Consider the following 72,089-nt stretch of genomic DNA (forward strand, 5'->3'; position numbering starts at 1 on the left):
CTATGACTGACAATAATCATTGACTTGTTTTTCTTACTTTTTTTATATGAATTTCCAGTTGATGCGAAAAATACATCTGCATTAAAACTGGGAGATGTTCAAGACCCAGAAATAGTAGAGACAGAACCTAGTAGAGGTAAGTGTGACAATAAGGTCTATGTTGTCTGATGTCGGTAACTGAGAATAATTCATGAGGAGGATATATTATATGTAGTGATAAGCGAGTGTGCTCTTTCCTCGAGTTTTCCGAACATGCTCGGGTGTTCTCTGAGTAGTTTGGGCATGCTCGGAAATCAAGTTTTAGTCCCTGCAGCTGCATGATTTGAGACTGCTAAACAACCTGAATACATGTGAGGATTTCCAAAAAAACGTGCAATCATCCCCACATGTATTCAGGCTGTCCAGCAGCTGCAAACCTTGCAGCTGCGGGGACTAAAATTTAATTTCCGAGCACGCCCAAAATACTCGGCTCACACCTGAGCATGCTTGGAAAACTCAAGTAATGAGCACACTCGCATATCACTACATATAATATATCCTCCTCTGAAATTATTCTCAGTCGCCGACATCAGACAGTCAGTCCCTGCAGCTGCATGATTTGCGGATGACAGTCTGAATACATGTGGGGTTGCTGTTCTTTAGCAAAAATCCCCACATGTATTCAGGCGTTCCAGCAGCCACAAATAATCTGGCGGCGGGACTAAAACTTAATTCACGAGTACGCTCAAAATACATGGAGAACACCCGAGCATGCTCGGAAAACTCCAGTAACGAGCACAGTCGCTCATCACTATAAGTCAATGGTGGGATTTTCACATCTATGACTGACAATGATCATTGACTTGTTTTTCTTACTTTTTTACATGAATTTCCAGTTGTGACAATAAATACATCTGCATTAAAACTGGAAGAGCAAGACCCAGTAATAGCAGCAGAGACAGAACCTAGCAGAGGTAAGTGTAACAATAAGGTCTATGTTGTCTGATGTTGGCGATTGAGAATTATTCACGAGGAGGAGATGTTAACTCCCAGTGATACGATTGCCACATGTATGATGACTGACAATGATCATTGACTTGTTTTTCTTACTTTTTTTATATGAATTTCAAGATGAGACAAAAAATACCTCTGCATTAAAACTGGGAGACGATGAAGACCCAGAAATAGTCCCAGAGACAGAACCTAGCAGAGGTAAGTGTGACAATAAGGTCTATGTTGTCTGATGTCGGCGACAGAATAATTCACGAGGAAGATATATTATATGTCAATGGTGGGATTTTCACATCTATGACTGACAATGATCATTGACTTGTTTTTCTTACTTTTTTACATGAATTTCCAGTTGAGACAAAAAATACATCTGCAATAAAACTGGGAGAAGATCAAGACCCAGAAATAGTAGTAGAGACAGAACCTAGCAGAGGTAAGTGTGACAATAAGGTCTATGTTGTCTGATGTTGGCGATTGAGAATTATTCACGAGGAGGAGATGTTAACTCCCAGTGATACGATTGCCACATGTATGATGACTGACAATGATCATTGACTTGTTTTTCTTACTTTTTTTTATTTGAATTTCAAGATGAGACAAAAAATACCTCTGCATTAAAACTGGGAGACGATAAAGACCCAGAAATAGTCCCAGAGACAGAACCTAGCAGAGGTAAGTGTGACAATAAGGTCTATGTTGTCTGATGTCGGCGACAGAATAATTCACGAGGAAGATATATTATATGTCAATGGTGGGATTTTCACATCTATGACTGACAATGATCATTGACTTGTTTTTCTTACTTTTTTACATGAATTTCCAGTTGAGACAAAAAATACATCTGCAATAAAACTGGGAGAAGATCAAGACCCAGAAATAGTAGTAGAGACAGAACCTAGCAGAGGTAAGTGTGACAATAAGGTCTATGTTGTCTGATGTTGGCGATTGAGAATTATTCACGAGGAGGAGATGTTAACTCCCAGTGATACGATTGCCACATGTACTGTATGATGACTGACAATGATCATTGACTTGTTTTTCTTACTTTTTTTATTTGAATTTCAAGATGAAACAAAAAATATCTCTGCATTAAAACTGGGAGACGATGAAGACCCAGAAATAGTCCCAGAGACAGAACCTAGGAGAGGTAAGTGTGACAATAAGGTCTATGTTGTCTGATGTCGGCGACTGAGAATTATTCACGAGGAGGAGATGTTAACTCCCAGTGATACGATTGCCACATGTATGATGACTGACAATGATCATTGACTTTTTTTTCTTACTTTTTTTATTTGAATTTCAAGATGAAACAAAAAATACCTCTGCATTAAAACTGGGAGATGATGAAGACCCAGAAATAGTCCCAGAGACAGAACCTAGCAGAGGTAAGTGTGACATTAAGGTGTATGTTGTCTGATGTCGGCGACTGAGAATTATTCACTAGGAGGAGATGTTAACTCCCAGTTATACGATTGCCACATGTATGATGACTGATAATGATCATTGACTTGTTTTTTTACTTTTTAGATGAATTTCTAGTTGAGAAGAAAAATAACTCTGCAATAAAACTGGTAGAAGAGCAAAATGCCAAAATAGTAGAAGAGCGAAAACCTAGAAGACGTAAGTGTGATAATAAGGTCTATGTTGTTTGTTGTTGGCCAGTGAGAATAATTCATGTGGAGAAGATGTTATCTGTCAGTGGTGGGATTGTTACATGTATGATGACTGACAATGATCCTGTTCCTCTGCACAGTGAAGATTTCTCTACCGTCCTGCCACAATGAAACCAAAGCAGTATCCTCTAATATGGAGTCCCATTACTTACATTAGTTTTATTTCTCTTCTCCTAGGATCCATCTTCCGCCGGATTATATCATCCTGCCGGCGTGGATTATCCAGGGCTGCTCGCAGCATCAGAAGATGCATATGTCCAATCGTTGATTAGGGCACCATATACATCTAGTACAGCAAGTCCATCATCAAAGCTGTACTTGGGCAGCACGGTGGCTCAGTGGTTAGCACTGTTGCTTTGCAGCACTGGGATCCTGGGTTTAAATGTCACTAAGGAAAACATCTGCAAGGAGTTTGTATGTTCTCCCCGTGTTTGCGTGGGTTTCCTCCGGGTACTCCGGTTTCCTCCCACACACCAAAGACATACTGATAGAGAATTCCTAATATAAAAAAAAAATAAAAATTCGGAATTAATTAATGTTCCTTTGTAATAGAATATTTCTGAAATATATGGCATACGAATGCTGTTCGTCGTACATGTTTGAAGTACCCTCATGAAGTTTTGTTTTTTCACTAAACGTGTATGTATTGTAGTGTGGTGGAGTAATATACTTCCCTACTGCCGTCTTCTCTGAGATCAAGCGCTGTTGGCTCCACTTTTGTGTGATGTCATAGCTACATAGTTACATACATAGGTTGAAAAAAGACCTAGGTCCATCAAGTTTAACCTTTCTCCACCAATTGTCCTTTTTGTCACAAAATTAAATATAACCACAATGTTATGTGTATTGAGGAAATCATCCAGCCCTGGTTAAAAGCTGTTGTAGTGTCTGCCATTACTAGTTTTTGTGGTCGGCATTCCACAGTCTGACTGCTCTAACTGTAAATAACCCTTTCCAATTTAGCTGTCAGAATTGCCAGTCATCGCTCTTCGGCTCACTCTATGCTCTCGGTGTGAGAGAGAAGTTTCTTCTATAATGCAAGCCTGTGGGGCCTTGTTCTGAAGCTCCATAGGCTTACATTGTTAAAGGGAACCTGTCTCCTCATTTTTCAGCTATAAGCTGCAGCCACAGCCTTTCGGGGCTTATCTACAGCATTCTAGAAAGCTGTAGAAAGGCAGTGGCTGCAGCTTATAGCTGAAAAACGAGGTGACAGGTTCCCTTTACTCACTGCATACTTGCCGATGTGGGAGATGTTGCGACCTGGTTATCATCTAGCCGTGACAATTATTCCCATATAAAAACTTCTAGAGACATGCATAACTGGTAGGACTTGGGCATCCTAAGACAGTCCCACTTGGACTATATTCACGTTGGACTATGATCAGTGGCTCTGTCGGTATTTGTGTCTGAAGCCTTGGAGAATGGGATTCAGATATTCACACCAACAGGAACATTGACTGTAATGATGGAGGCAGAGTCAGTGTTCTATGTTGGCATCATTATGTGCCTATTTGAGGCAGGCACCAAGACGCCATCTTGGTGTCTGCCTCAAAAAGGCATACAAGGCCAAAAATTATGTCCTACAGAGCACACAGTGACTCCATCTACATCATTATAATCAATGGCTTCATTAACAAAAACAACAGAAAACATTTTTCTAGGGCTTCAGCTGCAAGCTCCCAACTGTAGACAAAGACACAATGTGAACTTAGATTAAGTAATTAAGTTATAGCCATCAAGAAGAAAGAAAAAAAATGGATACAGCTCACTGCTTGGGATCCTAAAGAATAACTTTTAAATAGTCTGTGGTCAGGCACATGAGTCGAGATACATACCAGGCTGGCTCCAAAGTCAAATAGCTTCAAAAAGTAGTAGTAGTATACACCGTGTACAGAATTATTAGGAAAAGACGGTCCATCTCAAAAGGGTAAAATCCAAAACTTTTTATTTAGATATCCATAAAATATGTATGCAAAATACAAAAATGCATGAACCCGACCGGAAAACCGGAGGGAAGGTTGAGGAGACACTGTATGCGTTTCGAACTAAAAGTTCTTAAACTCAGTATAGCTCCAAGGGAAGGGGTGTGAGAATATAACTAGTACACACAGGTGGCACTAATTAACATGTGATGCACATTTAAAACCATCAAATAAAACAAACACAATCAATAATGCAACATGAGTTCTTTCCATAAATTCAATCCATAAGGCTTCTTTGTCCCGTAGTTGTTTTTCTCTATTTCCTCCACGAATGTGTCTCTTTACCTGTTCAATAGCAAAAACATTGAAAAACGACAAATCTCTATTGTGTGACATAATAAAGTGTTTGGAAGCATTAGGTATGCTGCGCACCGTAGGGTTAATAATATCATAGATGTGTTCTCGGACACGTTTCTTTAATTTTCTGATGGTGGAACCTACATATTTTACCTGTATTGTTTGCATTCTATAACATACACTACATGATCTGTTTTACAATTCAAGTAATCATTAATGAAAAAAAACTTTGTTGGTTAAACAATTAGAAAAAGACAGCGTTTTAGTTGAGTGTGAACAGGTTTTACATGGAAAAAAAACCTCATCTGAAAAAACCCTTGGTTGTCAGCCAATTTGTTTTAGTGCGCTTATTGGATCTAAGGAGACTAGGTGACAGAAAATTACCGAGTGTGGGAGCCCTTCTGGAAACAATTTGAATCCCATTTGCTAGAATTTTGTCTATAGTATCATCACTTCTGAGTAAATTCAGATTGCGAGATACTATAAATGAGATGGACTTAGCACTTTTTTTAAGGGTAAGCACTAGAGTGGGGCTATTATTTTTAGACCTAGAATTAGATCCAGAATCAGATCTATTTCCTTCATTAGACAAAGATGCATCGTGTGAACTTGGTTCAACAATTAAAACAGAATCACAGGGGTTTTTTTTCCGCAATTTCGTGCGCTGTATGAAGAGACCATTTGGGATAATTGCGATTCCTCAATCTGTTCTGAATGCAGACACTTTCCTGTTCATAAGAGAAAGAGTTCCTGCAATTGCGTTTTGCTCGAATGAGCTCACCAACAGGGATTGATTTAATAGTGTGAACAGGGTGGAAACTGTCTGCTTGCAGAATGGTGTTTCCTGCAGTTTTTTTTCAATAAGTAGAACTGGCAATAGTACAAGATGGTGTTCCTACTAAACACAGATCCAAAAAACACATAGTTTTGCTGTCAGACGAAAACGTAAATTTTAAATTGAAAGGATTAGAATTTAAATAATCCATCAAAAAATGTATATGACTCCCGTCTCCCTTCCAGATTAACAGAAGGTCATCTATGAATCTGGAATAATATTGAATAGAATCTGTAAAAGGTTTGCCAGAATTATAAATGTAAAGCTCCTCCCACCACGATATGACAAAGTTTGCAACAGAAGGGGAGAATTTCGCCCCCATGGAAACACCTGAATTCTGTAAAAAAATGTGTTATTCAAAGAAAAATAATTGTGAGTAAGAAGAAAACTCAAAACCTGCAAAATAAAATCAGAAAAATCACTGGTAAAATGACCATATTTCTGTCAATGAAATTTCACAGCTGTAAAAGCCACATGATGAGGTATACTAGTGTACATTGCAGTTACATGGAAACTAAGCCAGGACCAAGTTTTGTCCCAGATGATGTTATGAAATAATTTCAGGACATCACTGGAGTCTTTTAAAAAACCAGGTGTGCGTCGAACCAAAGGTTGGAGAATAGAGTCTAACCATTGTCCCAGGTGTTCGCCCAGACAGCCGATACCTGAGACAATGGGGCGCATGGGAGGAGGAAAAATTTGTTTGTGTGTCTTTGGCAGGGCATGTAAGATGGGAATGATAGGTTTAGTTGCAAAAAGAAAATCGGCTTGTTTAGAGGAAAAAAAAACCTTTATAAACACTTTTTTATAAAAACATTTTTGCATCCCTGATCACAGCAACATGGATATGAAATTACTGGTATTGAAAGGTAATTTCAAGACTCAGAGAGAGAGAAGAGTTTGGGAGTATAAATTTATGACGACCTTTGACACTCTCAGTGCTGGAATGAATGTGTCGCATGGATTTATGTCTTTTTACATCAATTAAGGAATTTGCTTCCAAGACCTTGAGGGGGCATCACAACACATTAGGAGACCCCAATCAGAGGACTATAAAACATCTGGACTCCTTATCTATGTACTGGTCCAATATTTATGTTTCTCCCTCTCCCATATTGATAGTTCTGCTTCACGTCACTTGTCTCATCTATTGCATTTTTTCTGTGTTGTATTGTGCATAAATATGTGACTCTTCAGATTTTGTATTAGTCTAGCCTGATGAAGAGACCTGAGTAGTCTCGAAAGCTTGCAATGTGTTACCATCTTTTCAGTTAGCCATTAAAAGGTATCAACCACTGAGGACTCTCAATTCTGAATATTTTTCTATCTACTGGCTAACACGGTACAAAGATATACATCTTTCCTTTATAAACACCGGTATCAATGATAACTTATAAAATAGCTATTTTTGTTCAATTTTCAACTTCAAAAACTTGCTATAAAAAAGCAATTTTTGTTCATATTTTCAACTTGAAAAACTGGAGGGAGTGGGGGACAACTGCTGATATTTGCCATAAAAATTTAGTGTAATGTGAGATAGTGCAACTGCAGTACACATTGGTGGGATCTGCTCCATGTGCGAGACGTCACTCCTCGCCTTAAAGATGTTTGCCAAAGGATAAGGCAGGATTAAGCGTAGGAGCCATTTTGTTAGTGATGGCAAAGTGGTATTGACAAGTGGACAGTGACACAGAGGTCGGTCGTTAGCACAGATTCTGTTAGTTGAAGGTGCGCTGCTCACCGTTTCAGTGACTGCATGAGATACATGGCTCAGCAGACGGTCACACATGATGGGACTAGATAAATGACTGTGCTCAGTGTAAAGCCTCACTCAGATATATAATGTAAGGACATATGAATGAGGCTTTGCACTGACTGAGCAGAGAGGAGTCAGTGTTCGGAGCACAGCAACGTGATGATGAACTCTGAATACTGCAGGGAGAACAGGTCAGCAGCCTGACATTGTATGACTAATCCCAGGTTACCGAGCTGCTCAATAGCCTGATAATAGTACAGCGTCAGGCTCCTGATCTGTGCTCACCACATCTGACAACTACTGCGCAGACCTTCTGTCACCAACAGCTGCATGAGCTGTTGATATGGGGGTGTAAATTGTAGCCAAGAGCATAATTCTGGACGACAATAAAATGGCACCTGACTCCCCCGCAGTGGTGAACTGGACACCCCATGGGGAATGCACAGGCCACAGCTGAGGCAGACGCAATATAGGAGGCTGTGGTCTGTGCGTCTCTAGTCTCCTACGGCTGCAGTATTTGCGGTGTGCAAGTGTCATACCCAAACAGTTACATTGCAGCAAATATAAACTGGCGCAGAAAAAAAAAATGTTAAAATCATAAGTGTCATTTTAATAATACATGAGTCCTCCGGGTCAGAGACTCAGCCAACCTCCAGGGAAGATGGAATGCTCCTTTCCAACACTCTGCCAACATGTGCCTTTCTGATCATCTCCTCTATAGTGTCTTCAAGTGTGAAGTACTCCCAGTACTGTTTTACACTGGAGTGCCTCCTGACAGATGTTCCCAAGAACCTTACTTGTATGGCAGACAGCTGTAGCCTGCTTCGGGGACTCCTTTCTCCTGAGTCCCGGCTCTCTATTCGTGTTGCTGTTGTGCCCCAAGTCTTAGATGGGAGTAGTGCATTTACAGCCCACTACTCCACCGGTGTCTGCTGCAGAACCATTAGTGTTCATACAACCTCGGGGACCGGGCCCCGGCCTTGCGCTTAGAACTTCTAGGCAGGGTTCTCTCTTTCTAACCCACGTCCTCTATGTTCCCTTTTCTCCTTTGTTCTGTACTTGTCTTTTTCTCTTATGGAAGCTTAGGTTTCAAGTCAATGTCCTTCTCCTTCTTTCCTTTCCTGTGCCAGCTGGCTCAGATCACTGAGGCAGCTGCAGCACTCCTTCCTCCATCCCTCTTCCAGGGATCCCCACTCCTCTCTGAGTGGCTGTCCTCTCCAACTCTCTGTCTGACTAACCTCAGACTAACCTGTAATCCTACACTATCCCACTCTTTTATGTACTCTCAACTCCACCCACCTCCCAGCATGCCTCGTGTTCCAAGCAGGGAACCACCAAAGGTTCTCTGCTACCCTCTGAGCATGGAGCCACAATGTGGCTTTGCTGAACTACTGTCTGGTGTGGGATGCAGGTGTTGGAGTGTGGTTAGGAGTTCCCACCTTACCTGGATGGTGGGGCACCACACCTTAAGAGAAGGTGCAGTACCTCTGTGGCAACTGAGCCTCAGGGGCGCCACATACCCCCCATTAAACACAGCACATCCGCGGGCTGCAAGGCAAACAAAGTTGACAATACAGGAATGTTATGAATGAGTCACCGAGGAGGAAAAACAAAAAGCAAGCAAAGCCCAGAAAACCGGAGAGGTTGGTAACTAGCGGATTGCAGACCCCTGATCCTATCCACGACAACTAGCAGTAGCCGTGGAGCGTGCCTACGGTGGTCCTTGATGCCTCATCATGGCCGGAGAACTAAATAAGCCTAAAGAAAGAAAGGGAAAATGTAAACTGCCCCAGAGCAGACTCCAAAGCAATAGACAGCCCCCAACATGTATTGTCGGTGAAACAAGATGAAAACACAGACAGAGGTAGAAAGATAGGCTGAGCAAACGATGGGGCCCTCGCTAACTAGAAAGGACAGGAAAGAAAAGCTGCTGTCTGCAATCACGCAAAAAATCCTGCCAAAAAGAATGTCCAACACGTCTGATAGAAAAAGGCCCTGAAGTCGCAAGACTTCAAATCACTATATCAGCACTCAGGTATATTCTGAAGACAGAGCAAAAGAGATCAACTGATCAGAGACAAAATGGGGATTCAGCCCCGTCCCAGCAAGGGCTGGCTGAACACAAAAACTAAGTAAACCAGACAAAAACTCATATGAACAATAGCAGAGAAAACTTAGCTTTAGGAAGGCAGGAACCAAACTGGAAGCAAGGAGCCACAGTCAGGAAAAATCACCAGCAAGAAACTAGGGAGTCGGCTGCCTTAAATCCAATCAGAAACTCCTGATGTCCAATCGCAGTCCTCTTCCTCTGGTGGCCGGTCTCTGCCATTTAGATCAGCTTCATTACCTCCCTTCACCAACAGAGGGAGTCCAGATAGAGAACTCACTATTCCTCTGTCAGCACAGCCAGCTCCATAACCCTCACCAGAAGCCAGAGGCAAACCCGAAAATGAGCTCACAAACACAGGAACATACAAAATTTTGTAATGCTGAATCAACATTTCTTATGCTAAACTTCCTAGTATAGGAGGTACTCATTCTTGAACGTTACCAACAGTTCTTAATTAGCTATCTAAATTCTTAATTCCAAAGGTGCAATTTTTAATACCATACGCAATTCAAAGTGCTATTCTCTGTTACTCACTATCACTTCAGTATTCGTCATCAATAACTTCCTTTTCATCTCTAGTGCACATTTTCTATTTTCTTTTCAACTCTGCACCTACATTTTCCAATTCTTTATTCTTTATTCAATTCTCTCATCTCTGTATCAAAACTTTCCTAGTTCTCTGTAAAAGCCATTTGTCAGTTACTAATACTTCTCATAAGACACAACATTATCAAATACTTCACATCAAAACATTCAACAATTCTTGAAAGTGCTGGACACCACTCCCAGCCGGGATCTCTTGCAGTGTCCTTTGATTGGAATCAGGTTCCAAATGAGGTAGACATTATGTTCAAAAAGTGTCCTATGTAAAACATTATCTTCGCAAAGTGTCCTATGTAAAACCAAGAGAGGACACCTAAAGATACACTCCAAGTTCATGATCACTGTAGTTCAATTGTAGAGGCTGCCAATAGAACTGGGCAACACGCAAAAACACAAAACATGATAACCAAAAATAGAAGGCACAACTGGTGCAAATAAACCCTCCTGGGTAGCAAAAGTTATTTATTTATCTTGCAAATTATTAGTGGTGATCCCCTCCTGCGGTTCTGGAACTGGAACCGCTACCAGGGGTGATACTTTGGGCGTCTTCATCCTGCTAGTGGTTGCTTGCCAAAGGGCATGGTGGTGGATGCTGATGTGATTGCCACCTAGGACCTTGAAGCTGTGGTAACGGGAAAGCATGATGCATATCAATGCCCATCAGCTGCTCCTCAGGGGCGGATGGCTCTGTTGCTCTGGTGCATGGCCTAGCACCGAAGGATGCCGCAGCTTGTCGGCGCTGATAGGCGACTACACGGGGGTTTGGCAGCCAAGAGATCTCGATGTCACTATCCCAAAGTGACCTAGACTCCTCTATTCCATGAAGATGTCAGATCGTGCGCGCCTGTTCCAGCCGTACTTGTTATGATTGAGTCACCGTAGGAGGCAAAAACAGAAATGCTAGCTAAGTCCAGAAAACCAGAGAAGTTGGCAGCTATCGAATTGCAGACCCTTGAACCTATCAACACAACTAGCAGTAGCCGTGGGGGGTTCCTACGATGCCCTAGACCCCTCGATTACAGCCGGAGAATTAAATAGGCCTAAAGAAAGAAAGGGGAAATCTAAACTGCCCCAGAGCAGACCCCAAAGCAATAGGCAGCCCCCAACATATAATGACGGTGAAGCAAGATGAAAATACTAACACAGACAGAAAGATAGACTGAGCAAAGAGGGGCCCAAGCTAACTAGATAGAAAAGGACAGGAAGGCTGCTGTCTGCAATCCGTGAAAAACCCTATGAAAATAAGAGCCAACAGACTGACAGTGAAAAAGGCCCTGAAGACGCTAGGCTTCAAAAAAGCTATGTCAGTACTCAGGAATATACTGAAGACAGAGCTACAGGCAAAAGGAGATTCAGCTCACCCCAGCAGGGAATGGCAGAATACTGAAAAGCAAGGAAAACAAAAAACAAAACAAAAAAGCTAACAGGCAAAACAGAAAACTTAGCTTTAGAGGAGCAGGAATCAGACTGGTGTCCCAGAAGTCCACAGAGAAATCACCCGCAGGGCAGAAGGGCGTTGGCAGCCTTATATCCAGTCCGTGACTCCACTCAGCCAGTCATCCTCATTAGACTCAGGTGCCTGATAATCAGGCTCATTACCTTCCTTTACCAGAATAGGGAGTTCACCAGACCCCAGTGACGAAGGGGAAAATGAACTCACAACACGTACCCTTCTCAGTAGGGACCTTCTCCACCGCCCCAGCTCCGACAACCCAGTGCCCCCCAGCTGATTCTTCCAACTGTCCCATTTCGAGTTCCTGCAAGCCAGCCTCTGACAATGTGAAGTCGGAGGGCAACCCATTAGGAGGGTCGGGATATATACCTGGTGCCTCCCGGTGGTGCGATCTCTGCTCGAATGCATGTATGGTGGCAGCGGATGCTGTTCTGCCGAATGCCGGGGACGGCGGTGGAGCTAATGGTGGCTCCGGGTCCGCAGGGGTCTCTTGCGAGGCCTGCGCGGCCGCATGAGGTCCGGACATGGGCTTCTCTTCCTCCGCTTCAGCTCCCTGTGTGGTGTACGGCTCCTCCGGTATAAGCGGCAGGGAGAGAGTAAGGTACACTGCCGGTGGCATGGCAGCGGCTGCAGGCTCCCCAAGGTCTGCTTTGGAAAGGTCCGGTGCAGCAGCGGCGGGTACCGGTGTCACGGGTACCGCAGGTGTAGGCCCCTCCAGGGCGCGCTGCCGGTTCAGCTTTTCCAAGGCCTCCTGCCTCAGCCACAGACTGGTGGTCAGCTCGGCTATTTCCTCCTCCAGCTGCCGGCGGTTCATCTCGGAGAAAGGGTTGGAGCCTTCAGCCATGGCACCAGGCAGATCCTGCTCAACCTCCGCGTGCTCTCCAGGCCTCCTTCCTTCTCCTTCCAAAATGGCGTTCTGGCATTCTTCTTCCTGCCTCGGCCCCTTTCCCGCCACTGGCTTCTGCCCCTCCTTCTTGAGGCGGCGTCTTCTTCCAGCGCCTCCATACCAAGCCAGTATATGAACCCCTTGGGGGGTGGGCCATGTTGCTGTCACATAGTAATTCAGGCAGGGGAGGCCCAAGACTGTTCGCGGTCTTTTCCTAGGACCTCCCATCTCTTCACGCCCTTCTTCTCCGCGCCAGCGGCCATTTTTAATGTTCATCTTACAGTCTATTAAATTGGGTCTTCTGCACATTCTCAAAAGGTTTAAGTCCAAGCCACACAGAACCCGATGGCATCAGGTGTCGTCATCCTGTTCGTGACGCCAAAAATTGGGTTGCCCTCCCAGGGCTGTGGGGTACTCGGTACCGGGCCGGTGTCAGGGGGATGTGTCACAGCAGCAGTGACCCGGTCCATGGCCCTGGGCGCCCGAGTAATCAGAGGCGTTGTGTGGTTGTTTGTGGTTAATGAAATAGTTCGTGACGCCACCTGTGGTGTTCGGCAAGTGTGGTGTTAGGCCGACGCTGCATGCAGATCCTCTGGGACTGATGGTGTGTGGCAGCACAGATGGTGTAGCTCCCCACAGGTGGAGCTGTAGTCCCAGGGTAGTGTAGATGTGAAATTGGAGGAGAGGCACAAGCAGTGTAGAAACAGGTACCCGGATGTAGCAGTGCTGAGTGCGTTGACGTGAGAATGGAGGACACCAGGGCTTGTAGTTCCAAAGCTTTACTCACAGTCCGTAATGCACACAGGTGCCTGCCTCCGAACTGTGTCCTCCGGGTCAGAGACTCAGCCAACCTCCAGGGAAGATGGAATGCTCCCTCCCAACACTCCACCAACATGTGCCTTTCTGAACGTCTCCTCTATAGCGCCTTCAAGTGTGAAGTACTCCCAGTATTGAGTTACACTGGAGTGCCTCCTGACAGATGTTCCCAAGAACCTTACTTGTATAGCAGACAGCTGTAGCCTGCTTTGGGTAGTACTCCTTTCTCCTGAGTCCCGGCTCTCTATCCGTGTTGCTGTTGTGCCCCAAGTCTTAGATGGGAGTAGTGCATTTACAGCCCACTACTCCACCGGTGTCTGCTGCAGAACCATTAGGCTATGTGCACACGTACCGGAACTTTCGCGGAAATTACCGCGAGAATTCCATTCCGCGGGAAAATCGCATTTTAAATTCCCGCGATTTTCCTGAGGAAAAAATAGCATTTTGCAAGCGCATTTAGCTTGCAAAATGCTAGCGTTTTCCAAGCGATCTGTAGCATCGCTTGGAGAACTGATTGACAGGTTGGTTACACTCGTCAAACATAGTGTTTGACAAGTGTGACCAACTTTTTACTCCTGAGGCTGCCTATGCGGCATCAGTAGTAAAAGATAAAATGTAAAAAAAATAAAAAATGGTGTTATTCTTACCTTCCGACGTCCCGCGCAGCCGTTCCCATTAATCCTTTGCGAAAATGCCCGCGATGACGTCAGTTCTCGCGGGATCGCGATGTCTCGCGGTAATTCGCGATGACGTCACGCAAATGACCGCGAGACTTCGCGATCCCGCAAGAACGGATGTCATCGCGGGCATTTTCGCAAAGGATTACTGGGAACGAGAGCATGGAGAGAAACGGGAAGGCTGCGCGGGACGCCGGAAGGTGAGAATAACAATATTTTTTATTTTAAATTCTATTTTTTACAGGGATATGGTACCCAAAGCCCGGAGGACAGTCTCCTCTCCTCCAGACCGTGGGTACCATCCGCAAATGTTCTGCTTACTTTCCGCATGGTGTGCACAGCCACATGCGGGAAGTAAGCGGAACAATGCATTCCTATGGGTGCGGGATCGCCACGATTCCGCAAAATTAATGAGCATGCTGCGGTTTTTACCGCGAAGCGATTCCGCCGCGGTAAAAACCGCAGCATTAGCACAGCATTGCGGAATCCCATAGGAATGCATGGGATGCTTATTTTTCGCATTTTCGTGGCAAAATCGCGCGGTTAAAACCGCTGCGGAAACGCGAAAAAAATGCCACGTGTGAACTCAGCTTTCGTGTTCATACAACCTCGGGGACCGAGGACCCGGCCTTGCACTTAGAACTTCTAGACAGGGTTCTCTCTCTCTAACCCATGTCCTTTATGTTCCCTTTTCTCCTTTGTTCTGTACTTGTCTTTCTCTCTTATGGAAGCTTAGGTTTCAAGTCAATGTCCTTCTCCTTCTTTCCTTTCCCGTGCCAGCTGGCTCAGATCACTGAGGCAGCTGCAGCACTCTTTCCTCCATCCCTCTTCCAGGGATCCCCACTCCTCTCTGAGTGGCTGTCCTCTCCGACTCTCTGTCTAACCTCAGACTAACCTGTAATCCTACACTATCCCACTCTTTTAAGTACTCTCAACTCCACCCACCTCCCAGCACGTCTCGTGTTCCAAGCAGGGAACCACCAAAGGTGCTCTGCTACCATGTGAGCATGGAGCCACAATGTGGCTTAGCTGAACTACTGTCTGGTGTGGGATGCAGGTGTTGGAGTGTGGTTAGGAGTTCCCACCTTAACTGGATGGTGGGGCACCACACCTTAGGAGAAGGTGCAGTACCTCTGTGGCGACTGAGCCTCAGGGGCGCCACACACATATAAAGCATTCACAGAAAGCCTACAAGTGAAGATCATTAACTGGAAAAATACAGTGTTTGTGTATCCATAGTCCAGCATAGTGCAATTATTCGCATGTACTTTTATAACTTGGCCGATTTTGGTTTCAAAGACTTGCTGAAAGTATTGCCAGCGTGAAATAATAGTGGTCAGATTTGGCTTTGGGAAAAAAAACAATTTTTGTTTTTATAATTCTATAATAAAATAGATGGGACAATTCATTAAGACTGTGTTGTGCAGGCCAGTGTAAGAAGAGGAGTACAATGCACCTAATTCTTTATGCAGGTGGGTGAAGTCATGCCCTGTCTATATTGGCATAGCTGGCGTGTAAAGTAAACGCCAAATGTTGCAATATTTTTGAGCAACTTCACCACAATTCTGTTGAAAATAGCTTAATAAACCAGGTCCCAAAAGACTTCAAAATAGTGAATAATGAAGTTATTAAAATCTAAAAAAGGCTCATTTTAATAGCTTACACATGTAGCAGAATATGAGCACCGAACCATTACTTGCCATTTACAGGTGGGCCACATAGAGGTAAAGGGACCCCATCCCATTAGAAGGGAGGTACAGTTTACCATTACCTTTTTGGGGACAGTCACAATAACAGCCCCAATATACTTTAGCTGAAAGCTGGCCGAAGCCACAGATTTTGTGAGGATCGCTCGACCATCTGATGTGTATGGGCATCTCCCGGCTCTCTCTAGATAGTAGAGAGAAGCATCGGGCAGGTGGACTGGCAGTGCCTGATACTTTTGTTCTCAGCGGAGATAATCCCGAAATCCCCAGTGCTCACAAGTATGTGGAGTCGGGAGTGATAGCCTTTGGCCGAACATTCAGGACATGGCTACCCAATGTGTATGGTCAGATTTCTCTATCTTGTGTAGTGTTACAACTAGAGTTGAGAGAATATGTTCGGAAACCATCGCCAAATCCGAGTTTGCCATATTCATGCCTTTTTTTGCACCCTATCCGTGCAGAATTTATGATTGACGATCAGTCCCAAACATATTCGCTCAACTCTAGTCCCATTGACTCCAATGACGTTTGGTGAATACTGCAAATACAATACTCCAGCGATTGTAATTCGAACCAAATTTTGAAGAATTTGCTCAACTCTTGTCACGACCCCTATCTCCTGTGGCATTGCTTACTCCCAACACTACAATGATAACTATACGATAGGGATTCATTTTTATAAGGCTAGGTTCAGATTGCGTTATGCAGCCCGTTCAACGCATAGCGTTGACGAGCTGCATTAACGGTATAGCATAACGCGATAGCTTCATGCTATACCCGCTAGTGCAGATGAATCACCAGCGCTAGCACAGATGATTCATCAGCGCTAGTAGTGATGGAGTCTCAGACGCTGCAGGCGGCGTCCGAGGCTACGTTACTGAATGACGGCACATCGCGAACGCATGCCGCTTTACGGCATGCGTCACATAATGGGGGTCAATATCAGCGTTAGACAGACTGCGCTACACCGGGATCACACATACAAGAAACTCGGACAAGTCTCGCATGTTAATACCCGGCACTGCCGCCGGCACTCGAGAGCGGAGCATTCGGTTGAATGCATTTCTATGCAGCCGCACACTCCGCTCCTGAGTGCAGGCGGCAGTGCCGGGTATTAAAATGCGAGACTTGTCCGAGTTTCTCGTATGTGTGATCCCGGACTTAAACCAATTGTCGGTGGTAAGAACATTTTATTTGCTGCCAATGTGCACGGACAGCAATAGTTGTGACGAAACAGAGATATTGTTCATAGAACGGCACTTTTTACTGCAGCTTATCCCATTTTACATCAATGAAGCTACAATACCGAGTTAATCCCATGGACATGAGTATCTAATTATCCATTTATTAGATTTGCTGGCGTTTATATAGTAAGGTGTTGTGCACACGACTGTATTATGGCTCCATACAAGCAAAACGTAATCATAGCCAAACTAGAGAGCCAATTCTGCACCTCTGGGTCTCATATGGAGGATTTTTTCATGGCATCCATATTTATCTTTTTGGATACCATTTGTAGCGCACCATATGGCGGAACAATGGCTAAGCAGGATGTTCCCCCAGGGACTTCTGTCTATGTCTTGAAGCTTTACTCTCACACTTGACAATATGGATCAGGTATGTGTTGTGGAATGCAGTAATTTTTTCCCCCCATATTTCTCTCCATATTGTAACCCTTTTGCTCAGCGTTGTCCATTTTTCATCTAGTAGTTCAGTTTTTGGTTAAAGCATTAATTAGTTTTGCAGAAAAGCAAATAAAAAAAACACACGTGCATGCATAAACTAACGAAAAGTTGTTTTTTTTTTTAAAGATAAATAAATGTCTATGGGGTAAAAATGGTACCAATACCGAGCTGTTTACACATGCTGGGCATTTTAGAAAAAAAAAATAAAGTGATAAGTAAAATATATTTATTTACATGTAACTTTTTCTTCTCTTTTCGTATGCGATATGGAGAATAAATCATGAACATCTACTACCAAATTTTTTAAAAATGAAAATGGATCCAAAATAAGCAAATGTGAATGAGCCCTTGGCATAAAAGACTGCGGCCTACTAGCCAAAAATCGGATCAGATTAAGCGTTTTAGTGCAGCTATATTGTATGCGAGAGGCATTTATTTAGTTCCCATAACAGAATCACATTGAGGTACAATGGGGGACGTGAGGAAAGCCTTAAAAAGGAGGGTATTCCCATCTCCAAGATCCTACCCCAGTATGTAGTAGGTGTAATAATAATATCAAATACCTCCAATTAGAAAGGTAGTATAGTTCTCCTGAGTTGCTATGTCCCTTTCCATAGGTATCCATGGTTACGGCCACTTATATAGTGACAGTTATCTAGTTGCTAGTGGTCGTAACCATGGATACCTAAGCTACTGCAATGCCCTGCACATGAGGAAAGAGACAGAGAATCAGAAGAGCTATACTACATTTCTAATAGGGGCATTTGATAATACAGGGTGGGCCATTCCTATGGCTACACTTTGAGTGGGCCATTTATATGAATACACCATTGTTTTCTTGTGAAATTCTCAATAAGTTTGATGTGTCACATGATCCTCTTCCCATTTAATTTAGGTGTATCCATATAAATGGCCCACTCTGTATATTGGGATAGGATCTTGGAAATGGGAATACCCCTTTAAGGCCCAAATACGCATTTGATTACTTTTATTCGATCCTGACGAAATGTGATGTCAGGGAAGAGAAAAAGTTCCAGGTGTTGAAATTTAAAGGACCCGACTTGTGTCAGAGGAGCGTGTGGGTGGTTAAGGGAGAGATCACTGACGGCTGAATGAGCAGTGGTCCGTCAGCCATCATAAGTGTATGGCCAGCTTTAGGTCTACAGCTGCCACATGAGAGACAGGTTCACGTAGTTACACATCTACAACAGTTTAGCGGGTTGCAGTAATGCTGTAGTTACACGGCCCCAGAGGGCCACCAGTATACAATTCCTAATGACATTTATACATTTCGTATAATTTAAAGGGTATCTATCATGTTAAAGAGGCAAACCTATATCTACAAGGTACATACAAGAAGGACTTCTGGGACATAAGCAATATATTGTTATCCACCAATAAGCCCCCAGCTTCTAAGGAGTAAACAATAGATCCCTGGTTAAAGATGGCCTTGCCCATTACATAATAAAATCTAGTGGCCACATCACTCAGGCGGTGAGCAAAATCTAAAAAGGTTCCAATTTTATAGACTGTACGATTAAAATATTATGAATGCTCAAAGGGGTTTTCCAGGTCGTTAAAAGCAGCAGAAAGTCTCATCTGAAATGTCAGTGAAAGCCCCTGATGGTCAAGTATTAGTGGAGTCCCCCGATGGTCTAGTATTAGTGGAGCCATGGTACAAGATAGCAGATTACTGCAGAACATCTTTGCTTCTTCTCATATTTACTGCTTAGCTAAAGTGAACACGATCATTGTATAGGTATGCAAGATACCACCGTCCCTATAAAAAGGGCACCTACAAGCCTAAAAAAATTTTGCAATATTAATTGTAACTCTACCACCTCGATCAGAGAGATTCCCTTTGAGTTATTTTTTTAACACATTGCACTTTGTAAATTGACGGATTGCTGTAAAATCACCATAAAGTACAGGTCATTTGATGCGATGGTGAATTCTCTGTACTCACAAATACTATAGAAGAATGAAAACACCACAAGTTTAATGAAGTGACAAATGCACTTTTCTTTTTGCAAGGCAATCACAGACTGCAAATATTAATAAGGCTGCAAGACAGGAAAAAAAAAAAAAGTATCAGGTTCTTCTTCCAGAATGATAAATTACACATTTAGAAGGTAAACGTTCATCAATTTGCTTACATCTGCTGCCCTTGGAATACAGTCATTGCTGCTCTGGTAGTTCAGCAAAGCCACATTGCGGCTCCCTGCTTGGAGTGTAGCAGAGCACCTTTGGTGGCTCCCTGCTTGGAACACTAAAAGTGCTGGGAGGCGGGTGGAGATGAGAATACATAAAAGAGCGGGAAGGTTTAGAATTACAGGTCAGTCAGACAGTGGTCAGTCTGAGAGAGGAAGCCACTCAGAGAGGAGTGAGGAAAGAAGATCCCTGAGAGAGGGATGGAGGAAGGAGGTGCTGCAGCAGACCTCAGTGACCTGGGTCTGCTGGCACAGGAAAGGAAGGAAGGAGAAAGACATTGAACTGAATCCTGATCTTCCAGGAGAAGGAGAGATTAGTATGGAACGAAGGAGTAAAAGGGAACAGAGAGGACGTGGGTTAGGAGAGAACCCTGCCTAGAAGTTCTAAGCGCAAGGCCAGGGCCCGGTCCGCGAGGTTGTATGGATGCTAATGTCCTGCAGCAGACACCGATGGAGTATTGGGCTGTAAATGCACTACTCCCATCTAAGACTTGGGGGCACAACAGCAACTTGGATAGTGAGCCGGGACTCATGAGTGAGGAGTCACCGAAGCAGGCTACAGCTGTCTGCTGTACAAGTAGAGATCTTGGGAACATCAGTCAGGAGGCACTCCAGTGTAACTCAGTACAGGGAGTACTTCACACTTAAAGGCGCTATAAGAGGAGACTGTTGTGAGTTCATTCTCTGGTCCACCAGTTGTGAGTTCTCCTTCCTTGCTCCCTCTGGTGGTAACAGGAGGTAGTGAGGCTGATTTAATCAGTAGTGATCTGCCACCTGATAATGAGGATGACGATTGGACCTCAGGAATCTTAGACTGGATTTAAGACAGCCGACACCCTATGCTGGTGCTGGTGATTCCTCTGGCTTTTCAGGTCTAGGTTTTCAGCTCTGTTCCAGTCATCTCAAGCTAAGTTTTCTGCTAATGTTCACACTTGATTTTGTTGGTCTATTCAGTTTTTTGTGTGGTCAGCCAGCCCCGGCTGGGGCTGTGCTGATTTTCCACTCTTATTTATCTGTATTTGCCAATTTGCTTTTTTTGTCCTTTATTAGATTGGCCTCTTTTTGCTCTGTCTCAGAATATTTCAGACTGCTGATATAGTGGGAGAAGTCTAGTGACTTCAAGGTTAATTTTGCTATCAGAAGTGTTGGACATTATTTTTGTAGGGTTTTTGGCAGATTGCAGACAGTGTCTTTCCTTTCCTATTCTTTCTAGTTAGATTGGGCCCCATCGTTTGCTCAGCCTATTTTCCTGCCTGTATTTGTGCTTTCATCTTGTTTCACCGTCAATACATGTGTGGGAGCTGTCTTTCCTTTGGGGTCTGCTCTGGGGCAGTTAGTTTTCCCCTTTTCTTGCTTTAGGCTTATTTAGTCCTCTGGCTGTGATGAAGCGTCTAGAATCACTGTAGGTACGCTCCACGGCTGCTGCTAGTTGTGTGGTTAGGATCAGGGATCTGCAATCTGCATAGTTACCAACCTCTCTGGTTTTCTGTGATTTAGCTTGTTTTTTCCTCCTCAGTGACCCATTCATAACAGAATCACCAGCCATACCACAGATTCTAGGGTAATCAAAAGTAGGGAAAAGTTGTTTAAAAAAAAAAAAAAGTGTCAGAATTTTTTTTTTTGTATTTTTTTCCTCCTTTTTTCTGGAGCCGTAGGAGGATTTTTTTTTTCCCAATGGAGATTAAGCAATTGTCTGATCGTGTGGAGCAACTTGCTGCTGAAGTGCAGGGGATTTACACCTACCTCATTCAGTCACATGCTGCTGAATCTAAGATCCCTACTCCTGATGTGTTTTCTGGGGATCGGTCTAAATTTCTGAATTTTAAGAATAATTGTAAATTATTTCTTGCCTTGAAGCCTAACTCATCAGGGTGCTCTGTGCAGCAGGTTAAAATTGTCATCTCCTTGCTGCGCGGCAATCCCCAGGAGTGGGCTTTTTCTCTGACACCTAAAAATCCTATTCTGACTAATGTGGATGCATTTTTTCAAGCCTTGGGGTTGTTGTATGATGAACCTAATGCTGTTGATCAAGCTGAGAGAACCCTGTTGGCATTAAACCAGGGTCAGGATTCTGCAGAGTTATACTGTCAAAAATTCCGAAAGTGGGCGGTCCTTACTACATGGAATGATAGTGCATTGGCTGCTTTCTTTCGGAAGGGTTTATCAGAGACCGTAAAAGATGTTATGGTGGGATTTCCTGTTCCCTCTGGTCTGGATGATTCTATGTCATTAGCCATTCAAGTTGATCGGCGTTTACGTGAACGTAAAACTACACGGGAGGCGCTGCCACCTTTTCAACAAACGTCTGAACCTATGCAATGTGATGGGGTTTTGTCTAAGGCGCAACATCAGGAGTTTAGAAGGCGTAATAAGCTGTGTTTTTTTTGTGGAGACGCCTCTCATACTATTTCTGTCTGCCCTAAACGAGAGAAACGTTTTGCACACACATTTGCTGTGGGCAGTGTACAACCTAAGTTCCTTTTGGCAATTACTCTGATCTGCTCCTTGTCCACTTTTTCTACTAAGGCTTTTGTGGATTCAGGAGCAGCGTTGAATTTGATGGATTTGGACTTTGCTAAACGTTGTGGTTTTTCCATGATGCCTCTGCGGACGCCTATTCCTTTGAGGGGTATTGATGCTACTCCTTTGGCAGAGAATAAACCTCAGTTTTTGACCCAGGTGATAATGCGAGTTGCCCCAGACCACCAAGAGAGTTGTAAATTATTGGTGCTGCATAATTTGCATGATACTATTGTTCTGGGTTTTCCCTGGTTGCAAACTTATAATCCAGTTTTGGATTGGAAATCTGGGTCTGTGGTGAGTTGGGGTTGACAGTGTGTTCATAGGGACGCTCCTGTTTTCTCCACCTCTCCTCAGTCTCATGATATTCCTGATTATCTAGCCAATTTTTCTGATGTACTGTATTTAGTGAGAGCAAGTCTGCGTCTTTGCCTCCTCATAAGAGTTATGACTGTGCAATTGAGTTGATGCCTGGATGTAAATTTCCCAAGGGTCGGCTTTTCAACTTATCAGTACCCGAACATGATGCTATGCGATCCTATATTAAGGAGTCATTGGAGAAGGGTCATATTAGACCGTCCTCGTCACCTTTAGGTGCTGGGTTTTTTTTTGTGGCCAAGAAAGATGGTTCATTAAGACCGTGTATTGATTAACGTTCCCTTAGGCCTCTTTCACACATCAGGTTTTCGCCGTCAGGCGCGATCCGGCGCTTTTGACAGAAACCGGATCCGGCGAAATGCAATGCCGGATCCGGTTTCACCCACATTGACTTGCATTTGCGCCGGATCGCGCCGGATGGCCATGCGTTTCATCCGGTTTTCGCCGGATCCGGCAATGTGTCGCAATGTGTCGCGATCCGGCGTCTGGAAAAAACGTCTACTGTAACGTTTTTTGTCTCCGGCGAAAAAGCCGGACATGCCGGATCCGGCGCGTCCGGCTTTTTCACACAATGAAAGCCTATGAGCGCCGCAATGCGCCGGATCCGGTTTTTTGGTCTGAGCATGCTCAGTAGCTCTGCCCACAAGACATATATAAAAGCAAGACAGTGGGACCCACAGCCACACCCAACATGCCACCCAAGAAAGCAACCAAGCGAAGCAGGAGAAGGCAGGAGACCACTGCAGCACCATCAGCACCACCACCACCCCAAATGGAGCAGCAAATAGAACATGCTGAGGAGGGGAGGCCAGCAGCAGATGAGAGACGGTAATTATCAAATCCCCCATTCCTCCAAACTAGGGCCATGGAATATCAAGATATTCATTGGCCCTTTGTTTCTCTTTATTCAACAGCCGCCAAAGAGATGCAGCAGCAGCACCATCAGCACCACCCCAAATGGAGCAGCATGCTGAACGGGAGGGGAGTCCAGAAGCAGATGAGAGACGGTAATTATCAAATCCCCCATTCCTCCAAACTAGGGCCATGGAATATCAAGATATTCATTGGCCCTTTGTTTCTCTTTATTCAACAGCCGCCAAAGAGATGCAGCAGCAGCAGCAGCAGCAGAAATGGCATCACTGGCAGCAGCAATACCCACAGCCATGGAGTCTGGCCATCAACAGGACAGCACATCTTCTTCTGGGAGCCCTCCCTCGCATCGTCAGCGTTTGACGGTAAGTTTTTATTTCCAAAATCCATCATCTCTGTAATATATGTCTATTCATTGCCTTTTATTTCAAAACAGGAATCACAAGATGAAGAGGAGCTCCCAGAAGAAGAAGGAAGGGGTGGACAGACGCTTGGAGTGGGCTCACAATTCGTAAGTTTTTTGCATCAAACGCAGAAACACAACATCACACTACACACAACACATAGAAAACAATGTTCTGCAGACCACACACAGCAAACAAATGCCTACATCCAAACTCATAACATTTTTTGTTTTCTTCTCTAGTCTTCCCAATCTGGTGCTCGGCCAAGAGGTCCTCGCAGTGCCTCCCAGGGTCGTCGGCGACAGCAACGCGGCGGTCACCAGCGTGTAAGTATAAATATTTTTGCTTTGTTTTTTTGCACTTTTTATTTCATTTCTTTTGTGGAGGCTAATTATGTTATTTTTGTCTTTTTCTTTAACAGCCTTCACAGCGTGCTCCCGACTCTGACGGTGAGGATGGAGGGATTGATGTGGACCGCCTCATCGATCTCGTCAGAGAAAGGGAGCCGCTCTGGAATATGGCTGACCGCCGCCACGCTGACCTGATCATTACCCGACGACTCTGGGAGGAAATCTGTTCTCTCCTTGTGGGCCGCTGGGAGGACCTCGAAGCTCGGGACCAGATTAAAGAGCGTAAGTATATACAGTAACGGTTGCTTGATGTAAACCAGTGTTTCCCGAACTCCAGTCCTCGTGGTCCCCACGGATCATGTGTTCAGGATTTCTATTTACTATGGAAATCCTGAAAACATGACCCCTGGGGACCATGAGGACTGGAGTTTGTGAAACACTGATGTTGTATACTAACCACTCCTTTCTCGTTTCAGGGAACAGAATTGTGAATCGGTGGCGGTCTGTGAGGGATCGTTTCAAGAAGGAGTTCAATAAAGAGATGCGGGCCCCGAGTGGATCTGGAGGACGCAGGAGCAAGTACAAGTACGCACAAGCCCTGTCGTTCCTCCGGGAAACAATGCTCACCAGAAGGTAAATATTACACACCACATGTGAAAAAAATGTTAGATGTAACTTTTTTTTTTCAGCCAGGGCCATACCATGTCAGTATTTTAATTGTTTTTTTTTCTCTTTATTCCACAGCACGGTGAGCAGCACTCGGGAGCCTGCACGATTGGACCCTTCTGAGGCGATCCCTGAGGAGACCGGCACCGAGGGACACTTCGACCGCCCCGGTACATCTGCACCTTCCCTGCCTTCCCACACATTCGACCCATCTGTCCCATCCACCAGCACAGGAGCATCGTGGCCGCCTACATTACATGAAGCTGCTGGTGAGGAGATCGATTTCCCTTTACCCCACCCTTCTGCCCCTGCCGCCTCTAGTACACCTGCGGGTACTGGGCGACAGCAGCAGAGGGGTCAGGAAAAGAGTTATGCGCAAGAGTTATTGCATCTGAATGCATCTTTCCAGAACTGTCTCAAAGTCTTGTCAGAGCAAATCTCCGCAGGCTTTCAGCAGATCAACTCCAGCATTCTGGAGGTGAAGACACTTCTGCAAACCATGCATTCAGAAGCAAGATCTTCACCAAACCACACCTTTTTCAGGTCTGTTGTGGAGCGCATGGAAACGCTCTCTCCTGCCCAGCAGATGCATGTAATGCATTCGTGCCACGGTGCTCTACAGCAGGTTACCTCCCAACCTCCACCTCCCACCACTGTAGTTCCTCCACCTGCACCCCCTCCAGCCACTTTCCATCCTCCCCCTCCTATTACATCTGCACCCCCTCCAGCCACTTTTCATCCTCCCCCTCCTACTACATACCAGCAACCTGCCCAGTACCAGCAACCTCCCCAGTACCAGCAATCTCCCCAGTACCAGTCATCTCCCCACTTCCAGCAACCTGCCCCGTACCAAACTCCTTCCCCGTACCAAACTCCTTCCCCATACAACTTTCCATCAACATCATCTGCTCCTACAGTCCCTGCCCAACCCTCCACTCCACCACCCACCACCTCTTCTGCTTCCCACATGTCCACCCATTCTGTAGTTTTTTCCACACCTTCACCTCTAACTGTTCCTTCCCCACCAAGATCCCAGTCCTCTCTCCACACACCCAGTGTCGAAGTGTCCCGCAGCCCCTCCAGCAGTATTTCCACCCCACAGTACACAGAATTGTAATGTGTGTTTTTTGTAATAAAAATGCCCATTGGGTTTAAAACCTTTCTAAAAAAGTTTTTTTGCACTTTAAAAACATTTTACAAAAAAAAAAAAAAATTTAAATAAAAGTTAAATTATCGTTTCACAATGGTTGTCTGTCATTTCTTTCTGCGGCGAACTATGTTTTAAAAAAAGGTTAAATACAGGGTATTTCAAAGGTAAAAAGGTATTCAAAACCAGGTATAACTGTGGGTAAATTTTAGCTTTTTGCCACAGTTGTGTTCCTGGTTGTGTTTGAAGCAAAGTATTTCACTTAAAAAGTTGTGTTTATTGTTGGTGATTTCCTACCAATGTACACAACTTTTGTTAAAAGGTGAAATACTTTGCATAAAACACAACCAGGTACACACCTGTGGCCTAAAGGTAAAAATAGTAAGACCATGACAAGATAGCCAACTTTGGTTGGCAAAGGTATATACTGTTGGTCCAGAAGGTACACAAGTTTAGGGCAAAAATCTCTCACACTCTGTCATCCCTGTGTACTCTGCCTTGAGGTGAGATAAAGTATAGTGGAAAATTGTCCCTGAAACCGTCACAGAACTTCTAGTGGTAATATTTCCAATGACAACATCCATCTTCGCCAGTAACTTGCTCTTCTCTCCAACCTGCACTTTCTTCTCTACAACCTGTCAAAGAAGGGCTGTAGGAACATGCTATATCTAGTTTTCCAGTAGCCAATCCCGTTCTGAAGGCCACAAGGGTCAATTTTAAAAACCGGATCCGGCGTAATCCGTCGAAAAACGGATAGAAAAACGGATGAACCGGATGAGACGGATCCGGTTTTGTCTGTCAAGAAAAAGACGGATCCGGCAGAAAACCGGATCCGTCACATCCGGTTTTACTAAACATTTGCCGGATCCGGCGTTCCGGCACGACGCCGGATCGCGCCTGACGCCGAAAACCTGATGTGTGAAAGTAGCCTTAACAAGATGACGGTTAAATATCAGTACTCGTTACCTCTGATGTCTGATTTATTCTCCAGAGTTAAGAGTGCCTGCTGGTTTACTAAGCTTGACCTCAGGGGGCATATAATCTTATTCGCATCAAGCATGGGGATGAATGGAAGACGGCGTTTAATACTCTGGAGGGACATTTTGAGTACCTGGTGATGCCTTTTGGGCTCACTAATGCCCCTTCTGTCTTCCAGTCCTTTATGAATGATATTTTCCGTGACTTTGTGGATAAGTTTTTGATCATCTATCTGGATGATATTTTGATCTTTTCTAGTGATTGGGATTCTCATGTGGAACACATCCGACTGTGTTTCGGATTTTGAGGGAGAATTCCCTGTTTGTAAGGGATCGAAATGCCACTTTGGCGTTCAGAGGATTTCATTTTTGGGATTTATCTTATCTCCATTGACTATTGAAATGGACTCGGCGAAGATACAGGCCATTTATGATTGGGTTCAGCCTACTTCTTTGAAGGCCCTCCAGAAGTTTTTGGGTTTTGCTAATTTCTATCGTAAATTTATAGGTAATTTTTCTGGTATTGTCAAACCACTGACTGATCTGACCAAGAAGGGCGCTGATGTGCTGAATTGGTCTCCTGAGGCTATCTCAGCATTTCAGGAGCTTAAGCAGAGATTTACTTCAGGTGGAGGTAGATGCTTCTGAGATTGGTGCAGGAGCTGTCTTGTCCCAAAAAGACCCTGTGACTTCTAAGATGAATCCCTGTGCCTTCTTTTCTCGAAAGTTCTCCCCATCTGAACGCAACAATGACGTGGGGAATTGGGAATTGTTGGCCATGAAGTGGGCATTTGAGGAGTGGAGACAGTGGTTGGAGGGAGCTAGACATCAAGTTGTGGTCCTCACCGATCACAAGAATTTGATTTATCTGGAGTCGGCCAAATGCTTGAATCCTAGACAGGCTAGATGGGCCTTGTTTTTCACGCGTTTTAATTTTGTGGTCTCTTTTCTTCCGGGCACTAAGAATGTTAAGGAAGACGCCCTCTCTAGGAGTTTCTTTGCCGATTCTCTTAGTCTGACCGAGCCTACTACCATCCTAGGTGAGGAGGTAGTCCTTTCTGCCATTTCGCCCGATTTGAGATGCGCCCTGGAGGAATTTCAGGAGGATAAACCTGAGCGTTGCCCTATGGGAAAATTGTATGTCCCTGACCAGTGGAGAAAGAGAGTGATGTCTGAAATTCATTGCTCCGCATCGGCTGGTCATCCAGATATTTTTGTTACCAGAGATTTGGTGAGTCGGTCCTTTTGGTGGCCTGCCTTATCTCGTGACGTAAGGAATTTTGTATAGTCCTGTAGGACTTGTTCTCGGTCTAAACCCTGTTCTCGTTCTAGTGGGTTGCTGATGCCCATGCCGGTGCCCAAGAGGCCATGGACCCATATCTCAATGGATTTTATTTCTGATCTTCCTGTCTCTCAGAGAATGACTGTTATCTCGGTGATTTGTGTTAGATTTTCGAAGATGGTCCATCTTGTACCACTCCCAAAGTTGCCATCGTCCGCTGAGTTGGTGCCCTTGTTTTTACAACAGGTGGTTCGGTTACATGGGATTTCTGAGAACATTGTGTCCGACAGAGGAGTCCAGTTTGTTTCCAGATTCTGGAAAGCCTTTTGTTCCAATCTGGGAATTCAGTTATCCTTCTCCTCCGCGTTTCTTCCCCAGACCAATGGACAGACTGAGAGAACAAACCAGACCTTGGAGTCTTATTTGAGATGTTTTATATCTGCTGATCAGGATGATTGGGTCTCATTTTTGCCCTTGGCCGAATTCGCACAGAACAATAGAGCTAGTTCTGCCACTTTGATGTCACCCTTTTTCTGTAATTTTGGGTTTCATCCTCGATTCTCTTCAGGGCAAGTGGAATCTTCGTCCTGCCCAGGTGTGGACACTGTGGTTAAGAGAATGCAGCAGATATGGGACCAAGTGCTGGATAAGTTTTCACTCTCTCAGGAAAAGACCCAGCGATTTTCCAACCGGCATAGGACCATTGGTCCCCAGTTTAAAGTGGGTGATATGGTTTGGTTGTCGTCTAAGAATATTCCTATGAAGGTTGCATCTCCTAAATTTAAGCCAAGATTTATTGGTCCTTATAAGATTTTGGAAATTCTTAATCCTGTTTTGTTTCGATTGGCTCTTCCAGTTACGTTCAAGATCCATAACGTATTTCACAAATCTCTGTTGAAGAGGTTTGTTGAGCCAGTGGTTCCTATGGCAGCACCTCCTGACCCTGTGTTGGTTGAAGGCAATGTGGAATATGAGGTAGAGAAAATATTGGATTCTCGTTTGATTAGACGGAGACTCCAGTATTTGGTCAAATGAAAGGGTTATGGTCAGGAGGATAATTCTTGGGTCTCTGCCTCCGATATTCATGCCAATAGATTGGTTCGTGCTTTTCACCGGGCCCATCCTGATCGGCCTGGTGGCATGGATGAGGGTTCGGTGACCCCTCCTCAAGGGGGGGTACTGTTGTGAGTTCATTCTCTGGTTCACCAGTTGTGAGTTCTCCTTCCAGACTCCCTCTGGTGGTAACAGGAGGTAGTGAGGCTGATTTGATCGGTGGAGATCTGCCACCTGAGAATGAGGATGACGATTGGACCTCAGGAGTCTCAGATTGGATTTAAGACAGCCGACGCCCTATTCAGTTGCCGGTGATTCCTTCTGGCTTGTCAGCTCTTGGTTTTCAGCTCTATTCCAGTCATTTAAAGCTAAGTTTTTCTGCTAATGTTCACACTTGATTTTGTTGGTCCATTCAGTTTTTTATGTGGTCAGCCAGCCCCGGCTGGGGGCTGTGCTGAATTTCCACTCTTATTTATCAGTATTTTGCCAATTTGCTTTTTGTCCCTTACTAGTTTGGTCTCTTTTTGCTCTGTCTCAGAATATTTCAGAGTGCTGATATAGTGGGAGAAGTCTAGTGACTTCAGGGTTAATTTTGCTATCAGAAGTGTTGGATATTATTTTTGTAGGGTTTTTTGCAGGTTGCAGACAGTGTCTTTCCTTTCCTTTCTAGTTAGTTTGGGCCCCATCATTTGTTCAGCCTATTTTCCTGCCTGTGTTTGTGCCTTCATCTTGTTTCACCGTCAATACATGTGTGGGGGCTATCTATTCCTTTGGGGTCTGCTCTGGGGCAGTTAGTTTTCCCCTTTTCATGCTTCAGGCTTATTTAGTCCTCCAGCTGTGACGAAGCGTCTAGGAACATTGTAGGTTCGCTCCACGGCTGCTGCTAGTTGTGTGGTAGGATCAGGGATCTGCAATCTGCATAGTTACCAACCTCTCTGGTTTTCTGTGACTTAGCTTGTTTTGCTTTTTTCTCCTCGGTAACCCATTCATAACATATGCATGTATGTTCTATGAATGTAGTATGTATGTAGTATGTATGTATGTTGTATGAATGTAGTATATATGAAGTATGTATGTAGTATGTATGTATGTTGTATATATGTAGTATGTATGTAGTATGTATGGTTTTTTTTAACATTCAACACATTAGCCGGATGATGGGACTACTACTGTCCCATCATTGGCTAACGTGTCAATCACTGTCATTGTAGCAGGCATAGCCCGATAGGACTTGTAGTCCCATCGGACGATGCCTGCACACACACACGACCCCCGGCAGGCCTGCACAGACCCCCGGCAGCCCGCACAGACCCCCGACAGGCCCACACAGACCCCCGGCAGCCCGCACAGACCCCCGGTAGATAATACATAAGAACTGTATAATAAGTGGTTATACGAGATACATAAAATGCTGCACACAGGCAGTGATAGCACTAGAGCAATTAACTAATACCCTCTGTTCTAGTTATACTTCTCATTAGCATACTGCTTACATTAAAAATGCAGTGTGAGTATTATTTTATTATTTTAGCACTACCTCTTTAAATCTTCAAAATATCGGACATTATTAGTAAAAACAAATATCATAGAGAGAGTTCCCCCCTTGAGACCTCACTCTATGGCCCTGATTCACCAAAGCTTTTATGCCAAAAAAGTTTTCATGCTAGTTTCCCCACCTCTGCTAAAATGGGTGTAGCTTGGGCAGGAAAGGGGCGCAACAGGGGCGTGATGCCACAGCTCATCAAATTCATGACAAGCTATGGCATTGCATACGCCAGTAATCTCACTGCAATCTTTGACTGGAATAAGATTTATGGCATAGCACATGCCACTCATCAGATGAGCCAGATTAGAGAAGACGCGTGCACCTCTTCATGAATAAGGAATGTCTGACTCCACTACACCCCCTCATCATGATCGGCAAGAAAATTGCAGGTCTAAATGAATAGGGCCCTATGAGTAGAGACCTTCTAGTCTAGACCCTCAATGCCATTATTATAATTGGTATTGTGAAATATTTTATTTCTTCTGCAGCATTCAGAGCAGTGGCATGGAGTGTATGTTCCCAGCTTCTCCTAGTGATGTCAACTCATAACGAGTGTCGTTTTATTCATTCTGGGAAAAACCCTTTTAAAAAAGATATTTCTCTAACTTTTAAATTTGTTCTCATCAATGAGGAAGTATTAGTACTATTATCTTAAATGTGACTGTATAACAGAAAGAAAAGTTCTTCCAGGGTCATATTAAAAGAAACCTATAGAAGAATTGTAACAAAGAGTGGATCACATGAAATATGGATTTGTCAGCGTTGCCAAATTTTCCCCATAAACATTGATATATGGCAAATGTATTCAATACTTCAAAACCTCTAACTGCCCAGAAAATTTGTGTATAATACTCTGAGATTTTCTAGGACTGTATGTAGTGCTTAGATGTTAATGACCATCGGAAAACCACATTAGTAGCCTGTCTTTAAATACCCCTTTAAGATATTAAATAGTAATAGGTTAACTGTGTATCTTCTGTAATTTTCCTAACACCTGGGCTGCATAGTTTCTAGTGAGAACATGCTTGTTTATAGCATTCATCCAATTATCACATAGTTCTTTTATCACTGTTTGAAGAGAATGGTGTATGTTTATATTCTCTAGTGGGAAAGTGTATGTTTATATTATTCATCCAATTACTGCATAGTTTCGTTATTAATGTTTGGTGAAAAATGTTGTGTTTATAATATAGTGGAACATCCGGTACCAGGAGCCTTTGGCATGTCATATCCAGTGATGTATTTGTCTGGTGTAACTTGACATCTGAAGAGCTGACCACTCAGAAGACAGATTTAATATTGGACAAATAGAATTTGTTAGAGTTTGTGTAACACTTGTTTGCGCAAGCATTGTTTTTTCTAAACAATACATAAGCTGGGGAAGACCGCAGCTAAGACAGAAGCCTGTTAACCTGTAGACTGGAGGGGATGCCCGTGTGGGTCTAAAGTGTGGATATTCCAGGAATTTTTTTGTCTTCACTGTTCGCTTCTCACGGTTGATGTTTCCGGACAGATGACGTTGCTATTCCTGGTGAAGTTTAGCATTTTGCTTTTGTAGTGTGCAATTTAAGTACTTTAGCTTTGTGATTTATATTATGCAAAAGTGTATGCAATATCATACTATTTCCTGTTTTCTATAATCATTTAATTATTGAAATAAAATTAATTGCCTTCTTTAAAACCGTATCCGAGCCCTTTAAGTACTTGGCAAAACTCTGCACTGAACCACTTTTGAGTATGGTTAGCAACAACCTATGTTATGATTGAGTCACCGAGGAGGAAAAACAAAAACAAGCTAAGCCACAGAAAACCAGAGAGGTTGGTAACTAAGCGGATTGCAGACCCCTGATCCTATCCACACAACTAGCAGTAGCCATGCAGAGTACCTACGATGATACTAGACACCTCGTCACAGCCGGAGAACAAAATAAGCCTAAAGCAAAAAAAGGGGAAATCTAAACTGTCCCAGAGCAGACCCCACAGCAATAGACAGCCCCCAAACATGTATTGTTGGTGAGACAAGATGAAAACACAAACACAGATAGAAAAATAGGCTGAGCAAACGATGGGGCCCACACTAACTAGAAAGGACAGGAAAGAAAAGATGCTGTCTGCAATAACGGACAAAACCCTGCCAAAAAATGTCCAACACTTTCTGATAACAAAAACCCTGAAGTCGCTAGACTTCAATTCCCTATATCAGCACTCTGGTATATTCTGAAGACAGAGCAAAAAGAGACCAATCTGATCAGGGACAAAAAAGCAAACTGGCATAAACAGAGACATAAGAATGGAAATTCAGCACAGCCCCAGCAGGGGCTGGCTGACCACAAAAACTGAGTAATCCAGACCAAATCTCATGTGAAAAAATAGCAGAGCACACTTAGCTTGAGAAGGCAGGAACAGAACTGGAAACCAGAACCTCAGGGCAGGAAATAATCACCAGAACAAAATTAGGGAGTCGGCTGTTTTAAATCCAGTCAGAGACTCCTGATGTCCACTCACAGTCCTCCTCCTCAGGTGGCAGGTCTCTGCAATTTAGATCAGCTTCATTACCTGCTGTCATCACTAGAGGGAACCCGGATGGAGAACTCATGACTCCTCTGTCAACACAGCCAGCTCCACCACCCTCACGAGAAGCCAGAGGTAAACCAGAAAATGAGTTCACAACAAACCTACTTATCAAGACACTACAAAAAACTGAACTGGAGTAGACTTGAATGACATGCATGATGTAAAAGCATGTTCACACTGGCCATAAAAGCAAGCAAAACTAAAGGAAAAAACAATGTGTGTATATACCCTAATGAAAATAAATAAGTTAAAAAGCAAGTGCATTAAATAACGTAGGGTACTTGGCAAACACTATTTTGATCAAAAAAGTATAAAGCTGTCCCACCACGGCAAGGTATACCCATTTGAGACAGTAACTACACTAACAGTAAAACCTACCTAGTGTGAATAGTGACAGAGTCTCTGGGTCCCAAACGGACACCCAGCTTTAGAGGGACTATAAATGAACTACACAGCTCAGTAGAAAGGAGGCCACACCCTAGTTGTACTGAATACAAAAATACTAAAGAACCACAAAAACCTGAACTGGAGTAGACTTGAATGACAAGCATGATGTAAAAGCATGTTCACACTGGCCATAAAAGCAAGCAAAACCAAAGGAAAAAACAATGTGTGTATATACCCTAATGAAAATAAATAAGTAAAAAAGCAAGTGCATTAAATAACATAGGGTACCTGGTAAACACTATTTTGATCAAAAAAGTATAAAGCTGTCCCACCACGGCAAGGTGTACCCATTTGAGACAGCAACTACACTAATGGTAAAACCTACCTAGTGTGAATAGTGGCAGAGTCTCTGGCAGAGTCTGTGGTTCTTTAGTATTTTTGTATTCAGTACAAATAGAGTGTGGCCTCCTTTCTACTGAGCTGTGTAGTTCATTTATAGTCCCTCTAAAGCTGGGTGTCCGTTTGGGACCCAGAGACTCTGCCACTATTCACAATAGGTAGGTTTTACCATCAGTGTAGTTACTGTCTCAAATGGGTACACCTTGCCGTGGTGGGACAGCTTTATACTTTTTTGATCAAAATAGTGTTTACCAAGTACCCTGTGTTATTTAATGCACTTGCTTTTTTACTTATTTATTTTCATTAGGGTATATACACACATTGTTTTTTCCTTTGGTTCTGCTTTTTTTTTTATCAAGACACTGCACAGACTTTTTAAGTTACTTAAAAGGTAAAACGCATCCAAAAATTATGCAAAAGTAAGCACCTGCATTAGGCCGCTGTATTCTGGTGATATGCAAGGGTCTAATATTTGACATTACAACAAGGAAATGTCCAATGACAATATATATTTTTAAAACAAATACATTTTTTGAGGTACACAATTACATTTAAATTTCTGGAATGTGAACATTTTTCTTTAAAAAAAATATAAATGAAAAGGCAAGAGAAATGAAAAAAAAAATATTGCTTATGGCTTGTCTACCTCTGAAAGCACACTTTCAGCCTTGATTTTAGGATGTTTGTTCAGTAGCAAAATTAGGAAACAGGAGTATTAAACATCTCATATTTTTTGCAGTGTGTCAAGATTTAAAAAATGCTGTTATAAAAGTGCTGATAATGCAGTATATGGTATCAATCTGCAGGTCCTGGGTCTCTCTATCACTTGAATCTTAGTATTATTATTTGCAGACTGAGACCACTACTCCCATTTTCAATATGCTTCTGGGTCGCCCTCCCAGGGCTGTGGGGTACTCGGTACTGGGCCGGTATCAGTGGGACGTGTCACAGCAGCGGTGACCCAGTCCGTGGCCCTGGGCGCCCAAGTAATAGGAAGATATGTTGATGGTGAATAGTTCGTGACGCCACCTGTGGTGTTCGGCAAGGGAGGTGTTAAGCCGACGCTGCAGACTGATCCTCCGGGACAGATGGTGTGGTGCAGCAATGATGGTATAGCCCTCCACAGGCAGGGCTGTTGTCCCAGGGCAGTGTAGATGTGGGGACACTTAGGTGGTGTAGTGTCCGGCGCAGGGGATGTAGCAGTGTCAGGCAGACTTTCAAGTCAAGACTTCAAGTCTTTGATGTGAGTAGTGCATTTACAGCCTACTACTCCACCGGTGTCTGCTGCAGAACCATTAGTGTCCATACAACCTCGGGGACAGGGCCCCGGCCTTGCGCTCAGAACTTCGAGGCAGGGTTCTTCCTCTAACCCATGTCCTCTGTGTTCCCTTTACTCCTACATTCCGTACTTGTCTTTCCCTTCTATGGCAGTTCAGACTTCAGTTCTACGTCTTTCTCCTTCTTTCCTTTCCTTTCCCGTGCCAGCTGGCTCAGGTCACTGAGGCAGCTGCAGCACTCCTTCCTCCATCCCTTCTTCCAGGGATCCCCACTCCTCCCGAGTGGCTTCCTTCCTCACTGACCTCCTGTCAGACTGGCCTGTAATCCTAAACCATCCCACTCTTTTATGTATTCTAAACTCCACCCGCCTCCCAGCATGTTTAGTGTTCCAAGCAGGGAACCACCAAAGGTGCTCTGCTTCTCTCTAAGTACGGAGCCGCAATGTGGCTGTGCTGAACTACTCTATTGTGTGGGGTGCGAGTGTTGGAGCATGGTCAGGAGCCTCCAACTTACCTCGATGGTGGGGTACCACACCTTAGGAGAGAGGAAGGTGCAGTACCTCTGTGGCGACTGAGCCTCAGGGGCGCCACACTTCGACATTGTAATAGTACACCATAGTCAGATTTAGGCCTTTTCTGTCCCTATGTGGAATGATGTGGAATGAGCTGTGTGCTCTGTCCTCCTATATCTGAAATCCTAAAATGGCTGCTGCTCTCCCTACCCTCATCTTCAGTCCACCCTGATTGGCTGTGCTAGACTAAGTAATGTGATCTCTGCAAGACATTATGGGAAGCCCAAGCAGCCTGACTTTATGAGTCCACTCTCTGACTGCTGTAAAACTTCAGCAGTGTGGCATTTTTTCTTTTTTTCCAGTCCTCCCAAATCCGCTTGCAAGTTGTTCAAATTTACCATATCCAGAGAATTTTATTGTATTCAACTGTAAGTCATCTGCAGAGATGACCCCCGAGTCTTGGTACTGAATCTGACTAGGTTTGCAGTTTGTGTGTGCACAGCAACCTGGCTGCAGGTCATGTCTTGTAGACCAGCAGCTTCTGGTGCCTCTACCTACTTTTCTGTGGCTTCTTGTGACTTCAAAGTTCTGTCAGCTACATGTCCATGGGTCTTCTCCTCTTCTCTGTGCCAGCATTTTTAATGATATGTTCCTGGCTGTGTGCGACTTCCTTGGTTAATGACTTTTCTGTTACTCCGGAGAATTTTCTGCTACCTGCCTGCAGTTTCCAGTATTGTAGTACCTGCCTGCGGTTTCCTGATATCCCTTGCCTGCCTTCGGTTTCTTGCACGCCATCTACTTGCCTGCATTTTCCAGAGGTCTTCGACCTGTCTGTGGTGTCCTGCACTCTACCTGCTTTTCCTGCAGCTTCCTGGACTTCATTGGCTTGCCTGCGGTTTCCTGACATCCTCTGCTTGCCTGCGGTTTCCTTACTTTGTCAGCTTGCCTGTAGTTTACTGATGTCATCCGCCTGCATGTGGTTCCTTAATGTACTGTTTGCTTGCGGTTTCCTGAAGTCCGATACCTGTCTGTAGTTTCCTGCTCTCCACCTGCTTGCTTGCAGTTTGCTGATATCCAGCACCTGCCTGCGGTTTCAGCCTTCCACCTATCTACCTACTGTTTCCAGTCCCTGTACTCACCAACTTGCTGCACCAATGCCATTGGACCATTTGCCCACCTGGATTTTGGCTTAGTGGATCAACCTCACCCTGTGAGCCCCTTGAACTTCTTTTAACAGCTTAAACTCTACAAGAGAGAGAGGACCCAGCTGACCATTAGAGCTTATACTCAACAGAAGAGAGAGACATGTACAATGACTCAATAAATGGAAAACGACTCTCCAGTACAAAGTGTGCTCCACTGGGAACCTCTGACAGGTGCTTACGATCACTGTACAAGGTGATAATCAGCAAGATGTCATAGCTACAAGTGATTATGGAGAAGTATGTGCGGCATCACAAAATTACATTAGCCTGCTCTATGATGCTTCATCAGCAAATGTTTTTTGAGAACCAACAATTGAATCTTAAAATGTTCAAACTGGTGTGAAAGCACAGATTTCAGGAAATCCAACTTGCACACAATCCTCTGAACATTGATCTGCTCATCTCTGGTTATTGGATATTTAAAACGTTTTGCAGCCATAGTATACATCGTTGTGCCAGTTGTGCCTTTGTTGGCTATCATAAATACAAATATCTCATAGCCTCTTTTATTCTTTTCTGTTGTTAAAAATACCAAGGAACACAACATGACTAATTTCTCTATTCTACTATTCGTTTTACACATTTTATTAATTTCATTTTATGTAGTATAAACAAATTGACAGCTTTTATGTCACAAGGCTTTGTAAGGCTTTGTTCTATTTCAATTTGTTCAATTTCCTCACATAATTAGCTACTAAATAATAGCAGAACAAAATAAATGGTACTGCGCATTATGTACATAGCCATTATTTCACTTACCCTTCCAGTGCTGAAAAAAATATACCAACATTTACATATATTAAATGGTCCATATTAATCTCTTTTAGTGGTTGGTCTCCGCAGCACCTCACAGCAGCCGTGTTCTCAGACTACTTATCTCTTCTTGGTTACATTTAAATATTCCCTGCCATTGTGTAAATGAAATGATGCTTGTCTAACAACTGGACAACAAATGTTGCTAGCGTTTAGCTATTGATAACCGAATGGATTTGGTCTTGTATAATAGAAAGCATTGTAGGGAATTCATTACACAATTGCTTGCTGGCCTTTCAACACTTGAATGGATATTTATATATTTGTTGCTTGCACATTTAAATGCATGGGTTTTAATATGAATTTTTATGTCATTGTTGAATACAATGACACATTTGCCAGTCAACTGCAAGTAAAACATAAAAGCATTTCACCTTTGTTTGAACATATGTGCGCAATCTAACATTACAGAATAAGATACCTCGGTCACTGAATATTTTTACGAGTAAATAAAAAAATATATCATTTAGTAAATCCTATAGTTACAGTCATTGCATAGCAAGTCTACTGTACTTAAAGGGAATCAATCAGTAGGATGAACCCTCCTAAGCAGTCTATGTGGCCTTGTCGGTCATAAGAATTTGATCTAAATGATACCTTGATAGCTGCGATGTGATGTTTTATTCCAGAGAAGTCCACAATTTTCTTAAAATTAACTGTTAAGATCTCTGGGCTGGACATGGATCTTGCTTAGAATCTGCCTCCAGAGACTATTTTAAATTAAAGGGGGCTTTACCAGTGTGAGACTTGTAATAACTGACAGTTTGCTCTCATCAACTAAATGCCTCACACTTTAATTCACCATTTCATTCAAAATAAGCTCCTTAGGCAGATTCTCAGGGAGATCAGTGTCCAGCTCAGAGATCTTAACAGTTCATTTAATTATTAGAATAAATGTGGATTTCTCGGGAATAAGATATCGGATCGTATATATCAAGGTATCATTTTAATCAGTTCACTAGGATCTACAGTGGGGCAAAAAAGTATTTAGTCAGTCAGCAATAGTGCAAGTTCCACCACTTAAAAAGATGAGAGGCGTCTGTAATTTACATCATAGGTAGACCTCAACTATGGGAGACAAACTGAGAAAAAAAAATCCAGAAAATCACATTGTCTGGTTTTTTTTCATTTTATTTGCATATTATGGTGGAAAATAAGTATTTGGTCAGAAACAAGCAATCAAGATTTCTGGCTCTCACAGACCTGTAACTTCTTCTTTAAGAGTCTCCTCTTTCCTCCACTCATTACCTGTAGTAATGGCACCTGTTTAAACTTGTTATCAGTATAAAAAGACACCTGTGCACACCCTCAAACAGTCTGACTCCAAACTCCACTATGGTGAAGACCAAAGAGCTGTCAAAGGACACCAGAAACAAAATTGTAGCCCTGCACCAGGCTGGGAAGACTGAATCTGCAATAGCCAACCAGCTTGGAGTGAAGAAATCAACTGTGGGAGCAATAATTAGAAAATGGAAGACATACAAGTCCACTGATAATCTCCCTCGATCTGGTGCTCCACGCAAAATCCCACCCCGTGGGGTCAGAATGATCACAAGAACGGTGAGCAAAAATCCCAGAACCACGCGGGGGGACCTAGTGAATGAACTGCAGAGAGCTGGGACCAATGTAACAAGGCCTACCATAAGTAACACACTACACCACCAAGGACTCAGATCCTGCAGTGCCAGACGTGTCCCACTGCTTAAGCCTGTACATGTCCGGGCCCGTCTGAAGTTTGCTAGAGAGCATTTGGATGATCCAGAGGAGTTTTGGGAGAATGTCCTATGGTCTGATGAAACCAAACTGGAACTGTTTGGTAGAAACACAACTTGTCGTGTTTGGAGGAAAAAGAATACTGAGTTGCATCCATCAAACACCATACCTACTGTAAAGCATGGTGGTGGAAACATCATGCTTTGGGGCTGTTTCTCTGCAAAGGGGCCAGGACGACTGATCCGGGTACATGAAAGAATGAATGGGGCCATGTATCGTGAGATTTTGAGTGCAAACCTCCTTCCATCAGCAAGGGCATTGAAGATGAAACGTGGCTGGGTCTTTCAACATGACAATGATCCAAAGCACACCGCCAGGGCAACGAAGGAGTGGCTTCGTAAGAAGCATTTCAAGGTCCTGGAGTGGCCTAGCCAGTCTCCAGATCTCAACCCTATAGAAAACCTTTGGAGGGAGTTGAAAGTACGTGTTGCCAAGTGAAAAGCCAAAAACATCACTGCTCTAGAGGAGATCTGCATGGAGGAATGGGCCAACATACCAACAACAGTGTGTGGCAACCTTGTGAAGACTTACAGAAAACGTTTGACCTCTGTCATTGCCAACAAAGGATATATCACAAAGTATTGAGATGAAATTTTGTTTCTGACCAAATACTTATTTTCCACCATAATATGCTAATAAAATGAAAAAAAAACAGACAATGTGATTTTCTGGATTTTTTTTTCTCAGTTTGTCTCTCATAGTTGAGGTCTGCCTATGATGTAAATTACAGACGCCTCTCATCTTTTTAAGTGGTGGAACTTGCACTATTGCTGACTGACTAAATACTTTTTTGCCCCACTGTATATGCCTTTATAGACAGCTTAGGAGGGTTGATCCAACTGACAGATTCCCTTTAAAAGGGCAATGTAATCTGATCAACAGGTAGCATGTTATAGGACAGAAGGAGCTGAGCTGATTGATATGTAGCTTTGTACAGAAAAATAAAATAACTTGTAACTTATTGATTAAAATATCTGCTCATTGAATTTAGGAATCCAGTGTGTAGTCCTAGTCAGTGACTGGCAGTAGAAATTAAAGTATCATATGAAATTTGCCTTTGCTTACTTTATCAGAGTTTCCCCTCACAATTCGATTTGAAGTGAATAAATTGGTGAGAATCTCAATCTTAGGACCAACAATGTAAAATAACATTAGTCCACTCATTGATGCCTCATCATAGAGGGAAATGGTACCACAACCGTCTATTTTTTTTTTGATCCTCCATGGATCAATTCACTCATCTCTAATTGTTAGATTTGTCTACAAGCACATTCTTAGTAAGAAGATCCATCATTGAGTAGGACCACCCACTGGACGCTTAAACCCAGAGTGAGAAGATATCTTGATTAATAAATTGCAAGTTATAATAGATCTTCTACAAAACTATACATAAAACAGCGCAATCTGTCAGCTCTACTATGTGATCAGATCAGACTGCATTTTCAATGTATCAAGTTCCTTTGAAGGTAACTCTTTATGGAATATGTTCTGCCTTATACATCAGAGCAGCATTTGCAGCATTTATAGATGTCACATCACATGATATAGCACAGCCAATAAGGACGAATTATCATAGCATGTATATAAGTAAGCAAATATAGATCTCCATGTTGTATGCCTTGAAATTTTCCATTATGCCTGTCTTTTCTGAATACCACTTGTTCCTCCTGTAGTTGTTTGTCAAAGTAAGGCTGTAGCGGTTTTCGTAGGATCTTCAGTAGTATTTTGCTGCCATGAGGTATGAGTGCAATAATCCGATAGTTTCCACAGTCGGTAGCATTTCCCTTCTTCAGAATAGAAATAAACACGGCTCTTGTCCAGTCCTTGGGCCATTCACCAGTTGTCCATATATGTTGACACAGATAGGGTCTTATCCGATGGAGGTATTAGACAATACAATCAGACTGTACTCACCTGATGTATTATACACAAGAGCATGTAAACTCATCGACAGCTGCTGTAGATCCACAGGTCAAACTAGTGACCTAATCATAGTATAGAAACTGGGATATTCGTGGATAATCTCCACGTTGCTGTGCAAATTGAAAAACCAGGCAGGTTCATCAATGAAAAATTGATGGTTTATTGACAATCTCAACGCGTTTCGAAGTCAAACAGGATTTCTTCAGGAGATGATATAGATATACAATACCGTCACATACTGTTTAAATACATTACACATTTGAATCTAGCGCCAAGCAAGAATCACATGTCAAGCAGAGCCAAAGTTTATGACAGTTGACACATGGTACAACACATGACTTCCACAGCCGATATACAATTACAGTATATTAAGTTAAAACAGAAAAAATGTTATTGTATAATTATAATCATATATTTTCATTTCGATTACATCAACTGCCACTTCAGAAGACTTTATTAGCTATATTGGAATATTGTCACATCCTGGTTCTTGTTTTCTGACAGAAGCTTTATCACAGCAATGACTTTGCCTTTCAACTTTCAAGATGTTCGGTTCCCTATCATTTCCAGTCTCAGTTTCTTCCTGTATCGCTGAGTTGTTCTTGTAGAGGAGCTCTATGTATACCTTCCATATTTCCTTGTTCTTTTCCAACTCAGTTAGTTTGTTTCCTTTGGCGTCTTTCAACATTTCCACTCTTGGTTAAAACTTTCATCATATCTCTTTCATCTTTTGGTACGCCTTCCTGGTCTTGCTGCTCAGATGTACGCTTTCTATCTCTGTTAATATCTTTTAGTAATAAAGATCTTTGTCTGCTCGAATGCCTCTCTTTAGTCTTTTACTGATGTTGTCTTCATCCTGCTTGTTAACTTTTGCTTTTGCCATTCGTATTTCTTTGACGATCTTTAGGGTTTCTTCTATTAATCATGGCTGCCAGGGTCTCTTCTATATTTTGTTTATTAACTTGCTGGCTTCTTCAGTAATAATAGTATTTATTCATAATTCCTTAGGCTTTCTTTCGAATCCAGCGCAGACTGTTCCAAAAAAACTACTGGTATGTTGGTCAAATTGAAGTTGGAAATGACCTGTTGTCTAGTCAGTTTGTGCAGCTTGATTCTAATCTTTGCTGTCAAAATTTCATTATCAGCGCCACAGTCTGCTTCTGGACTTGATTTCAACGTAATGATTTCTGACCTCCAACAAGAGATGTAACAGTTAATATTAGGTGGATCATGGAAAAGGCTAAATAATACAAAAAGTAAGTTTATTTTTGCTTCATTGTCTGCAGTAAAGCCTTCAACTGAGTTGATCGCCAGAAACTTTGGAATGCCATGAAGGATATGGGTGTGCCGAACCATCTGATCAATCTCATTAGGAACCTTTACATCGACCAAGAAGCAACAGTTGGAATGGAACATGGTGACATGGCATGGTTAAAAGTACAGTGAGGAATCAGACAAGGCTGCATACTGTCACCATTCCTCTTCAATTTATATGCAGAAGCTATTCTCAGAAGGCTGGACTTGCAGAAAAAGAAGAAGGAATCAAAATTTGTGGACACATTATCAACACCATTAACTTTGCAGCCGATACAACACTGATATCAACAAGCATTGATGGAATAACGGACTTATTACACAGTGTCAAGATATAAAGCTTGAGCATGGTTCTCCTATTCAAAACAAGGAAGATTAACATATTGCCTGCTGCCAGGTACGAGCGGGACAAATTTGAAATGGATGACAATGAACTGGAAATTGTAGACTTTAACCTACTTGGATCAATAATCACTCAAGATACAGCGATGACACCGGAAGTCAATAGGAGAATAGCTAAGGGCAAATCAACAATGAAGTCACTAGACAAGGTCTTCAAATTGAGGAACATTTCATTGACAATGAAGACAGCTCTTACATAGTCTTTTTCAGTAGTAACATATGGATGTGAAACCAGGATGATGATAAAGAATTAACACAGAAGAAGAATCAACGCCTTTGAAATGTGGTGCTGGAGAAGGATGCTGGAACAAATCAAGTAAGACAAGTCACTCGAAGAATGGATCACCAAACTACGACTTGCCTACTATGAACCTATCATATCAAGACAGCAATCACTGTAGATGGACATCTTGGTCGGAACAATAGAAAGAACAAGGCAAGATCAGCAACTCGATGGATTGATGCTATCAAGTTAACGGTAGAGAAGACCCTGGTGGACCTATCTAGGCTTACACAACACCAATCTTCCTACAGATCGTTCATCCATCAAGCCGCCATGGCTCAAGATCAAGCTGAAGGCCGTTACTAAATAAATATTATACAAATGAATTCTTTTATGGTAAACATAGCTTAGCAATAAGTGGTTAAAACTAAAAGAGAAAGAGCGCAATAGGGTCTTACCCAAGAAAAAAAGTGTATAATTTAAGCTATTATACTCACCAAAGGCAGGAGAGTTTTAGGCATGAAGGAAATAGAGGTCAAGCTGCTGCACATCCAAATGGCCACGTCGTGACCATAGATCATCAGATTTCAATGAAATGGTTTTTTGGATTAAACGTGCGCTGCTAGACAAAAAGACTCCTATGTACATATCATCCCCTGAGGAAGAAGTTTCAAACTTCGAAACGCGTTGGGAAAATAAAAGTATACAAGTACACAATCTGGAAAGGAGTCTTTTTGTCTAGCAGCGCACGTTTAATCCAAAAAACCATTTCTTTGAAATCTAGCTTAGCAATAGACATAGTTAGAGAAAGAAAAAACACAAAAAATTGAGCTCGATTTAAGTTGGTATACATGCAGCACATAAACGCATGTCCACATTGACCATAAAGCATACAAAACCTAGAAGAAATAAAATGAACATAAACCGTGCTGTAACTAAATAAGTAAAAAGCAAAAGTGCATCTAAATGACATAGGGTTCTTAGAAACACTGTCTTTGATCAAAAATAGCGTAAAAGGCATCCCACAGTCGGCAAGGTGACCCTGGTCGCGATGGTCCAACACTGTCTAGTATTAAAAAACTTAACATGTGTCAAATAGTGATGAGCAAGTATACTTGTTAATTGAGATTTCCCGAGCATGCTCGAGTGATCTCCTAGTATTTGGATGTGCTCAGAGATTTAGTCTCTGTTGCCAAAGCTGCTTGATTTGTGGCTGCTAACCAGCCTGAATACATGTGGGGATTGCCTGTTTGTTAGGAAGTCCCCACATGTATTCAGGCTGTCTAGCAGCCGCAAATCATGCAGCTACGGTGAGATATATATATACTGTATATATACTGTGTGTATATATATATATATCTATATATTGTCAATCTGCCTTACATTTTTGGGGGAATCTATCAGTCTTAAAGGGGTTTTCTCAGGAACAAAGTGAAGTTTAACTAATAGATCTTGGAATAAAAATAAGTTTGACAACTGGCTGTGTTAAAAAAATGTTCCTGTGCGGATATAATCTTATAAAGGTGCCCCTGCAATGTGCTGTGTAATGACTGCATCTCACCATACAGGAGCAAAGTCTGATCATACCACATTTCCTGGGCAGGGGAGGAAGCAAAAGAATGTTTCTTTTACAAGGGACATTTGCTTCAGTGGATTGGGCATTGAGGTGAGTATAAGTGTTTTGGGTAAATTTAGATTCAATAAACGAGTCTGTGTCACTATTTTAAATAATGGACTTTATTCTAAATGTTACTTTTTTTACAATTTGACAATGGAGTTAATAATAGGAACATCTTATAGACTAATCTCCATCACTAACCCCTGGGCTGGCTGTCACTTGACAATACAAAGGTGACATCAACCCCAGTTCTATCATCGCACATGCCGGCACACCAGAACAAGTGGGAAGAGTGAGTCTAAGTGCCAGAATTGGTGCATCTTAAGGATGCACATTTTCTAGGGCAGCCGAGAGCTAATGTTTCCAGTCTGGGAGAGGGATCCTACATAATTTTTTGGGGGGTCCCCCATTTTAGTAACAGTTGTGAGCTGATAATAGCCTGTAAAGCTCAATGGGTATTGCCCCCTTTCCAAGCTATAAACATCTGCCCCAGGGTTTCCACTTTCCCTCTGCTGGTTAATAAAATTTTGGGTGACCCCACACAATTTTTTCCAGAAATTATTATTTATTTAGTAATAAAATACATGTACAGTAAACTATACACATGCAAAGCACTGATTATACAGCTCTGGCAAAAATTAAGAGACCACGGCACAGTTTTATAAAAATCAGTTTCTATACAAGTCTGACATCCATTCCATTCCAGTGTCAGTTGAATTCCAACCTGAGTACACCTCATTCTACTTAATGTGCTTCTGATTAGGTGATCACCTGAACCAAATCTTTTTTAGCGAAGGAAAGTATAAAAAACACTGCTGTGGTGTTCAAAATTCTCTTGCAATAGGACAAGCTGGATGGCAAAACAAGTGCTAGTAACATCCCAAAAGTAATACGAATGAAAAAATAACTTTTAACCATGCCAAAGGAGTTGAAAAGAAAAGTCTTGAGTGAGGAAAAGAAGGGCTCAATTCTGGCTTTACTAGCAGGGGATTCAGTGAGCATCATGTTGCCTCCATCCTTAAAATTTCTAAGATGGCTGTCCATTACAACAAGGTCAAGCAGCAGACCTTGGGGACTACAAAGCTACAGACCAGCAGAGGGTGAAAACGACTCTCCAGTGATCAGGATGACTACCATCTCATTCGAATGTCACTCAGCAACCGCAGGATGACATCAAGTGACCTACAAAAGGAATGGCAAATGGCAGCTGGGGTGAAGTGCACAGCAAGAACAGTGTTAGGCATCAGGTTTCTGCATCTGCTCTGCAGGAATCCAGACCCTAACATTCTGCGGTCTCTTGCTGTTTATCTACTGCAGAGGAGATTGCCTTGCAGCAAATCTCTCCAGGGGCAAAGTCCCTCTGTCCTCTTACTGAGCATGCTCATGAGATGATTTCCCATTGGAGATTGGGAGTCACGTGTTCAGGTCCTGCTCCAGATCTCATTGGTTCATCTCGGAGATCTGGAAGCTTCCGGAAGGTCCTGGCTGCTATAAAAAGCATGCATGGCTATTCTGCCATGTGCTAGTATAGTCTCTAGTTGCTACTGTGTGAATGATGATGGATGTATGATTCTGGTGAATGACTCATTTGAAACCCCTTCCCTCTGATATTACGTATGTGGACAGGGACTAAGCTTAGAGTCAGCGCCAGCGCGCTACTACTACATCATCCACAGTTGCTAGCGTCCGACAATGCGCTTGCGTACTAGCTTTGTCATCTAGCGGCAGTGTCCTACGCCGCGCTGAAGTTGCAGCCCTCCTTGGCGTCCGCAGTTGCGACGTCGCATGCACAGTAGGTCTAGACGGATGCAGTTCCGCTGTCTTTGGCTCTGCTCCTGTGACCAGATACCGTGTGTGCATTTACTCTGAGTACTGTGACTCCAACAGACTCAGCCTTATTGTATTTGTCTTTGTTGGCACCTCTGTGACTTAACAGAGATTGCTCTGCACACCTGAGTGACGTTTAACCCACGTGCGCATTTCCGCCATATTGCTTGCCTGACACCACTTAGCAACAGTCATATCATCTACTGCATGGTGGACCCCGAGCGGCGAACGTAATTTATTATTATTTTTATTTAGTGCGTTCCGCCGTTCCTAACAAACAGTTTGTAACAGGCTCCTAGAGGCAGGGTTCAAGTCATGTAAAGCTAGAATAAAGCCTTTCATCAATGAGAAGCAAAGGAGAGCCAGGCTGAAGTTTGCCAAAGACCATAAGGATTGGACCATAGAGGATTGGAGTAAGACTTGCCCAACACCTAGTCGTCTAATGGTTAGACAGAGACCTGGAGAGGCGTACAAGGCACAGTGTCTTGCACACACTGTAAAATTTGGTGAAGGATCGGTGATGATCTTGGGATGCTTCAGCAAGGCAGGAATTGGGCAGGTTAATCTTTGCGAAGGACGTATGAATCAAGCCTCATACAAGGTTATCCTGGAAAAACAGTTGATTCCTTCTGCTCAGGCAATGTCCCCAACTCTGAGGACTGTTTTTTCCAGCAGGACAATGCGCCATGCCACACAGCTAGGTCAATCAATGTGTGGATGAAGGACCACCACATCAAATTCCTGTCAAGGCCAGCCCAATATCCAGACCTGAACCCCATTGAAAACCTCTGGAATGTAATCAAGAGGAAATAATAGTCACAAACCATCAAAGAAGAACTGCTTAAATTTTTGTACCAGAAGTGGCATAAGGTCACCCAAAAGCAGTGTAAAAGACTGGTGGAAAGCATGCCAAGATGCATGAAAGCTGTGATTAAAAATCATGGTTATTCCACAAAATATTTTTTTCTGAACTCTTCCTGAGTTAAAACATTAGTATTGTTGTTTCTAAATGATTATGAACTTGTTTTCTTTGCATTAATGTATTTGAGGTATGAAAGCACTGGTTCTTTTATTTAATTTTGACCATTTCTCATTTTTGGAAAAAAAATACAAAATTTATTGTTTGGAAATTCGGAGACATGTTATCAGTAGTTTATGAAATAAAAGAACAATTTACATTTTACTCAAAAATACACCTATAAAGAGAAAGATCAGACAAACTGAAAATTTTGCAATGGTGTCTTAAGTTGTGTCAGATCTGTATATCTCACTCACATATTTATATTTATCTTTGAGTATCTATCTATTCTATATATATGTTTATATATATATATATATATATATATGCATTGTAAGGATTGCGCTCACTCAGCTGCGTAGGAGGAAACAGGAGGCACATTCTCTTCAATGTCCGTGTGAGTTTATTTGCTCCATAAACCCTCAAATCCGCAACAAAAGAGGTAAACAGTCTTTACATCAGGCCGACATGGCATTAACCCCTTAGTGACAGAGCCAATTTGCAGCTTAATGACCAGGCCAATTTGACAAAAAGAGAGATAAACGGGCACCATCCACCACAAAATAATGTAGTCAAAAATATCAATTTTATTATAATGAACACCACAGGCAGACACTTTGTTTAAAAACAATTAAAAGGTCTGAACAAACAGACACACATAGCAAAACAAAGACAATGGGTCATATTAATGAATAGTTAAATACTCTGGGCCCCAAAATTAACCGTTCAATCAAGTAACAGATATCTGCTGGCTTTCATAGCCTAGGGTCTATCACAACCATTGCAGTCACAGTCATAATCATTATCATGATATCATAATGCTGTCTGCAACTATACCAGGATATTTGGATATCAAATCCTCTAGCTAAATGCTGTGGTTACATAAAAAATACAGACAAATAATATGCCTTAAGTAAACACCATATTTTCAGCATGTTGCCAACAAACCCGATTCAGAAGGTATGAACAGCATAACCCCTTTCCCTAGCATGATATCACCTGGTTTCTGAGAATAAGCAGGCCAACGGTTAAATTATTTGGGGGCCCCAAACCCACGCGTAGCGACACAGTAATGTGTCTTTCTCAAGGTTAATGACCAGGCCATTTATTACAATTCTGACCACTGTCACTTTATGAGGTTATAACGCTGGAATACTTTAACGGATCCCGCTGATTCTGAGACTATTTTTTGTGACATATTTTACTTCTTGTTAGTGGTAAAATTTCTTCGACATGACTTGCGTTTATTTATGAATAACCGGAAATCTGGCAAAAAAATTTAAAATTTTGCAATTTTCAAACTTTTAATTTTTATGCCCTTAAATCATAGAGATATGTCACAAAAAATACTTAACAAATAACATTTTCCAAATGTCTGCTTTACATCAGCACAATTTTGGTACCAAAATATATTTTTGTTAGGAAGTTATAAGGGTTAAAAGTTGACCAGCGATTTCTCATTTTTACAACAAAATTTACAAAACCAATTTTTTTAGGGACCACATCATATTTGAAGTCATTTTGAGAGGTCAATATGACAGAAAATACCCAAAATTACACCATACTAAAAACTGCACCCCTCAAGGTGCTCAAAACCACATTCAAGAAGTTTATTAACCTTTTACTTGCTTCATAGGAACTGAAGCAATGTGGAAGGAAAAAAATAACATTTAACCTTTTTTAACAAACATTTTACTTCAGAAACAATTTTTTATTTTCACAAGTGTAAAAAGAGAAAATGAACCAAAAAATTTGTTGTGCAATTTCTCCTGAATACGCCGATACCCCATATGTGGGGGTAAACCACTGTTTGGGCGCATGGCAGGGCTTGGAACAGAAGGAACGCCGTTTGACTTTTTCAATGCAGAATTGGCTGGAATTGAGATCGGACGCCATGTTGCGTTTGGAAAGCCCCTGATGTGCCTGTACAGTGGAAACCCCCAACAAGTGACCCCATTTTGGAAACTAGACCCCTTAAGGAACTTATCTAGATGTGTGGTGAGCACTTTGAGCCTCCAAGTGCTTCACAGAAGTTTATAACATAGAGCCATGAAAACAAAAAATCTTTTTTTCCACAAAAATGATATTTTGCTCCCAAATTTTTATTTTTACAAGGGTAACAGGAGAAATTAGACCCCCAAAGTTGTTGTGCAATTTGTCCTGAGTACGCCCATACTCCATATGTGGGGGTAAACCACTGTTTTGGCGCAAGGCAGAGCTCAGAAGGGAAGGAGCACCGTTTGACTTTTTCAATGCAGAATTGGCTGGAATTGAGATTGGACACCATGTCACGTTTGGAGAGCGCCTGATGTGCCTAAACAGGGAAAAAAACACAATTGACATCATTTTGGAAACTAGACCCCTTAAGGAACTTATCTAGATGTGTCGTGAGCACTTTGAACACCCAAGTGCTTCACAGAAGTTTATAACGCAGAGCAGTGAAAATAAAAAATCATTTTTTTTCCTCAAAAATGATTTTTTAGCCCACTATATTTTATTTTCCCAAGGGTAACAGGAGAAATTGGGCCACAAAAGTTGTTGTGCAAGTTGTCCTAAGTACGCTGATAGCCCATATGTGGAGGGAACCACTGTTTGGGCGCATGGGAGAGCTCAGAATGGGAGGAGCGCCATTTTGGAATGCAGACTTTGATGGAATGTTCTGCGGGTGTCATGTTGCATTTGCAGAGCCGCTGATGTGCCTTAACAGTAGAAACCCCCCACAAGTGAACCCATTTTGGAAACTAGACCCCCATAGGTGCTTATCTGGATGTGTGGTGAGCACTTTGAACCCCCAAGTGCTTCACAGAAGTTTATAACGCAGAGCCGTGAAAATAAAAAATCATTTTTTTTCCACATTGCACAGAAGCGCGATGCCGGGGAGCGATGAAGCAACAGGAGTGCAGCATCACAAGAAGATGGAAGGTGCCGGTCCCAGACCTGTGACACTCATCCAACCTGACCGCATGGGACCGCCCCCCCTGGGTGAGTATAATAAAACTTGTTTTTCTTATTTTTCAGGTCAGACCAGGGGCTTATCTACAGCATTATAGAATGCTGTAGATAAGCCCTGAAAGGCAGTGGCCGTATCTTATATTGGCCAAATATGCTGACAGGTTCGCTGTAACTTTGTTCATGGGGAAACCCCTTTAATGAAATTAAAAGAAACTGGTAAGCATTGATTCAGTTTTCTTTTCCATAAAAGTAGCCTATAGATGATAAAATCCACAATATGACATCCATAACAGCCGTACCTTAAACGAATACAATATGAGATTTTCATGACATATTTGATAAACATGTGCCCTAATAACCAATGAGTGACGGATGCTTGTGTCAGATGTCATACAGTTTTATATATAGACTATTATTATTGCATAAATGTAATAAATGCATCATGAAAAGCTCATGAACCACACATTAAGTCATTGTAAGCAGATATGTATAATAAGTGGCAATTGCATATGTCACAGCTTCTGTTTGACTTATACGTCAGGAGCTTTTTTCTGACATATACACTAAACTGTCTTGCGGATATAACCAGAACATGACCATTGAGACAATGACTTATAGTTCTCTGATAAACATGTTTCTCATGTGTTTACTGTCAGAAGCGATTCCATTACTTGTATTTATTGACTGTAGCAAGTCCATGGTTTCTTATAGACACACTCCACACTGCAAGTTACCTGTTTATCGGTACATTTCATTTGAACAATTCTTAAAAAAGCGTCTTTCACCTTAGCTCTCCATTTCTAAACTTCCAGTGTCAAGAGGAGAATGCTCCGCATATCATGTTTCCAGCACTTAAAGATCTAATTGGGATATTGTTCTGTACATGCTGTTAGACACTGTAGTGACAAGAGGAATCTTAGCTAATGCTGGCATTGAGCCAACACATATCTTCTTAGAAGAAAGTGCTGGATAATTAAAGTGCAATCTGGGAAAGTGCTCTGCGGAGAGAACAAAGAATCGCTATCAACAAAGTGCTGGAAAACCTCTTTCCGTGGCACGTTATTGGGCTCAGTTGTTTGCTGTATTCTCCATTTTATCCCTCTTATGTGTTTAGCACTACATTGTGTTCCAGCCATTTACAAAGATGACAGAGAGGAATGACGAGCAGTAAGCAATGACGGAGACCGTCATTGATGTTTTCTTTATGGTATGTTAATTAAAGCACATTCAAAATACTGATTATGTTTTTTTTTGTTAAAAAAATAACTTAAATATGGCTAAATACCTTTCTCTTATCTTATTTTTTTTTTTTTTTTTTTTTAAAAAGCAGAAGATCTACAGGCTAAGAACAATGTCTCTTTAAAGTGAATATCTTTAACTACTATACAGTTATGGGAATATGTTCAAACTTCTGTGCTAATAAGTTTACTATTTTACTTGTATGGGTCTGAGGTTTTGTTTTTCATAATACCGAACTCTGTTCCTATGCATAGATAAGCAGTTGCAATAAAATTCGAGCTGTCAGCAGACACCACTAGAGGGGGCTAAGGAGCATACTGTTTAATCATATTAGCATGTACACCACAGTTTTGGTTCATTGTGATGCTGTCACGATGTGACTTGGCCCTATGTGATGCAACCTGAAGATCGGTCGGTGACTAAAACAACCAAGACAGACAAGGGGACACCGGGGACACAATTACAACAGTGGGCCCTGCAAATAGGGAACAGGGAAATGGACACCTCCTGCACTCTCCTAAGGAAGTGCCCTGAACTCTCCTCATGTTCCCTATACAGGTTCTTTCAACCTGTCGCCGACCTGGATACCTCAGTCCCTCACTTGCCCTGCACCTATCCCTTACTAGGGTACTGGCAAGTGCGGACACTGGTCCCACCGCTGTACTAATACAACAAAAGGGAAAATAAGGGACAGAGAAAAACAAACAACTTAGCTTTCTCTGCTGCCAATGCTACTAGGCAGCAGAGTAAGGCACCCAAACTCAGCTTTCAGCCGAATCACCACTGCTCCAGATAGGCTGCAAAAAGCACAGCTCCAGATAGCTCCTCTCTTCTCAAAGGTTGGTTTGCAAAGGACCTGCTATTACCAACCGTCAGCTGGTGTACCAGGTGACCTTATATAGGAAGGTGGGAGTGGTTTCCACCAGCAGACTACACATGTAGTAACACAAGTGGCCATCGGGGGCAAAAACACTATATTAACCCCCGAGGGCCAGAAAGGAAAAAAGTTTATGTCAGAGAATCCAGAATCTGACAGATCCAAAAATGGATCGTGACAGATGCACATTAAGCCATGCCCCTTTACATGACAAACCCCAACCTATTGGTAAGGCCACTCCCTTATTAAAGCAAGATATACAAAGTGTCCAAAACACATTAGAAATATGGCGCAAGTCATGAAAGCCAATTATTTGGCACAAATATCTCTACAATTCTGATGTGTGTAGCTTTATAAATATGTCCCATAGTTTACAACTGAGCCAAAATGGAGAGGAAAGTCAAAGTTGTGACTCCCCTTTTTCCATGACTTGGTTGACAGGTCTTCCTATAATTATGACAATCTGTCACGTGGACCCGTCCTGTGTGACGCGACCAGTAGGCCGGTAACAAGACGCGGCACGTGATATTGTCCTGTGTGACATGGCTCGCAGGCCGGTAACTAAAACAACAAGACAAGGGGTAGGGAAACAGTTACAACGGTGGGCCCTGCGATAGGGACAGGGGACGTGGAGACCTCCTGCACTCCCCTGAGTCAGTGTCCCTAACGCTCCTAACGTTCCCTATGCCGGTTCCGCACCGGACGCCGATCACGAACCTGTCGCCCTAGCACACCCTACACCTCTCCCCTGCTAGGGAGCTGGGTGGTGCAGGCACTGGCCCCACCACTGCACTAATACACACTAAGGAAAAACACAAGCAGGGAAACACCACTCAGCTTTACGCTGTTGCTCTTGCTCCTGGCAACAGAGTCCACCACCAGCATGCAGCTCTCCTCCAGAATCGCTGTCACCAAGCTCTGTCAGAGCTAAGGAAATTCCCTATGACTCCTTTCAGACCAGGCTCTGTCAGAGCTGCTCTCCAGCTCCTTTCTCCACCAAGGATGTTTGAAAAGAACACTATCACCAACACTGATTGCAACACCTGTGACTCTTTTATAGCAGAGCCAGCAATCACACCTGCATTATAATAATGTGCACTTAACTAAAGAAACAAGTGCAATGATGCTCTCCACCACCGGGGGGAAACTTAGAAAAAACGACACCACAGTGCAATAATCCTAATGGCCACTGGGGGCAAAAACCCACCTAAAGCACAGCTTAGGAAAAAAAAAAAGGTTACCTGTGCTTTATATCTGTCATGATCCAGCATGGATCATGATACAATCATGCTGAACTGGATTGAAGAGATCATCATGGATCTGCCACCCTCTTTGTGTCTTTTGCACATTTTTAAACTACTTCCTGGATTTCTGATTAAGATAAAATCCCTATTTCTGATTCATTTTGAACCTCTGTTTAGAGCAAAAGTTTGTCTTTTAGGCACTTTTATGTTTCGGCCAAATTTGTTATGACTTTTAAGACATTTTTGCACAAGTTTTCCAGTCTTTGTAATTTTTTGTCATCTTACTTGCCAATTTGGGCATGGTTTCCATTTCCCAGATGCAACTATTTCGAAATCTGATTACTACTTTTTCAAAATGTTGGAAAATGTTTGCTCCACTGTACTCTAGTGAAGTACAAAATCTGCCTTTCTTTTGCACAGTTGAAGACTAACATACAACATACTGCAACCACTCGCGGATTGCGCAAAGAAGCAGATACTCCTGTCTCAGTCATGAATGACATAGATTGTATTACTATATCTGTAACAGCATGGAGAAGCTGTCAGATAAGAAGAGATTCAAGCAATATTAAAAAATACCAATTTTATTTATACTCATAAAGCCAACAAATAATTATAAAAAAGACATAGAAACGAAACCTCCAAAAGGGAGGACACAGTCCAAGAACTTAGCATCTAATTATAAACATCCAATTAAATCTGATATATGTCTCCAGGGCTAGACAACAAAAATGAAATACCCACACCTCATTTATAATCAGAAGAGCACATATATGTTTAAGGAATATAGGCCAAATATAAATGCCGAGATAGAGTGAAAGTGCAAGAAACATGAATATATGCTGTCCTGAACATAATTGGGAGGATATATATTTCTTTGAAAAGAGAAACAAGATATGTCTATATCTATATAGAGTGCCATCTAAGTATAACCAATAAACACAATAGTAATCAAAGTGGTAGTATACCTAACACCTAAAAAGAAAGGGAATGCCCAAATAAGAGAAACCACCTAGGATACATACAACCCCTGGCAAAAACTATGGAATCACCGGCCTTGGAGGATGTTCATTCAGTTGTTTAATTTTGTAGAAAAAAAGCAGATCACAGACATGGCACAAAACTAAAGTCAATTCAAATGGCAACTTTCTGGCTTTAAGAAACACTAAAAGAAATCAAGAACAAAAAATGTGGTAGTGAGTAATGGTTACTTTTTTAAAACAAGCATTGGGAAAAAAATTATGGAATCACTCAATTTTGAGGAAAAAATTATGGAATCACCCTGTAAATTTTCATTCCCAAAACTAACACCTGCATGAAATTAGATCTGCTCGTTAGTCTGCATCTGAAAAGGAGTGAGCACATCTTGGAGAGCTGTTGCACCAAGTGGACTGACATGAATCATGGCTTCAACATGAGAGATTCAATTGAAACAAAGGAGAGGATGGTCAAACTCTTAAAAGAGGGTAAATCATCAAGCAATGTTGAAAAAGATGTTGGTTGTCCACAGTCAGCTGTGTCTAAAATCTAGACCAAATACAAACATCATGGGAAGGTTGTTAAAGGCAAACATACTGGTAGACCAAGGAAGACATCAAAGCGTCAAGACCGGAAACTTAAAGCAATATGTCTCCAAAACAGAAAATGCACAACAAAACAAATGAGGAATGAATGGGAGGAAACTGGAGTCAACATCTGTGACCGAACTGTAAGAAACCGCCTAAAGGAAATGGGATTTTCATACAGAAAAGATAAACGAAAGCCATAATTAACACCTAAAAAGAAAAAAACATGGTTACAGTGGGCAAAGGAAAAGCAATCGTGGACTGTGGATGACTAGATGAAAGTCATATTCTGTGATGAATTGCGAATCTGCATTGGGCAAGGTGATGATCCTGGGATTTTTGTTTGGTGCAGTTCCAATGAGATTTATAAAGATGACTGCCTGAAGAGAACATGCAAATTTCCACAGTCACTGATGATATGGGGCTGCATGTCAGGTAAAGGCACTGTGGAGATGGCTGCCATGCCATCTTCAATAAATGCACAAGTTTATGTTGATATTTTGGACACTTTTCTTATCCCATCAATTGAAAGGATGCTAGGGGATGATGAAATCATTTTTCAAGATGATAATGCATTCTGCCATAGAGCAAAAACTTTAAAAACATTCTTTGAAAAAAGACACATAACGTCAATGTCATGGCCTGCAAATAGTCTGGATCTCAATCCAATTGAAAATCTTTGGTGGAAGTTGAAGAAAATGATCCATGACAAGGTTCCAACCTGCAAAGCTGATCTGGCAACAGCAATCAGAGAAAGTTGGAGCCAGACTGATGAAGAGTACTGTTTGACACTCATTAAGTCCATGCCTCAGAGACTGCAAGCTGTCATTAAAGACAGCGGTGGTGCAACAAAATACTAGTGATGTGTTGGAGTGTTTTTTTGTTGGTTTGTTTTTCATGATTCCATAAATTTTTCCTCAGAATTGAGTGATTCCATAATTTTTCCCTATGATTGGTTTAAAAAAGTAACCATTACTGACTACCACATTTTTGGTTCTTGATTTCTTTTAGTGTTTCTTAAAGCCAGAAAGTTGCCATTTGAATTGACTTTAGTTTTGTGCCATGTCTGTGATCTGCTTTTTTTCTACAAAATTAAACAACTGAATGAACATCCTCCAAGGCCGGTGATTCCATAATTTTTGCCAGGGGTTGTAGCCATAGACTAATAGTAACAGATATAATACCTAGCCTTAGAATCCAAAATGAAAGCCTGATGAGTTCTGTGTCCTCCCCACACTAGGCAGAGTTTCACCACTTCAGAAGAAGCAGTATTCATGTATTTGTAAAGTGTCACGAGCCTACTATTGAGGACATTTAGAAATTAATAGATTGTAATACCCCTTTAATACGAATCAAGATTTTATCTATAAAAGGGGTTTCCAGTGAAAACAAATTATAACCTATAGGTGATATCTTTTTGATCATTGGGGACCCAACCACTAGGACATACACTAATTGTCAAAATGGGTCACTAGAGATGAGCGAATATATTCAAGTGAAATTGAATTCCACTTAAATTTTACAATAATCTGCATTCCCCAAAATGCAGATTTTTTAAAAATTTGTTTCCACTCAGATTTCAGCAAAATGGCAGCCTCTGGACTAACACTCACCTCTCTGCTTACCTCTCTGGCCCCTTCTCTCTTCACCATCACCCATCCTCACTAGAATCTTCTTATCACCGCTGCTTGTGCTGACCTCTTGTTAATATAGTGACATTTCATGTGATTACATAAAACCCTCCTGAGTTTCATGAGAGCCAAAAGTCTTGGCCTAGTGTGAGAGGATCGAAAACTTTAGCTTGAGGACCGGATGGGTGATGGTAATGGTGAGGGATGGGGGTTCCAGAGAGGTAAGCAGTAAGGTGATGATTAGGTTTTTTTTTTTTGCATTTTACATTTATTATGCTATTGGGTCTGGAAAGACATATGAACGGATATGTAAGAGTGATATGTAAGAGTGGTGGACTGTTCTGCTGTTTTCCTACCTCTGAAGCCACCAATTGCGTCAATATTGTGCAATATGAATATTGGCATGCATTTCTATCCAGTGTGTAAAGTGGTGTAGCATAAGTATTGTTAGTATAGTAATGTATAATTTTGATAGTGTACAGTATGAAGATAGAACCTAAGACATTGGACAATAGGCTTAGTACATACTGTTATAGGATAGTAACTGTAATTAGCTGAAAGAATAGGATAAGATACAGTTAATTTTTGGGATGAGCCTAGAGTGAGAGTTTAATAGTGCTAGTGAAAAGCAGGCACTTCCTGGTAGTGTAGAAAAAGGAAAAGTGTTCAAAACGCGTAGCTGCGTTACCGCTAATTGTCTGCGGGATGCTGATCTTAACTTGAATTTTTCAATAAATAGCCTTTTTTTATCAGCTGGACTTTTCCTTTTTCTACATTGCTTCCAAGTGGTCTCCTTGCAGTCCGTGCTGACAACACGCCACAACAGGTGGGCTTTACTCTACTACTTCCTGGTAGTGACACAGTTAGGGAAGCGCAGTAACAAGGTTCAGTTCAAGTGCAGTTGACTGCTAGGACCAGCATGTAGCTATCGTTCAATGCAGTAGGACGCTGCACTAATATTCCATGTGAACATTTCGGCAATGTCAGGAGCTTAAGGCCCGATATAGGAGCTAAAAGGCGCCTCATGTCCTTCATGTGAAGGGAAGGTGACAGATTCCGGGATCACTGTGTCACCGGACAGGAAATCCCTGGGGCTGGCGGAGCTAGCAAGTGTAGGGATAGTCCAGAAGGAACAGATGGTAGGGCTGAAGATGTGTTGTCCTAAGAAAGTAAAGAACAAGAAGTGTTGTGCCCTATCCTACATTTTACAATCTGATGAAGTTGAACTGCCAAGTAAACATTTGCTTGTTAAAATGAACTTGGTGTCCCCTGAATTGTGTGCAGCAGTTCCGGAAGATGGAGGCCTGACGACAGCGGAGGCCTGAGGCCGAAAAGTGAGTGTGATGCACCCCACATCTGACAGCACACTGGGACTGGGACATAGTTTTCCTGTAAAGTACCAGGGCACTGTGGAGCAGCAGCTCGGCCAAGACTACAGCACACGTCCACTTTACAGATGCACATGTTTTTTTCTGTTTTTATGCATCAAATAGTTTATGAAAGTGTTTGTATGATATTCAGAAAACATTCAGCTGTATAATCAGTTGGACATTAATCTGATGTGTGCTGAGTTTCTGTATTGAACATGTTTGACTACAGCCTTTATGAAATCTACTAATAAAGCCCAGTTAGAGTTTCAGCTATATTTTACTTCTGGATCAGTAATATACTCCTTAATGAGGCTTGATCTTTTATCTCAGCTAATAAAGCAGACATAAAAGTTAGTAAGGTTATTTGTGGAAGCGGAGGAGCCATCTGCAGACTACTTGTCTCATTAGCTCTCGATAACCCTATGAAGAATTATTTTCAACCTCAGAACAGTCCATACTGTATTTTATGGTAAGTCATCAGGAATATTTTAGTGGGTATTTTGTAATTTATTTCTCCACATTCTACAAAGTTCACTTGTTACAAATTCAGGCAGTGAAGTATATAGGGTGAGTAGTTCCTGTGTCTCCTTTCACCTGAATATTTGGTGATTTACAACCGACTTGTGTTTGATGTTGTTGAGCAAAGTCATCTTAACTTTATGTGACTCCTGTTATCATGTCTTATAAATTACTAGCTTGTAAGAAATGAAGAAAAATGTAATGACAAGTGGGAAGTGTTGATTTCTTCTTCATTTTTTACTATATTTCTTCTTACCATAGCTAATATAAATGTGTATATGGTGATAGTGGTATCAAGCAGATTGTAAAAAATAGGTATTGTAAAGGACATTGTTATGTACTTGAAAGATCAAAAGTTTAGAACTATGTATAGTGCTTCTCCTTGTCATGTCCCCATCTAATGTCTGATATTATGACACCCAGTTAATACATAACAATGTTCATACAATATATAAAGTGATCCAAATACACACATAACCGTTTATCTCTTAATATTGCATCTGTTAACCCCTTTACCCCCCTGGAGCTTTTTTCAATTTTGCGGTTTCGTTTTTTTGCTCCAAGAGCCATAACTTTTTTATTTTTCTGTTAATATGACCACGTGAGGGCTTATTTTTTGCGGGACGATTTGTGCTTTTGAACGACACGACATCATTGGTTTTATCATGTAGTCTACTAGAAAACGGGAAAAAAATTCCAAGTGCGGTGAAATTGAAAAAAAGTGCAATCCCAAACTTGTGTTTTGTTTGGCTTTTTTGCTAGGTTCACGAAATGCTAAAACTGATCTGCCATTATTATTCTCCAGGTCATTACAAGTTCAAAGACACCAAACACATCTAAATACAGGAAAGATGTATATCTTTGTACCGTGTTAGCCAGTAGATAGAAAAATATTCAGAATTGAGTGTCACCTTGTGGGGGCATCACAACACATTAGGAGACCCCAATCAGAGGACAAAAAAACATCCGGACTCCTTATCTATGAACTGGTCCAATATTTATGTTTCTCCCTCTCCCATAATCATAATTCTGCTTCACGTCACTTGTCTCATCTATTGCATTTTTTCTGTGCTGTGTTGTGTATAAATATGTGATTCTTCAGATTTTGTATTAGTCTATGCCTGATGAAGAGACCTGAGTAGTCTTGAAAGTTTGCAATGTGTTACCATCTTTTCAGTTAGCCATTAAAAGGCATCAAACACTGAGGACTCTCAATTCTGAATACTTTTCAAACACATCTAGGTTCTTTTTTATCTAAGTGGTGAAAAAAAATTCCTTTGCTAAAAAAAATTGCGTCATTTTCCGATACCCGTAGTTTCTCAATTTTTTGTGATCTCGGGTTGGGTGACAGCTTATTTTTTGCACGCCAGGCTGACATTTTTAATGATACCATTTTGGTGCAAATACGATCGTTTGATCCCCCATTATTGCATCTTAATGCAATATCACGGCGACCAAAAAAACGTAATTCTGGCGTTTTGACTTTTTTCTCACTACGCCAGTGATCAAGTTAATCCTTTCTTTTACTGATAGATCGGGCGATTCTGAACCCGGAGATGCCAAACTTGTTTTTGTTTGATTTTCTTTTTACTGTTTTATTTTGAATGGGGCGAAAGGGGGGTGATTTGAACTTTTATATTTTTAAAAATTTTTTTATATTTTTTGTCGTAAGGGATTAAGCGAAAAATGTTATCCAAAACTTGCATCATCAATCTAAAATTAAGCGGTCCCCTTAAAGAGTAACCATCATTCTAATTTTTATTCCATAAATCAATACTACATGTGAAAATAAGCAACTTTGTAACATATCTTATCAGAGAGATTTTCTTCTTTCTCTGCCAAAATTGATCAGTTATATCAAAATCCTCAATTCTGAGGTAAAATCTGTATTCAGTGAAGACTTTTCCATTACTGAGATAGGAGATGGCTGCCGCTACTGATACGATTCTATGTACTGTAGATGGAATGAGGGAGAAGCTAGAGACCGAGCTCCATCCTACTCCTCAGCCTCGAATCTATACAGAATCTTATCAGTAGCAGTCGCCATCTCCTATGTCAGTAATGGGAAAGTCTTCACTGCATACAGATTTTACTTCAGAATTGAGAATTTTGATAATGATTGATCAATTATGGCAGAGAGAGATGCAGAATTCAGCATTGAGTCCGCGACACTGATCCCATTGTCTATAGTGCTGATGTCACGTGAACAGCGCTGGAGCCAATCATTGAGCTCAGAGTTGGCTGAAGTGTTGTCGATGTGATATCAGTGCTAAATACAATACTAGACACAAGGAGCAGCAACAGACACTCAGTACTGGACCAAAGGAGGCTGGGTAAAGCCGAGCTTGCTTTTTTTATCAAATAATATCAGAAGGCAGGGTTTTCCAAAACCCCCTTTAGACAGCTAGCACTATTGAACCCCCTTAAAAACACATGGTTGGCTCACATCATGCATCTGATCTCAATGGCGAGAGTAGAGATTGAAGTATGCAGCTGACAGACATTTATAATGTCTAGTGTTGTGAGTTCATTTTCCCCTTCGTCGCTGAGGTCTGGTGAACTCCCTATTCTGGTGAAGGAAGGTGATGAGCCTGATTATCAGGCACCTGAGCCTGGTGAGGATGACTGGCTGAGTGGAGTCACGGACTGGATATAAGGCTGCCGATGCCCTTCTGCCCTGCGGGTGATTTCTCTGTGGACTTCTAGGACACCAGTCTGATTCCTGCTCCTCTAAGCTAAGTTTTTCTGCTTTGCCTGTTTGCTTTAGTGTTTTGTTTTTGTTTTCCTTGCTTTTCTGGATTCTGCCATTCCCTGCTGGGGTGAGCTGAATCTCCTTTTGCCTGTAGCTCTGTCTTCAGAATATTCCTGAGTACTGACATAGCTTTTTTGAAGCCTAGCGTCTTCAGGGCCTTTTTCACTGTCAGTCTGTTGGCTCTTATTTTCATAGGGTTTTTCACGGATTGCAGACAGCAGCCTTCCTGTCCTTTTCTATCTAGCTAGATTGGGCCCCGTCTTTGCTCAGTCTATCTTTCTGCCTGTGTTAGTGTTTTCATCTTGCTTCACCGTCATTATATGTTGGGGGCTGCCTATTGCTTTGGGGTCTGCTCTGGGGCAGTTTAGTTTTCCCCTTTCTTTCTTTAGGCCTAGTTATTTCTCCGGCTGTGATCGAGGGGTCTAGGGCATCGTAGGAACCCCCCACGGCTACTGCTAGTTGTGTTGATAGGTTCCGGGGTCTGCAATCCGCTAGCTGCCAACTTCTCTGGTTTTCTGGACTTAGCTAGCATTTCTGTTTTTGCCTCCTACGGTGACTCAATCATAACAGTCTAGTGTTTCATCTCCTGTGGGAACAAAAAGGGTCTGATTTTATAATTCAACATGCCTGATCTTCATCTAAGTTACCATCTGTCAAGGAAGAGTTGGAAGAGCCCCATACACAATTACTGACCAGCTGGTGGTTAAGGTTGATTTTAATCTAATATGTAGGGGAGCCTTAAAGGGAAGTTATCATAAAAGGGTGACCTATTGTTTTAATCAGGTTTTTCTGTTGAATTTTTTTAATAACAAATCTATTTTTTATTCTTCTAAATGTGACAATCTGTATTAAAAATAAAAAACAGAAATCTTGCAATTTTCACACTGTCCACTGGGGATTTTTTTAGACGCTATAATCCTGTTGTTTTAGGAAACAACACATGTACAAAGCCACAATAGCCAGACCATAACCCTCTCTTTTGCATTAAAAGATGTAATGAGCATGTGCAAAGGTCAGTGTGAAGGAAGAGGGAGGAGCTGTGACTTCAACTATTGTGATTGATGGATACTGTGTTATCAGTTGGGTATAGAGGTGTTACCGGTCATAGTAGCCCTGCCTCTAATAACATGGAATCTTGCTAAAAACTTTTTCTAAAAGGACAGGAAGTATGAGCTTATAGGAGCTCCCATGGCAAGTGTGAAAATTGCGAGAGTACTATATTTTATGTGTCTTCATGAATAATATTATTTTCAAACGAAATTACAGGACAGATGATACAAAGATTGTTAAACTATAGATTTTAAAGACCCTTCTAGGGCTCTTTTTATCCACTTGGCACAAATATATAAACAGGTTTAGGCAATACATTTAGAGCTTCACAGCATCTTTTTAGTTTTGGTTTTGCGCAGTAAAAATATTATCGAAAGCAAAAAAAACCTGTTGGATTGCCTATTTCTCAGGAACATCTGTAATCTAAAAATTACAGGACTTCAAAGGCAAGACAGAAAGTAATTTAGGAGATCACAAAAAACCTTAGACATCCAAAGACAAGGAAAGAACTATGGCCAAAAGAGTGAACCATTTTTACCAAGAGATCCATCCTTTTTCATTACACATATACAGAAATCTGCACGATCCACAATCTTTGACGTAATTTTTTGCAATAAACAAGTCAAACTCGGAACAGGCTCATACTACATAAGTCATAAACCAACTTACTATGATGTTAAATATTATTATTCATCATCTTCATCATCTTTCCCCATCTCACGTGGCCCCCCCTACGAACCTATCAATTACAGTAAATGACTGCCCACTCTCCCCAGTCCCACAAGCTCGCTGTCTCGGAGTAATCCTTGACGCTGATCTCTCCTTCAAACCACATATCCAAGCCCTTTCCACTTCCTGCCGACTTCCACTCAAAAATATTTCACAAATCCGTTCATTCCTCACCCAAGAATCTGCAAAAACCCTAGTCCATGCCCTCATCATCTCTCGCCTTGACTACTGCAACCTCCTGCTCTGTGGCCTCCCCTCAAACACTCTCGCACCCCTCCAATCTATTCTAAACTCTGCTGCCCGACTAATCCACCTGTCCCCCCGCTATTCCCCAGCTTCTCCCCTCTGTCAATCCCTTCACTGGCTCCCAATTGCCCAGAGACTCCATTACAAAACCCTAACCATGACATACAAAGCCATCCACAACCTGTCTCCTCCATACATCTGTGACCTCGTCTCCTGGTATTTTCCCGCACGCAACCTCCGATCCTCACAAGATCTCCTTCTCTACTCCCCTCTTATCTCCTCTTCCCACAATCGCATACAAGATTTCTCTCGCGCATCACCCCTACTCTGGAACTCTCTACCACAACATATCAGACTCTCACCTACCATTGAAACCTTCAAAAAGAGCCTGAAGACCCACCTCTTCCGACAAGCCTACAACCTGCAGTAACCACCGATCGACCAAACCGCTGCACGACCAGCTCTACCCTCGCCTACTGTATTATCACCCATCCCTTGTAGATTGTGAGCCCTCGCGGGCAGGGTCCTCTCTCCTCCTGTACCAGTTATGACTTGTATTGTTTAAGATTATTGTACTTGTTTTTATGTATACCCCTCCTTACATGTAAAGCACCATGGAATAAATAGCGCTATAACAATAAATAGGATGATTTAGCGAATCCTGCTTTGAGCAGGGGGTTGGACCAGATGGCCCAGGAGGTCCCTTCCAACTCTACCATTCTATGATTCTATGAAATAATAATAATAATAATAATAATAATAATAATAATAATTATTGTGATATCAACGTCTTCTCTAAGAGATTGAAATAGTTACTAATATTAAAAGGATCGTCTGGTTTATAAACCCATTTTCAAATACCTTTATGCATTTATGCAGTTAGCATGCTTGTGTGATCTCCAAGTTTTTGGATGTGCTCGGAGATTTAGTTTCTGTTGCCGTAGCTAGCTGCATGATTTGCAGCTGCTAGACCGGCTGAATGCATGTGGGGATTGCTTGTTTGTTAGGAAATCCCCACATGTATTCAGGCTGTCTAGCAGGTGTAAATCAATAAGCTACGGTGACAGAAACTAAATCTCTGAGCATATCCAAATACTCGGAGATCATTCGAGCATGCTCGGGAAATCTCGAGTAACGAATATACTCACTCATCATTATTCAGGACCCTTACCTATTAATCAGAATGGAGATCAGTAGAGTAAGGAATTGTCTAAATAACAGGAAACAAAAAGGCATCATAAATGCTACATTCTCTAAATGGGATAAAATCAGCAGTGGGGTACCACAGGGATCTGTGTTAGGTCCAATTCTTATTAGCCTCTGTATTAATGACCTTATGGATGGGATTGAGAGTAAAGTGTCAGTCTTTGCTGACAAGACCAATCTATGTAGGATATTAAAATATGACCTTGACATTACAATATTGAAAAACGAACTGGATAAGCTGTCTGAATGGGCAAACACTTGGCAAATGAGATTTAACGTAGATAATTGTAAAGTAATGCACCTAGAACATAGTAATCGTATTACTGTATATACAGTTGGAACCAGAACTTTACATACACTACTTAAAAAGACACATCTGCATGTTTTTCTCATTATCTGACATGAAATCAGAATAAATCTTTCCGGTTTTAGGTCAATATTACCATAATATATATATATATATATATATATATACTGTATATATATATTGCCAGAATATATATAGAGAGAGATAATGTTTTAAAGCATTTTTATAACTTACTGCAAAGTCTAAAGTTTACATACAGTAAGATTAAATCACAGTAGGCTGCGATAGGCACCAAGACTCGGGGGAGACGTGCCAATGCAAGCCTATTGGTGCGAGAGAAAAAAATCGAACAGCATTCAGATCATGCGAGTGCTGTCCGATTTTTATGCACCGATCTCCTTTGAAAAGCCGGCAATTCATGTGCCACATAAAGTAAAATCACAGCGTGACAGGTTAGAATATAATAGATAGAATAGGTATATACACATAGAATGGATAGATATATAGATATCAGACACACACACATACATATATATATATATGTATGTATATTTGATAGATAGAAGAAAAGCCGGAAATTCAGCAGCCACGCGCTGTGAAATCACAGCATGACCTGACAGCATAGAATAGATGGATTACACATAGAATAGATAGATACACAGATGTCAGTGACATATACAGTACAATTAGCACAGAGTGTGTGCAGCTTACTGTACATGTATTTAATTAATAAAAGATTATTTTCTGAAAAAAATGGCTCAGGCGTAATTTTCTTAACCAGCAGAAGGAAAGCCGATGGCTGGGGGAAGATGTTCATAGCCTGGGAAGGGGGTAATACCCATGGAGCTTCCCAGGCTATTAATATTAGCTCACAGCTGTACACTTAGCCTTTACTGGCTATTAAAATGGGGGACCTGGAGCTGTGGCTGGAAGTTAGAGACAGCCAAACTCCACATTGAGAAGACAGAGATGGTAATAAACTATCTTTGCCTTTCTGTTCACTGTGTATATATGAGTGTTTTATATACAGTATTGGACACACTAACATTGATACCTCCTTAAAATGTGTACATTCCGGCAGTCAATTATGATGCAGAAATCATCCACAACGTCGGGACACAAGGGCTTATGTAATTTGGCTGCCTAAGTCACATGTCCCTCCATATAAAAATCGGACATGTTGTTTTGCTGGCACCATTTTCTCAGTGTACCAGTGAAGAGAGGCTGCTCCTGCAGCTGCTGCAAGTAAACTTGTCATTTAGTTAGATAGGATCATGTCCTGTGTGAAAACAACTTTCCAGCATCTAACTAGTTTGTGCTAATAGTGTTGTGCAGGCAGCAGTCGATATTTCCTACTCAAAATCGTTGGGCTAAAACTGTGCTGCAGTCAGGACTCAGGAGGCCCCATTTGCTAATCAAAATTGTTAGGCCTAATGTTTATGTGCAGCCAGGTTGCCCCATTTGCTAATCAAAATCGTGAGAGCTAATAGTGTTGTGCAGTCCATAGTCCACATTTCCTTCTCAAAATTGTTTGGACTAATAATGTGATGCAGTCAGGACTTAGGAGGGCAAAATCAAAATCATTAGGCCTAATATTGGGGTTCAGTCAGGAGGCCCCATTTGCTAATCAAAATTGTTAGGACTAATAGTGTTGTGCAGTCAGGACTTAGGAGGGCAAAATCAAAATCATTAGGCCTAATATTCGAGTTCAGTCAGGAGGCCCCATTTGCTAATCAAAATTGTTGGGACTAATAGTGTTGTGCAGTCCATAGTCCACATTTCCTGCTCAAAATCATTTGGGCTAATACTGTGTTGCAGTCAGAACTCAGGATACCCCATTTGTTAATCAAAATTGTTAGGGCTAATATTGGAGTGCAGCCAGGAGGCCCCACTTGCTAATCAAAATCATTGAGGCTAATAGTGTTGTGCAGGCCGGAGTCCACATTTCCTACTCAAAATCGTTTGGGCTAATACTGTGTTGCAATCAGGAGGCCCCATTTGCTAATCAAAATTGTTAGGATGAATATAGATGCTTAGGCACATTATCTTAGAAAATAAATAATGATTGTTCATTTAGTGACAGTTGGCTGGCAGGTCTGGGCCTAAGGTTGTGAAACAGCTGGTAAAAAGAGGGGAAGTCTACATGCAACATGAGTGGGAAAAATCGAGGTTGTGGTGGAAGGGGGAATAGGCTTGGTGTTCTATGTGTACTTGGGTTAGGTGGTAATGTTACTGAAAGCTCTACTGAAGAAACACAGTCTTATCCTATCCAAAGACAACTGACAACATCTGTTATTGGACGGGCTATTTGACTGCTATTCTTTGGCAGCCACACAGCGGTACGCCTTGTAGCTGAGGGTCAGAAAGTACATGTGCTCAGTGGATGGTAAGAGCTGCATCAAGTAGCCTCTCCTCCTCTTCATCCACCTTAACATCACACACAGTACAATCCTCAGAGATGGCATCCCAATCACCCTTTTTCCCCCCACATCACAGATTTCCAACCACCCAACTGACTGTGGGGAACTACAGATGGGCCAGTCTACATCCGAAAAAACATTGACCATAAATCCTGAATATGTAAACAATATATTTATTTGATTATTAATTAGACAGTTAAAAATGCAAAGGTAGCAAAGCATCAGTGTAAACAAGATTTAATAATAAATATACTTATATACTAGGGGGCAATACTATCCACTTCATAAGGGCACATAAATGCAGAAAAATAGTGTTAGGATTTTGTAATAATTGTCACAAAAATATATATATTCATTGGAAAGTGCATATGATTAAGTGAAAATTGTATTTCAACCAGGGATGGGCGAATCTACTCGTTAGGACTCGTTACTCTGCGAGTAGTAGGGGACTCGCAGGAGTCGGTACTCTGCGAGTTTCCAAGCGATTACTCGCACAGTAACTAGTCCAATGCAAATGAATGGCAATCCTAGTTTTTGCAGAGTTTCTTAGCGATTTTGTGTCAGCAGCTGGACACAAAATCGCTAAGAAACTAGCTAGGAGCTCTCTCTCTCTCTCCTCCAGCACAGGACTCGCTGGCAAACTCACATCCCCATTCTCCTCCCCTGCACAGGAATCGCAAAACAGAGAGAACTCTAGCTAGTTTTTCACAGTTTAATAACGAGCAATCCTAGTTTCTTAGCGATTTTGTGTCCAGCTGCTGACACAAAATCGCTAAGAACTCTGCATCCCCAGTCTCCTCCTCCCCAGCACAGGAATCGCTGCAAAACTCGCATCCCCATTCATTAACATTGGACTCGCTAGACTTGCAACGAATAGCGAGTTTCAAAGTCGGACTCGTTACAGCCTAGCGATTCCGAATATTTCAGGATTCGCCCATCCCTAATCTCAACTCATTATAAAAATATATACATCATGATAAATGGTTAAAAAATATCAAAAGTGCAAAGTGGAAAATTGCAAAGTGCAATATTGGTGCAAAAACAGTAAATCACATTTAACACTGCACAAATATGCCCAAATATGCCACAAAAGTAAAGGGCAATAGTACCCAAATGACACCAATAGGTGTCAGTATATAAGTGCCAAGTACCAGGAGGATTTCAAACTGACAGCGCAAGCTAATAAAGAGTAATAGTAAGTATAAAATGCCACTTACAAGCTCCACTGACCCTGGTCACCTATGGATAGTAGCCCTCCCCAAAGCGCGTTTCGGCCCTCAGCCTTTGTCAGATGGGCCAGTCTGCAGAGCTGTTGACACATTCTATCCTATGGGCATTAGAATTCTGCTCCAAAGATTCTCAGAACGCAGAGGAGGAAAGCATCTGCACTGATGCCCAAAAACTTTCCTATTGGTTCCAGGGCTGGACAAAATAGAGTCTGAGCACAATCCAGATCCTCACTGCAGACGTCAACCACTGGAGGTGGAGGTGATACTGATGAGACTCAGATACCTGAAACACAGGCAGACTGCACTGTGCTGTCAAGGCAGGAAGAGAAGGAGGGTGACTCTCAGAGCGAGGAGTGGGAGAACAGAGAGGATGATGAAAAGGTTGTAGATCCCACTTGGTGTGAACCCAGAGGCATGCAGTTGGGTAACTCAGCAGAGGAGGAGGAAGAAGGCAAGGAGGTTACATCGCAGCTTGCCACACAGACATGGATTGTTGCAACCATGACAACAGCACCAGTGGCCAGCACCAGTTGCGAGTGTGTAGTACCCAGGGGCAGCAAGGGTTGCCTAGCTTGGCCTTTTTTGACACCGCAAAGGATGACCCAACTCACGTTATCTGCCAACTTTGCCAAAAGCAAATCAGTAGAGGCAAAAATTGCAATAATTTGACTACTGCAAACATGAACTGGCATAAGTGCAAGCAACATGCCTTGGTCTGGGAATCACACTCCTTTAAAATGCAGACTAGCAGGCCTCCACAACCACCGGCCATCCCATCAACCACATCTGCTGCTTCTTCCTCCTCCATCAACGTAGCAAGTGTTCTCAAAAAGGCCTCCGGCTGCAGAACCTCCACTTGTTAACCCCTACAGTCAAGGTGAGTGAGAGCCAGTCAGCTGTTATGGAGATGGAGATGCCTGTTTTTGTTTCACTGGGCACAATACATCTTTCTCAATCCACCATAACATCTCCGCCTGCACTTCACTCACAGACCAGCAGTTTTTCCTGTTCACCCTACCCCACCCTCTCTCAGCAAAGCAGCCAACCCTCAGTCCCAGTTGTGCTTGCATAAAATAATGTTTCCTCCTACACATGTCAAAGCTAAGAGCTTGAACTCCACCATCTCCAATCTGATGGCCACAGATATGCTGCCTTTCAGCCTGGTGGATACAGACTGTTTCCGAAAGTTGATGGCCACCGCAGTCCCCCAGTACCAGTTGCCCAGTCGCCATTACTTCTCTAAGAAAGTTTTACCTGCACTGCAGACATCACCTGTTCCCTGAAAAAATCTATGTCTGCCAGGGTGAATTTCACCACTGACACCTGGACGAGCAACCATGGGTAGGGGCATTACATCTCACTGACTGGGCACTGGGTGACTCTGGTGGCTGTGGTGGCAGGCGGTAAAAGGGCTATTCCACAGGTCTTGGAATCCCCAATTCTTGCCAGACAAACCTCTGTTTCTAGCACTTCCTCTGCTGCTTTTGGCTTCTCCATGTCCTCCAGGGACTCCACCTGCATCCTCAACCACTCCCTTAATGAGACATGCATTTCAACAGTGCAGAAAGAATCTCCTCTTGCTCTGTACTGGCAGCCAGGACTCACCTCAATCAGGCAGTGTTAAAACTAATATGCCTTGGAGATCGCAGTCACACAGCTCAAGAGTTATGGACAGCTATCCAGACCGAGTTAGAGCAATGGTGGTTTCTACTAAACCTGGAGCCAGGGAAGGCTGTGTGCGATAACGGTGCAAACCCGATGTAGCTTCATTGCGGTTCCATTACAGAGATTGTGGAGACAAATCTGGTTGACAGCCATTTTGCGTGAGAGTCACTCTTCCTTCCTCACAACCCCACTGATCATATATTGATGGTCTATCCTAAAGATAGGCCATGAATAAACAAGTAGTGGCTAAACCCTTTATCTATCTATCTATCTATCTATCTATCTATTTATCTATCTATCTATCTCAGGAGCATTTCATATCTGGACATACACAAATACTATCTTTTTATCTACATACAGTATCAATATTCCATTTTAATCAAGAATGAAAAAAACAAAAGAGTTAATGTAATGTTCTATTTACCCATGTAAGCAGCAAAACTATAATATTCTTCAACCTGCTCTACTGTTGGATGTAAATAGAATTGTGAAATCTACAAGAAAAGCAGATAAGATTGAAAAATAGTTAAAAAGATAAAGTAATATAGTTCTGCCACTTGAGAACATAAATAACATAGTGTTTCTGCTTATGCACAAGATTGCATGATAAGAACTGCAGTGAATCTCAGTCATATAAAGTACTTGTGATACAGGATGGCGGAAGAGCCTTTGGCTAATAAAGCAGCTATTTTCAGAGTCTTGCCATTTGACTTGACAAACACAGACATGAACAGTAGTAACTGGCGTCAAAGGTGTTCTGTGTTCATCCCTTGAGGGCATTTCTTGATGCAAGCCAATTCTTGTGCTCCAGGTACTGTCTGCAGTGTTCAGTCACATGCTTTATGGCAAACACTCATCTCTGCCCTTGTAGTCATTGTAAAAAGGTATTGAGAAATATGTTGCTGCAATAGCAACAATTAAACTTTGATAAAAATATTATTTTTTGATCAA

Source organism: Dendrobates tinctorius, unplaced genomic scaffold, assembly GCF_039654945.1.
Source record: "Dendrobates tinctorius isolate UK_male_01 unplaced genomic scaffold, ASM3965494v1 ptg000070l, whole genome shotgun sequence".
Classification (NCBI taxonomy): domain Eukaryota; kingdom Metazoa; phylum Chordata; class Amphibia; order Anura; family Dendrobatidae; genus Dendrobates; species Dendrobates tinctorius.